Source organism: Sander vitreus, chromosome 6 (genome assembly GCF_031162955.1).
Source record: "Sander vitreus isolate 19-12246 chromosome 6, sanVit1, whole genome shotgun sequence".
In the NCBI taxonomy this organism is placed as follows: Eukaryota; Metazoa; Chordata; class Actinopteri; order Perciformes; family Percidae; genus Sander; species Sander vitreus.
The window spans coordinates 9551788-9623876 of NC_135860.1; the positions used below are offsets into that span (position 1 = coordinate 9551788).

The 72089-nt window shown below is 40.0% G+C and overlaps 1 protein-coding gene across 5 annotated transcripts; it reads left to right on the forward strand.

Annotated features, from left to right (window-relative positions):
• Positions 1-8189: 8189 nt before the first annotated feature.
• On the forward strand, positions 8190-51774 carry map7d1a (MAP7 domain containing 1a). Of its 5 annotated transcripts, none has more exons than XM_078252408.1 (19): positions 8190-8604; positions 22697-22903; positions 27379-27447; positions 28212-28232; positions 32555-32718; positions 33159-33270; positions 36031-36135; positions 37504-37623; positions 37728-37873; positions 39017-39147; positions 40509-40741; positions 41855-42137; positions 43064-43244; positions 44908-45012; positions 46541-46591; positions 46678-46738; positions 47858-47939; positions 48312-48547; positions 50770-51774. In XM_078252408.1, the coding sequence occupies exons 1-19, from the start codon at positions 8535-8537 to the stop codon at positions 50778-50780; spliced, it is 2388 nt and encodes a 795-aa protein (XP_078108534.1). In that variant the 5' UTR covers positions 8190-8534; the 3' UTR covers positions 50781-51774. The 5 variants fall into 5 exon arrangements, with proteins under 5 accessions (XP_078108534.1, XP_078108537.1, XP_078108536.1 ...); XM_078252407.1 differs by having other exon boundaries at positions 8191-8604; positions 48309-48547; XM_078252411.1 differs by lacking the exon at positions 36031-36135 and having other exon boundaries at positions 48309-48547.
• Positions 51775-72089: the final 20315 nt, after the last annotated feature.

The window sequence follows — 72089 nt, forward strand, 5'->3', positions numbered from 1 at the left end:
TCACATGGCAGAAGATAATGAGCACATTCTATGCATTGCTGTCACTCCCCTGAATGTTGATACTGTGTTGGAATTTTTACATGTATATAAATAGTATGATTTAGTCTTGGATTACCTCACAGAAACTTGAGACTGAGTCAGTATTGGTTTAGATACAGTAGTTGTCATTCACAGATTTGTTTTAGGGAATATTTTGTCACACACTGCATGAAACTGTCAATTGCTGCTGCAGTATTTGCCTCCCTCAGAAGGACGACAGAATCATAATAATCTTACAAGCAATCAACTGGAAGCCAATAGTGTCGTGTTATCACTTCTGTTCCACTCAGGCCCGTTTTGGAAAAGAATAGCCTATAAGTAGCAGCTAGAATTAGAACAGGCCAAACCAGCACTGACACAATGGATTGACAGCATTGATGGTTACAGCTAGACAGAAATATTCCCTCACCAGTGCTGAGACATATAGAATTAATCCTGGCTTTAATCCAGGGAGTTGAATTAAAACAACTAATCGTGTGTGTGTGTGTGTGTGTGTGTGTGTGTGTGTGTGTGTGTGAGAGAGACACAAAGCTTCACTGGTGCTTGACCTCCAGACCTTTCACCCTTTGTTTATCTCTGTTGTGTTTGTGTCTCTCTGACGGCCACCCATCCATATGACAGTGAATCAATGATTTCTATCGCAGAGGACTGAACTTGTGACCTTTTAGTATTTATGAGACATTTCAAAGGTTAAAAGGAAATTAATGAATTTGCACCCATCTGTTTTGAAAGTAGAAAGTACTGCATGTTGCTTTACATACCTTTACTTCCTGTGGTTTGTCTTTGTCTCCTTAGCAGCTATAAACTGGGATGGCAATGTTGATCAGTATGCAATTTGATCCAGATGGAAATATCTCAACAGCTATTGGATGGATTGCCATGAAAATTTGAGCAGACATTCATGGTCCCCAGAGGATGAAAATTGCAGACTTTGGTAAACCCCTGATTTTTCCTCTACTGCCACCATGAGGTAGACATTTTTGTTTTTTTAGTGAAATATCTCAACTATTGAATGGATTTCCAAGATATTATGGACAGATATCTATCATGGTGCCCAGATGATGACTCCTACTGACTATGGCGATCCCCTGACTTTCCTTGAGCACAACGAGCAGCTCAAACTTTTCCCTTATCCAGTGAAATATCTGAACATATGCTTAAGGGATTCGCTCAAAGTTTGATGCAGACATTCATGGTTCTCAGATGATGTACTGTCCCCCTCAGGGTGAACTGGGATTACGTTGGTGAGTACTATCATCAGGTGAAATTTTTAATTTGTTCAATACTTTGGTTCATGAGAAAATAACTGCAAAATGAATGGCATCCCATCAGCTTCGGCTGAACTTAGTTTTTAGTGCTAATTATCAATTGTTAGCATGCTACCGTGCTAAATTAACACAGTATACATGAAAAAAAAATTATCCCTGCTGAATATCAGCGTGTTTGCATTTTTATTTTGAGCATGTTAGCACGCTGACATTAGCATTTAGCTGCCACTCAGCTGCTAGCGTGGCTTTAGACCTTGTCTTGATGTTGTTGTTTTTTCTGTCTCTTTTCTTTTATCTATTTACTTCATTCCTTCTGGAAAGCACTTTGTAACTTCTATTTTGAAAAGGACTGCAAAATTAAGTTAACTTGCTTGCTCAAGAGGCACCTTGCATGTTGACTGAGCAGTACTGCTGCTCTCTTGATTGGCCAGTTTAACCTCACTGAAACTCAGGCTGTTGTAGTGTAAGTTTCCCTCCTTGCAAATGGAACCAGGGGTCAAGGAAAGGCACTCCCACCCTCATTCAAGTTTTTTGTTCTGCCTCTGCTATTTTCCTCCGTCTCTCTCTCTCTCTCTCTCTCCTCATTGTGGGTTGTCATGGAAATGAAACACGGGGAGGGGGAACTTCTATTATTGAAGCAGTTGTGGGATTGGTAGTGGGCTGGGAGTTGGGTATAGTGAAATGGAGCGATTCATGCACTCATAAACAGAGAGTGCGGTGGAGCAGAAGGGAGGTGGAAGGGCTGGGGGTGAGGGAGAGAGAGATGAGGAAAAGGAGAATAGAGAGGGGCCCCGGGGGTGAGCGGAGAGAGGAGCCAACTCCACGTGTTTTGGCCCCGCTTCTAACTGATAGCACATTTTAGGCCATTACGTCATGGTCTGCCAGGCTCTCTGCTGTTTGAGACATACTGCTGCAGAATCACATTCCTCATGGAAGATGGCAAAATAAGCTCCTGGTAAAGCCACCTGTTGTTAGAGAGGCCAGGAAAAACTGTTCAAGGAAGATCAGCGCAAGAGGCGTTTATGAGCAGTGGTGGGCTGTGTTAATTACCTTCTGTGTTGTATGCCATATGGAGGAGAGTTTAAAGTAGTTTACCTTAAAAATAGACTTGACAAATCCATGAACAAAGACTGAGTTATGCTATTCATTGGTTGACCTTTGTGAGTTCCCTTAGAAAGAAGATTGTACGTCCTGTACCTGATGCCAGAATTTCAGGAAATTTCAGGGGGGGAAAAAATCAAAGGAGTTATTTAGAACACTACACTTTTTCTCCACTCATTTTTTTAATTGTGCTAATTAAAAAAACACTAATGACACTGGTGTTTCTTTCAAAGGGGAACTCCACCGTTTATACACATAAGGGTCAGTGTTAGTGTCACTGGTAGTACTATGAAAACTACTGTGTCTCCTCCTCTTCTGGTGGGAGCTCTTCAAAGTTTGAAAAGGAACCCTGATGATGTCATTATGGTTGCATTATGGAAAACATAGGATCCAGTGTTTCGGGGGCTGGAGCATACTAAGGATTAAAAGTCAGGATATCCTAACAACTGCTGCTTCAGTTTTGACTATCATTTTTTTAATCTGTCTCTGCGTCAACCAGTATTTTGGCGGTGCAGTACAAAACAGCTGGAGTACCCCTTTTTTTTGACTGAAGTATTTTTGATAGCTCCAACAAGGAGAGACAGAAGTGGAATGAGATATACTTTGTAAGATTCAACTACTAAATACTAATACACTGAAGCTGCAAATCTCAACATTCAGCACTCTATCTACAATAGAACATGCAAATTACGAGACTCTTAAATAAATCAAGACCTCCCAACTCAAGTCAAATTTCCAGTCCACAATGAGAGGCAGCCTAAATCTGTATCATTCAGACTACACAGTGCTCTTTTTTTCCCAGCACCCCAGAGAGAAACACAAAGAAACAGGGAACACTCCCACACTATCTCTCCCTACCTTTCTATCTGTCCTTACACACATTTTTTCCAGTATGACATGTGTCTGATTAAATCACACTACAGGAAACAAAAGACAACATGATCATAAATTATCCGAATCTACAGCCCCCTGCAGGTGCAGGTGACCTTTGACCCTCCCGAGTCGAGACACTGGTGTGGTGCTTTCTGAAGCCTGACAGCAAACTGAACCAGCAACTGTAAACGTAACCGACGATGTGATTGAAAAGTTATGTGCAAAAACTGTCTTTGCTAAATATCTCAGCTAGAAAAGATTAAGCAAGTGCAAACAAACATATTTTAGCAGCAAATGCCTCATTGTTAGCCTCGTATCCACCCTTCCTTGATGCTACACCACCCCTCCTGCTACAGTGCTATCATTTGCTAAAGGCGGAGATAGTGTATTCAGTAGTCTATAACGTAGGCTGGGTCTATGTTCTCTGGGGACATTCTGAACATTCCTGCTATTGTTTCATTAACAGGCCGAGGGTTACCCTTGCCATTCACAGTAGCTGACCTCTAGACTCACTAGCGGTGCTGGTGGTGACCATGTTCCCTGGAATAAAATGATAGGAGCTCGTTCTTATGCAAAAATGATGGTGCAAAAATGTTTTTGTAGGTGATAGGACGGCGATAACTCTTGGGTGAAACTTCTTCTTTCGTAAGGCCAAGCTCCAACATTATATAGCCACTGGCTGTGAACACAATCGCAGCCGCTTCCTGGCTGTTTTGGGTGAAGCTGTGGCTGTGGATGTAGTTAAACGGCTGCATTTGGTTGAATCTATGATTCTATGGATATGGTAGCTGTGCCCTTACTACTCTTTACTGCTCCTATTAACATTAGCAAAGAACGCATTGTTAAGCCACATGGGCCTTTCTCTATGGATTTGAGGAACGCAAAACTTAGAGAAGAATATCAGAAGAACAGTTCCACTGTGATCTTTCGGGGGCTCCGTAACTCTGCTTTCTTACAATACGTAGGCTTTTATTCTAACTATTGGATGGATTGTCATGGAATTTTGTCCAACCTTTGAGGTCCTCAGAGGATGGAGCCTACTGACTTCCCCTGACTTTCCGTAGTGCCGCCATGAGGTTGCCTTTTGGTATAGCCTTTCATGTGTTGCAATAACTTTAAACTAAACCAGGATGGTTAACATGACGGTCATTACCTCAGCATGTCAGCATTCTTATTGGGATCATGTTAGCATTTAGTTGCAGGATATTGTAGTGCTCTTTCCACTCCTGGAAAACCTGGGCTTCACACAAACAGCACAGTACTCATAAGAGGTGCAAAGAAAGCGAGACTTCAGAATACTATCTTTACACAGATAAGCCTTCATCGGCAGCTCTCAGTTCTTTGCGGTATCAGTTGCTCCATGGAGTGTTACTGGATCTAAACTCCCTTTTCCTTTGGGATTTTTTCCTTTGCTTTCTTATCTGTCTAGTTGGTTCCTCTTGTTTTCGGTATGTGTATTTACTGATGCAATCACATCCTCTTAGTAGCAATGATGTGTTTACTCTCTTATTCCCAGTGTTCTCTGTTAACTGCCTTTTTTCAAGGCATGAACTGCTTACGGCGATCAGTGGCAGTTTAATAAGGTGTGTGTGTGTGTGTGTGTGTGTGTGTGTGTGTGTGTGTGTGTGTGTGTTTTAAGTGAAGAGTGCAGCTGCAGCCCCAAAATCAAGTCCTTTCTTGAGCACTGAGGGATGGATAGAGGAGGAGGGCTTCCTCCACTTCCTGTGTGCAGTGAGGTCACACAAGTAGTTCACAAATGGAGATGACACAGGTTCACAGGTTGCTTACAGAACTTGGCATTTATTCAAGGCAATACGTGGAGAGAGGGATATAAAAGTAGAAAGACAGATAAAGGTGCTAGAATACACGTATGTGTATGTTCACCATGTACCGTTTTGGTCTGCAGAACTTTAAAAAGACATGCAACATTTCAGCACATCTAAAATGCAGTTCAAAGGCAACTGCATTATTTCCCCCTATTTGCATCCACCTTCCTTTGAATGGCTCATTAGCACAGCACGGTACAGTGATGTGTGATAAATGGACACACGCCTCCTGACTTTGAGGTATGCTTTTATTCTGAGCCCTTTAATTTACCTATCAGACTGCTGGCTCAGGCACCTGGGCTATACTGTCTAGTGTGCAAGGTTAAATAGCAGTAGCTTATTTGTAACACTGTCACATCTTAAAAAAAAAGGCAAGGCTACCTTTTTTCTGGTAAGATGTAAAACATTAGGAAACTCAGAAAGCCATTTAAATTATAGATGTAGTTTTTTTTGTTGAAAATATGTTACGTTAGAAAATGTGCCCAGTTTGGTATTTGTCATATCCACTCTCAATTCATTTTAATATTAAAGTTTATAAATTGTTACAATTTTTCTTTAAAAATGAATGTTGCTTTTAATTTCAATTGGTATTTTGCAGAAAGTAAATGGATTTGTATGTGCCTCATCCAATTAGTTTATCTGTTTTTAAGAGCTTGTCATACTCTTATTTCTCAAAAAAGCTTAACACTTAGCATACTACTCAGTATGTCTCGTTACTGTAAAAATATGAGACACCAATCTCCCTAACATTAGTATGAAATAATGCTGTTGATTCAAAATACTTTTTTGTGTGCACAGGTGTTCGTGTGCATGTGTTGGCTCAAGAGCTGGGTATAGAGATGAGAATGAAAGGATGAAAGAATTGGAGGGTTTTCAATATGTTGGCTTAAGACGCAGCACAAAAGATCTAAAAACATGCATCTGCAGAGCACTTGAAAGTAGAGTTAATGTCCATGACTTCGGATGCATTTGGTTTACTTTCACCACAAAATATTTATTCATTTGTCCAAAATATTCCAATTTCTTCTGTTATTTCCCTTTTCTGACAGGAATGGTTGAATTGTTGCATTAGCTGAGTTTGTATTATGACTCAGTGCTCAATAATCGGTCTAAGCTCTTGGTAACTAAAGGCAAAGGTGGTGTAAAAAAGAAGTATGGCTTCTATTTCCTGTAAATAAACAAAACATTTGGGTATTCTTACATTTTGGATGAGGTGTGAAGTCATTGATCTTAGCACAAAGACGCTTCCTGCTCTCTCCTTCAATCTTTCCTTGACTTGAAATGATTGGAAATTAACTCTTAATTGCTCTTTTTTTAAGTAAATGATATTGCCATACTTATCTGTGACTCAATTACAGATATATCTAACAGACTATAATAACTTTAGGGCGACTGGGATCTTTGACAAAAGCATTTATTTGAGTCATGGTGTGAATTCATCAAGGACAATTAGGAAGAATGTGATGACCAGTACAAGTAGACATTGACACATTAAACAGTCACTCACTCGGCTTTAATTCTGTAAAACCCACAACACTCTACAGCATGCACACCCAACCCCCACCTCCTTCAACATCCCCCATTTTCCAGTTGCAGTGACAGGTGGCCCTTGGGGGTTTTGGGGAACACGACGAACAGCTGCACAAAAGAGCCCCACTGTGGTCCTTTTTGATGGGGTGTCCCCTCTTAAGTGTGCCGATCAGCCACTGGCCCAGCCCCCACCTTGGCAGATGCTCCGAGAGATCCACAGGTGGTAGACAAGAAGCCACTCTGCAGTATTTAAAAACGATTATGTAACAAAGATCATTTTTAAGTTTTATGTTTTGAACTGGGTTGTGCTGTCTCTGATTTAAAAAGCAGCATAAATATATGACTCTGCAGTAGCTCTATCTTGGGTGGAGTAACTTGTTTTACTCATCAAACCACCATCATCCGAAACAAAAACCTGGCTGACAGGAAAATCTAGTGTTCTCCTTACACTAAAATGACATGCATGTGCAAATCATTAACTATATGGTTGAGTTTCAGTTGTAGACAGTGAAAAAGCTACCCTTAATGTGAAAGCATGTTGACATACACCTTTGAAATGCAAGTATGGATGTAGTAGAGATGCCTTTAGTACATTATTCTTCTTCTTCTATTGCAAGCAATTTTAAACTTTCAGATATTTTTTGTAGAAGCAGGAACACCTTGGGTTTCTTAGAAAATGACCCAGAAGGTTCCTTATTAAAGTGTCTCCAAAGATTTTAGGGTGATGTTTTCTGGTTTCTGTCATCTGTACTGAATATATAACATGCACCCAAAGTTGTTGATGCAAAACCTGAAACTTGATTCAGAATACCTTAAAGGTTGAACCATGTTGCAAAAATAAGTGTGTGGACTACCTCTCCCTTTCCTTTTTATGCTGTTTTTGTCCTGCACATGTGCTTAGAGTTGGATGTGCAGTTGGATGAACATCAATATTACGGATTTGAAATACTAAAAAATGCAGAGGAGTTGTGCAGTAAATGACATTTTATTGTATTATTCCCCCAACAAAAATAAGTGAAATACTGGTATACTTATGTATATTGTTGACTGCAGTGAAAGGTTACATCATCTCATGTTATTTAAATACAATAGTTTGTCATATTGATAGATAGACCTACTAAGCTGTACTCATACTGGAATTTAATCTGATGTTAAATGATGTGATTAGTGATTCAAGCAACTACGCAATGACAAAACATTGCAGAAAATATAGCAAGCATGCTGGTCAAAGCAAAGGCATGTTTTCCAAGGGAAGAATTCTATTGAGTGTGAACTATGAACTGGCTCTGAGAGCATTGTAGTTTTGTGGATGGATAAACCCAATCAAAATAGAGGGGGGGGGAAGCTATTTTCTATACATAACGAAATTAGTTTATATCAATAAAGTCTGCCATATGATTATAATTTAGGCGTTTTAAGATGTATAAGTTCCTGTATCTGTCTTCCATTATGTTACATCTAGCAAGTGTTACGACACATACTGTAGATATCTGTCGCACCCCCCCTCTTGGTAATGGTACAGTCCGATCGGAGAACGCGTGAGGGACCATAAGCAAGAGCAGAACATCAGCTGTGGTGTGTCGGAGAGTGAGAAACTTCTCTCACTCCTCCTCCCCTGCCTTCTTTCTCCCAAATATCCCCCGGTACCTCTTTATGTAACTTCTCTGAGGAGAAGCCACCGGTGCCTCCATCGACAGGCAGGTACTGGCTGGTGTTTGTTAGTGTTATTTTTTTTGGTTACTCTGGTCTGTCCGGACGCTTTCAGGAGGGTTTCCTGCCCGTTTCGTTCAGGACATCGGGTGCAACTGGAGTGACTCCACCAAGTTTCCCCCCTATTCGGCCTGAGGAATGAGAGGACTGCCGGTGTGAGAGGAAGAGCCGAAACTCGCATGTTTGAATGAACAAAAGAACAGAAAGCGAGGGTATTGCCGCCGAAATGGAGGAAAGTACTCTGCCAGGAGCAACATGTAAGTATTATATTCTGTAGTTAAGTCTACTTTAGAGTTGAATCTGTCTTGTTTAAAAAAAAAAAAATGCTGGAGTGCTTTGTCATTCATTTCCTTTGTCACGTTGTAACAAAATAATTTAAACCGCTGTCTTGCTAGTTTTAACTTTATAGTTGCCTTGCTCATTTAGTGGTTGAGAAACACTGTTGCAGTTAAGGTAAAGCAATAGAGAGCGTGGTCGGGAGTGAATTTGTCTGATGAATTATGGATAATCTATTTGGAGGTGCGGATGCAGACAGTCCACAATTCATAAAGCTAACGCAACCTTGTTGTTGTCCGCAAGATTAACACCTAAACCCTCAAACCCGGTTTTAATCTGAAGGGACAATAAAAGATGATTTACCAGTTTGCAGACCCTTTTGATGATGAAAACAAAACACCGGTATGATGACTGACTGCTGATGGATGTCTCTTAAAAAAAAATCTGTTTCGCATAGAGCTCAGCTATCAGGGTTATAACAACACAAATTGCGCTAGATGAGGTAATCTGACTAGTAGGCTACCACCCCATCCCCCTCCGTATGTTATGTTTAACTCACTATACTAACATGATGCAGTCACAAGCAGTCTGGGATCCCTTCCTATCTCCTCTTTGCTGCTGGTCTACCAGAGGATGTTTTCCAAAATGCAGTGAATAGTTGTTGTATGCACAGGTGCAGTCATGCTCATTTTCTGCTGGTGCAGAGATGCATCACGAACTCCTGATATCAAATCAACAATTTAAATGAGAGCCTCAGCTGGCCAAAGTGCAGGATAAATAGTTCCCCTCACACTCCAGCCATATCCAGCTTAGTTACTGCTTTATACATGCAATTACAAATATGTGGATCATGCAGTTCAAGGCCAATCAGGTCATGACTTCTTCACTCAGTTATAACAAATGTCTGTTTGAGACTAAATTGAATACCCATGTTGGAAACCTGCCAATTTGACGTTGTTCTTGCAAGCAGCCCAGCATTGCTTCAAAGTCTGAATCTCCACGCCAAAGCATTGTGTGTTGACATGTTGCCTGCTTCTGGAAATAGAAGGGGACACACAATGTGACCTCCTCCTCCTTCTGACAACAGAAAACTTCCTTCCTGCTGACAGGGGGCTTCATGGAGGGAGGTTGGCTTGTTTTGGCTCTGCATCAAGCAGGAGGAGAGATGCGCTCCATCCTGTTTGTGGGAATCTTGACCAGTAGACTGAAGTGTCTTTAAACAGCCATGTTCTCAATAACATAATGTATGTATGACCATAGAGTTGGAAGGGGCTGTCATCATATGTGATATGAGTCATGGCAGAAGCCCTGACATCAGGCCTCTTGCTTCATGTGATGTGTACAGTATGTCAGCCAGACTGTTATGCTTCCCATGCTTACTGAGAAGGATCAGTGGTCCGTGGTCATCAGAGCTCCAACACTCCTTTTGTGTAACTCAAGCTCAAAGTGCGACATTTGCCTCCAGCTCACTCTGTGATCATGTGTTTTTCTTCAAGTTCTGAATCAATCTCATAATCTTGCTCTAAAGGAAGATGTTTACCTTTTTATGATACCGCTCTCTCACAAAGAGGAAGGAAGAGTATGTTCTTCAATTAAAATAAAAGACATGTTTTCTTGCCACGTCGGCTCTCAAGAATGTGTCGTGTCCTTAAAACATCTGTGATCAAGATATGTAACCAACACCTAGAAGCAGTAGGACAATTGGAAAAGTCTTCTCCTTTTGTTGAAATACAGGCACTAAAGAAATCTCACTTGATTTGTCCCGCTTGACAACTAGCCCTTGGACTGGAGCCTGGGCCAGCATTGTGAAAATCTGCTGTCAGGATTTATGGAGAAGATCTTCTAATCCGTCTTTTCTTTATGCAGGCTTTCTTCTCTCTGTGCTCTCCGTTCTGCCACCCTTTGACAGTCGGCTCTTTTTGGTCGTCCTCCCTAATCACCGTACCTGAACAGCTAAGCTGTGACCAACTGAGATGAATAGACATTTTTATTTTCCTTTTTATATTAAAATTAGCCTTTTCTAGCTTATTCACAGAAACACCTTAAGGGAATTACAATGCTCATTCCTCTAAACTTCTTACAGGAGGAGCAGGATGTAGGTTGTGTAGTGTAGAAGAGACTGAGATGATGCTTTAAATAGTTATGAGTCATTATGCAAACTTTGTTTTAAGCAAAAACGACAAGCTGCTTCACCACAGCCATATTGAGGATAGATGGCATCAGCAGGCTGACAGGGAAACGGAACATAGTGTAGTCCTTGTCTATTGTGTAATATGGGAGAATCCACCAGCTTTGGCTGGCAAGCCTGTACTGTAATGAACAGGATCAGTCAGCTACACATCTTCAGCCGCAGGAGATGTTATGTAATCGGGGGGATACGTGTGAGAGCCTCCCATTTTTGGAGATAGGGCTGCTTTAGTGTCTTTCTAAATTAACAGTGGGCAGCGTCCCATGTGCCCTTCTAGATTCACTGCCTAATAATGGAGCCTGATAACAGCACTAGCTGACATTGTTTTTGCTCAGGATTAGTCGTGAGCAATGCAGGTGTGTGTGTGTGTGTGTGTGTGTGTGTGTGTGTGTGTGTGTGTGTAATGAGATGTTTTCATGTTTTGCTGGAGATATATTTGACTCGGACAGGTTAGCCACGTATGAAACCGCTTACGTTTGAAATGTATCAACTAAAGATAAATCTTTCATCGTGTAGAACTATACAAGTCATGACTGAATCTTTTGTGATTATGAGCAGAGTAATTTACATTCATGTATTTTTGGGAGTGCAATAATGTTGCACACTACTGTAACTCTATAGTTTTACTGTAGGCCAAGCAACATGCCTGGTTATGTCAGGAACTCTTTTGACTTGAACTGTTCTTTGGGCTAGGACATTTGAAGCTTCAAGTCATTTATGCACTGTATTTAAATATTGAAGTTTTCTATTTCAGAGGGAGAAAGTAATGGCACCCATTACATTTATCCTGCTGTGTCTGCTGTTTTTAATCTCATTTATATTACTGGGTGGTGCACACAAAGGGGACCAACCTGTGTGTGGGCCTCATCCTATATAATCCATTTAATTTAGTGTATGTGGCTGCAATCACTGATTACTTCAATCAAATGTAATTTTTCAGGCATGTATGACTAAAAGGATTAAAGTAGCAAACTGATTATCATAATTCTTTACCACACTCTTTTAACAAGAGAGAAATTTTTTTTGGATTCATTGATTATTCCTCTAAAGGCTCTGACACACCAACCCGACGACCGACCGTCGGCAGAAAAGGTAGTCGGACTGATCAGTCTCCCCGAGTTGGTCAAAAAAGTGCCTCAGAACACACCAAAGCGGCGCCGACTTGAGCGTACGTTCTGCGCATGCGCGAGACGTAATACGTCTCCATAACAGCAGGCGGCGCTAATCTGTATTGTCGCCCAAAAAAATGAAAACCGGCAGCCGATTGGACGAACGCGTCACGTGGGTCTGGCTTCTCCCGAATTTCAAAGCCAGACCATAACGGCGGCTTGTTCGGAATACGATCTCGTATTTTACAAAAATAGTTCGCCGAAACGTGTTTCTGAAAACATTTTAAGCGAGAAATGGGCCGTGCAGTTGCTGAATCTGTCTTCATTTCAGATCGACAAAGGTCAGTTTAAAAAGATTTTCGGCAGATTTTGAGAGGCGTTTAGAGTGGCTCATTCCGCTCGTCATTTCCGGTAATTGGTCATTGATTCCGACAGCCCACTGGCCGATTCTACAAGTCAAATCGGCCCAAATGAACGGCGACGGCTCCTCCGACTGACGACGGCACGGAACACACCAAACAGACTCGGGTCACCAGCCTCGCCAGACTGTCCGACGGCTGATAATCGGGTTGGTGTGTCAGCGCCTTTAAAATTACCTCAGGCAGTGTTGTTGGTGTTGGTGTAGGAGACTGGGCGCTTCCCAGTTCTTACATGTTCAGATATGAGTTTGGAGAGAGAAGGGAAAAGAACAGAAACATCTGATTCACAAAGAACCGACTGAAGTCATTCCAGTACTGTGGCGTTGAGGTCTGCCGATGAAACTAGAGTGCAGTTTTTAGACAGTGAGACATTTGCAGTTGTTTTGGCTCCTCTGCAGTCTAGCTTATTAGATTTAAAATGAAACACTTACTGGGGTTGAAGAGCCGAGTTGCAGCTTTAGGGTGCTTAAGGTGTTCACATCATATTAGTTTGAAGAGCAATGGAATCTTACTATGTTTTTTATTATTATTTCTTTTTATAGAGATATTCCCTGCATGATAGTGTTATGGCTGCAATTTATATACTGGCCACCCAGTATGGATGTAAACCCTTTCAGTCTCAAGCTGCAAGTTGGCACTTAAACTGCATAGTCACTGTTTATTTTAACATAAAAAAATTGGAGTACGGAGCCAAAAGATCACATCACTGTCTTAAATACTCATGGTGGCTCTTATTATGCAAGAATGCTCATATTACCCCTGATGTAGAAAGCTTTCCCATTAACCAGCAGTGTGCAGACTCTTAGCCTCTGCAGTATTCTACCAGGAAATGGCTACTGAAGGCGGTCAATATGTGCATGCAGGCACAGGTCATGTTTGTTTTTGTGAACGTTGACGACAGACACAACCTTTTGAAATAATGTGTGTGAGGTCTTTTTAATTGTGGACCTCCTATCCCCATCCTCTATTAGGAAAAAACACAAATACAGTGGATTAAGGTAGGATTAGAGCTGAACTTGCCTACCCTTGAACCAACTAAAACGCAAGGTAGCTCAAATACAACAAAGAATGTTTGTGTGGTCTTGCCCTTTGTGGTGCCCTGTTAGCTCACCTGGTTGAGTGTACATCCCTTATAGGCTCAGTCCTTATCGCCTGGGTATGAAAAAAGCCCAAAAAGTAATCTTGCCTTGTAAATAATAACAAATGCTGATAATTGACAATTAACTGCTACAAGCTCATCTTTTCTATGCCTTGTGCATTGTGATGATGACTATAGTCATTCACTCACTTTCCATAGCCCCATTATGTGTGTTATTAGTCACATTTAAAATGACTGGGGGCTACAGTTTTGATAGATGAGCCTCTAAAATGGGCCAAAGACACTTGTAACTTCACATTTTGCCCCAAGAACGTGTCTGGCTTATCAACTTTATGATGTATGACCTGTCTTCAGCTCCTTTGGTCTTTACCTTTTTATAATGAGACCATTTGATATATAATACAGTTGATCATTCAAAGAGCTGTGACTTGTCAAGAACCACCTATGATTACTTTGAACCGAATGACTTAGAGCTGGAAGCAGATCACAGAATTAATAGGCGACCTGTAGGTGTGTTTAAAAGTAGTATACAGGAGAATTGTTTGGTGCAAAACGTATTAACTACCCAGTTCAAACTGCATGAGTGTGATTAAAAGAATAGTGGGATATTTTGGGACACTTTGTTTTGTATACTGATATAAGATACAAGGTATATCTTTATATGTGCTGGTTGGCAGATTCCGTTACCTTTTTAGATAGAGCCAAGCTAGCTGTTACTGCCTGTTTCCATTCCTTATGCCAAGCTAAGCTTTCTGGCTTCTCATCTAACTCAGCAAGCAAGCGAATGAGCATATTTCCCAATGAGGAAATATTTAATAATTAAAATGGCCAGGTTGCTTCAAAGACGAACACAGACAGCATTTATGACCAATACATTGACTGCACCATAACAGAATGAAACCAGAAAGTCAGAGATTTATCAAATTATTGGACCATGGAAAGGCAAGACAAGCTTATTTAGTGCACTCAATGCACAAAGACAATTGAATGTGCTTTACATAATGCATTAAAACCATCAAATATAAAAATACAGTACAAGACAACAATACACAAATAAACTAGAATCAAGGCCTAAGTTTGTTCCAAGAAGCTGCAGCAGCTGGGTAGTAAGAAAGTGATTGAATGCCAAAGAAACATGCTGTTCTTACTACGAACACATTCTCTTTAAAAGCCTGAGAAGCCCATGAAATGGTCACATGCTATTTGGAAGGCATCTGCTCGATTGTGGCATACAGGAAGAAGGCCGATGATGCAGTGTTTTGGCCCTAAATGTATTATCAGTCAGCTGTACTGGCCTTCTTCCTGGGACACTAGAGGAAGGACAAGGGGAGGGAAGTCTTGATTTGGACTGTGTTGGTTATTCCTTCCACCTCCAACAAGTCTGAAAATATCCCAGACGGGCTGCTCTGTGCTCTCTGGTCGTCTGAAAGTTCCAGTCACCAGACCTATCAGCTAATATTAGACCAGCTAAAGGACATGCTCCTTGCACTGTAAGCACATCTTGATCTCCCTAAACATTCCTTGGCCATTGTATCACATGTATGTTGGAGCCATTGTTTGACCCGTTTTCGTCAATTATTTTAGTTCTTGTCTCTGCTTTCTAGGAAATGTTATGGTCATTGAGTTTCATGGTTTTGTTGATGTATTTGAACCTCGCAGGGAGAGTGTGGGAGTGAACATTTGGCATCATCATTGTTACCTGTGATTATGAAACCCATGATTGGACCTTGTTGCCAGCAAAAAAAAAGTTCTGGGTTTTTGTGTGGGGAGACAAAAATCCAGTTAATGAGAACTGTTGGGTGTAATTGTATGTTGAACAGGCACAAGATTACTGCCTGGGCCTGATTTTTGCTTTAGGTAATGTTTATGAAAATGGCCACATTGGAACAAAACGACAAACAACGGCTCTGTGAGCTACCTCAGACAGGGACACACACACAGGCAGAGCTCTTTAAACATGTCACCAGTTACATTACCTGTATCTATATTGAGGGGCAAACTAAATTGCAAAAGATTAAACTTAAATTGTTTACATATACATACATATTACATAGTCCTATTTGGACTAAAATTGGTCCTTGATGGTGACAGAGGGACCAGAAAACCCCGCCATTGAGAGATCACTCTGTCAATTCCCAACCCCCAAAAGAGACATAGAGCCGGTTGCCAGGAGCGACTGGCTGGCATGCCGATACACTGCCTCCAGTTATGAATGGCAGCTTTTGCGGCCCAGCTAGACATTCCATCCCATCTCATCCTCTGATGTCATTGAGAAAGGCTTGACTTTGGCGGTTTTTGACACTCTTTCCCCACCACTGGTCAGACTGTCTAGGTTACTTGTCCCTTTATGTTGGAGCATGTTGGTGGCAGCAGCAGATGCAGGGTACCCCAGAGAGCTGCTGCGAGGTCAAATAAGCGGAGCCTTTCATCAGCGCGGTGGCTTCGGCACATACGCCGGTGCAGGAGAGTGCCGCAGCAGCTAAATGCAAGGCATTGTTCTCAGCCTGGGCCAGGTGATGGGATGAAAGCTGGTGCAGTCACTGACAGAGACATCTGTATTCACTGGCCGATCGGCATGCAGTGAAGGAATGCAGTCTTTTTAAGTGTCTTCAACACTGCTGGTTGTTATGCAGAACCACTTTTGACATTATAAGACAGACATCAGCTGTAGCCTGATGAGTGGGTTCATCAGTCTGACTCAGATATCAGAGACTCGGATATCTTTGAAAGACAAAAAAGTCCAGGGTGCTCAGGAAGTTCAGTCAAATGTTTGAAGGTGCTCTTTGGGGTCGGGAATTCAATTAAGTGTAGAAAAAAAGTATTACAAACCCTTTATTTTACTGGCTATTTCATGATAGAAAATTTAAAAGACATAGGGAGAAGCAACCCACGCATAGCAGCACAGACAGCCTTCTTCAGGGTGTGCCACCCTTTTCCAGCTCTGGAAAATGATTTCCTGGCATTTTATAGGCAAAATAATGATTTGATTAATTAAGTATGGTAAATAAGTAGACAGATGGATCTATAATAAAAAATAGTTATTTGTTGCAGTCCGTGTTTGATTCAGTTGTATCATGACAATCAACTAAATCAATCCAGGATTTGAATTAGCGATTAAACATAAAAAGGTTAACGCTAAAGTTGTTAATCAGACAAAATACCAAAACTTATTTGGTCCCAGCCTCTCAAATGTGAGGATTTCCAGCTTTTTCTTTTTTCATATAATGGACATTTTGTTGAACTTTTTTATACACTAAATGATTTAATTAAAACATAATCATTAGAATAATCAACAATCAAATGATCTTTAATTGCAGCCCTAGTTAAAAGAAGCCAGGTGGTATTCAACTGCAGTTTGTGTGCAGAATTTAGTGATGTTTATCTCACTTCCCCTTTAAAATTGTAGTCCTCAGTTGTAAGCACATCTAATGAAAACTTTGGTCTCTAAACACACACAGGCAGGGCCTGGTTTGGCATGAAGTCAGTGCTTGTTGTTTACACTGCGCTTCCTGTGTGTCTGGGCCCCCTTGCACTCTTACATCACCCTATTCGGTGCAGGAGGGACACCACAGGGTGAAGGGGCGACGGGTTAGGGGGGTAAGCGATGAGGTAGTTCATTAGTCCCCTGGCCCATCCCAAATGAGATGCAGATCCATTCTCTGTGTGTTTCCCGAGTCCTCTTTTCTTTTTACGGGTTGCCGCCCTTTCCCTTTCCAGTCTTTTGATTTCACACTCTGGATTTCAATCCTGCTTCCTCGCCTTTTGTTTGCCTCATTTCCATTTTTCATGAGAATGTGCTGCACATCCACCTTGTTTACCAAGCTTTTTTGTTGTTGTTGTAAGATTAGACTTATTTAGATTATGCAACGTTTCTGTTTCGTTGTATTAAATACCTTTTATTTGTCCCTGTTGGTGGTCTGAGTGCGTTCACCTCCAGTCTCTTCTTGTTTGGCAGGAGACAGAGAAGGTTGTGCTTAAGAGTGAATCTCTTAGCTTCATAAATATTCCATGTCTTGCCCTATATTCTTACTCTGCTCAGTATCTTGGCGAGACATTGGCAGTGCTCTGGATGTTGCATTTGGAATAAGCAGCAGCTTTGAGTTGTAGATGTATTCATTATGACTGATCACTATCATGTAAGATCATTTTAAAGCTTACTTTTTTGGATTTACTTTGCACTGGAAATGTCTGCCTGTTTTTGTATCGAGCTGTTTCACAATGATATTGCTTTTTACAGCTTGTCTCAACCCAAAGTATCCTCCCTAAGCTGTTAATGAGCAAACACTGTCCTAAGAATGTGCTGACATAGTTTGCTGATTCTGTCATACAGTGAGTCATGTGTTTTGCTGTGCTGTGGCAGAAACAAGCTTTTCTTACCCTGATTCACGGGTCCCCTTGTAAGGTTGATGAACAGGTTGAAAAAATAACAGTGTGGTATATTATCTGAACCCTGTGCTTAGTACAAATCTTACAGCTGTGTGGAGAAAAAAGGCTTCTGTTATAATGTGGGCAGATGCTGTTCCAAGGACCTATCCTCTCGTGGCTCTGCTTTCTTATGTGTTATTTTGAATGGAATTCCTATTGCCTGGACATCAATATTCATACTCTGTTGTTATTAAAATAATTAAACTGGAAAGGCTCTTGTGGCCTTCAGCTTTGGAGGTGACTATCTAAGTCTATTTAAATGGCACTGGTGCAGCGGTGTGGGTATTTATAACCTGCTCTAACAAAATAATATGCTGTGAAATTGGATTTCTGCTAAATCACATTTTGTGTGGCAGAATTACCAGTTGTTGTCCCAGTTTTTAACGTGGCTCTTTACTCATAATGTCATCAGCCAAACTGTAAAGTACTAAATCCCTTTTGTGCTTGCACTTTGGGAGTGAATGTACAATGAGCTTTGCAGAGCCTGTGCTGCATTTTTCTAAAATCAACATTTGAAATTGCTTCAAACTGGGAAATGGCACTGAATCTGTGCAAATTCCCTGCTGCTTCTCAACCTGCCGTTCTGCTCCCACACTGTGCTCGTGCATGCATGCATACACCCACTTCGGCAGGGGTTCCTTTACTGTTTCTGCTGACTTTAACAGATATCTTATTCCATTGTATCACTTTTGCATGTAAATGGGCTCAGCTGTATGCCTCAGGCTTTGTTTGACACCTGCAGCTAGAGAGGCCCCATAGGGAGACATTATGGGGACAACTGAGCCGTGGTGCAAGGGGGACGGTGTGGTGTTCAACCAATGGTCACACACAGCATGCTGAAGATTCCTGAACCGCCTCTGACCCACTTTAGGGTCTCATAGCTGTTAAATACCTATTTGATATTCAGTAGGAGAATAAAAGAAAGCAACCGTGCCATGATGACATAGCTGCTTTTAGGTGTTTAGGTGCTTTTAGATTGATTTACTTACTACCACAAGATTAGTAAGAGATTATGCCTATTTACCTGAGCCACCGCCGCCCCACAACCTGGTGGTGCACATCAAAACCTTCAACATGCCTGACACGTTATCAAGCTTTTGAAACGCTGACCAAATGCTTGTCCTGTCCTGAGGATTCTCCCCCCCCCCTTCCAACAATAAGCTCCACCAAAGTGTTTTTCCATGTTCAGGCTTGATGGAGACCCGAGCGTCTCAGAGGAAGTTGGTGTGCATTGATTTATGATTATGAATAATGTAAATGATGTCACAAGAGGGTGGTCTAATGGCTTTTGGCTGTAGTTGTCCAGAGAGTAAATATGGTAAGCATGTGATACACAAGTGTTCCATTGATAGACCCCCTCTTGTTGTATGGGTTGTATAAATATAGTAATAGAATTAGGCTGATATTCCCATTTCTGCAATGATTCCACACCTAAACACACCACATGAGAACGCTCGGTTACATAAAAACGTGGTCATTTTATTGTCTCGGCTTCTTTCTTATGACTGTGACAACAGCCGAACAGAGTTCATGAATTGCTGAACAGATTCATTGCATTCAGGACATCTGTGCAAATATTACTTAAGCATTCTCCTTGAAGCCCCGCATAATTATGTCCCAATCTTGTTTGCTGTAAGGGGTCACTGTGTAGATCATTTTTAAATGCAGCTGTACCAACCACTATGTCAGCCCAGGACAGGCAAAAGTCCCTGATTCGGAGCCATTACACTTAGCAGACTTCTTTGTTCTGTTATGTAAAGGTGCACCGTTCTTGTAAACAAAGTTATGTTTACATTCAGTGTTCTTCACCAAAATGCATCACTTGCATCTTTCTTTTCCCAAAAAACATTTTCAAAGCAGTTTTTTTATATACGTATGTATGTCTATTGCTGTGCTTTGTTTACGCCAATGTTTGCTAGTTTTGCAGTTAGTTTAGTCTTTGTTGGCGCCTGTAGAAGCACTCCTCCATAGCGCCATTAGTGGTCAAAAACTCCACAGGGTACCTTAAAATGAATTGCAGTACACCTACTTCCAAAATTAGTACAAATTCATTATTTGATCGAAAGAAAATTAAGCACCAACTTTTTTTGATAATCAATTAACACTTTATTTAGTCATTTATCAAGCAAAAATACCAAATATTCAAAGGTTCCAGCATCTAAAAGGTGATAACTTTCAGCTTTTTATATCGTAGTAGATTAGATTTCTTTAGGTGTTGGACTATATGTTGGATATAAAGCAATTTGAAGAAGTCACTTGGGCTCTGAAAACTTGTAATGGGCATTTTACACTTTTTTCCAGTTTAAAGACTAAACAATGAACTAATCAAATAAACCTTCAGCAGATTACTCAATAATGAAAATAGTCGTCAGTCGCAACAATAGTTGAAACCCCTTTCTTACATTCTACTATTCCTTCCCCCATTAACTTTCTGTCTTCTATCGTGCACTCTGTTCTCCAGTTCTGACAGGGTTAGTGCTGCATCAATCAGCCCTTGTTTCAGTCCCTTGCTACGCAGCAGCAATCCTCTCCCTCAGCTCCCATCCCATTTTCCTCCAGAGAGCTTCAGGTTTCATTAGTATTCATTGTCAGTGCCACCGACATCATTGACAGTATAGATCACGGTGATTGTCTGACCAGCGGCCAACGTTGCTGTTAGCCAGCCAATTCTGTGTGGCTCCAGTTCTCAGGTGTATGGGGAACTTTCACAGGATGTGAGGCAACATACAACACAATACCTGTCTGTCAGAACTGCACTTGCTCCAATCACCTTTAGTAGCCTAGTTGTCATATCTGCCCTTAGGGATCTGTAAGATGATGAATTCAGAGACAAGGGTTGTATGATTCATCACATGAGCAGTCACAATAGTGCGCCTGTAGCATCAAAATGTTGTAGGGATTTGGTTGATAATTGCAGATATTAAATCACATATTTATTAACAGGATTTAGCCTCAATACAGTAACATGGATGAATGGGGAAGGAAAGCCAAGAGCTGGCAGTTTTACTGGATTTAGTCAGGTTTGAATAAAGTTGGTCTCAAGCCGTGGGTGCTGTGTTTGTTATATGGCACTGGATTTTTTTTTTTCTATAGTAAACTATTTAAATTTAATATTTAATCCCTGAATACATTGTTTGGCCCCTGCTCTGTCTTTTCCCCCACAGAGATGCATTTTGTTACAAAATTGCACCTCTTCTACTTTCATTTTATTTTACTACCATTCCCCCTCCTTCCTCTCCCCTCCCCACTGTCGTTGCAGTGTTTTGGCCGCTGTCCCGTTGCTATGAAGAGACCACAACAATGGCCCCTCTCTGTCCGAGCACATCACTGCCCGAAGAATGCTTGTTTAATAGCGGCAATGCTTAGGCAAGGGGGAAACACAATGTCTTGTATCCCAGCTGAACTCGTTCATAGACTCATACTGCCGTTCTCTCTGGTCATCGGGCTTCATCCAACTCAGGGTCATCAGTAGCTGCCTCCATTTCCAAGACTGATGACATAGCTTTTCCATGTGCCGAGCTGAGCACAGACAATCTTTGCCATGAGGCCTGATATCTCACTGAATGCTACTAAGCATGGTTGTTGCAGTAGTGAGAAGTTACTTGGCCTCAGCTATTCATGCAGACCTTTTTTTCCAGCTTTGTGCCTCTTAGGTTTAATAATAATCAGAGTTTTACACACAAGGGAGCAGTATGTTTTGAAAAAAAAAACAGCTTGTTTTCGAAGGAGAAGTTTATGGCTTAAGAGGCACACTGTACAGTCGCATACTCTATAGAAAGCTATAATCATTTCTCTTTTAAGTCGCACAGCATTGGTCTTACTGCTCATTGGTGCTCTTCTATGCAAACTGTTGAATAGCACAGCATTTGTAGAGTAAATCTTCAGTGCATTCACTGTGCCAGTGTGACAGCCCCCTACTGTCTGTGTTGTTTTTAGCCAAAGTCTAAATAATTTACAGCATGTTGCCCCAGTGTTTACCTTCAGAGACTATGCAGAAGGAACTGTGCTCCAACATGGTTCCACAGGGAGCGCAGGGGTACAGTGCTGAGTGGACAAAGCCAAGAGTCCCTCCCATGAGGGTCTTTGTTTGGCTGTCAAAGCCTGGGCAAACTAATGTTTGAGTCGGAGATTCAAGTTCAGCAGCGTGCCAAATGTGAGTCATCGTGCTGTGAGTGAAGCTGCTGTCTCAAAACAATTGGCCCAGCTATTCTTTTTTATCAAAAAACCCTTTAAAATCTCAGAGAGTACAGATGACTCATGGGCTTGACTATTATCGAGTAGTTTTTTATCAAAAAGAAGTTTGACTACTTCTTGGAAGATGATCACTCTTATTCGGTTTTCCTAAGCAATTTATTTCAACTCAATATATATCAGGATGCCAAAAAGCAATTACTGTTTTTGTTCTACCAGGTAGTCAGGCTGTTTGCTCAGGCTGTTCTGTTGATGAATCAGTTGTGCGGAGTAGAAAATGGTATTAGGCATCGAGTTCGAGGAGCAGACTTAAGACCTATTATCTTGTGCTTCTGAGCAAATGGTGTAATCTCTGCAGCAGAAAATGTTGCTGAACAACTGAAAGAAACATTGTACAGAAACCGAGGAGCCTAGATTGTTTTGTAGGAGGTTTTCTTTTTCATTATCTTGTTACAGAGTTGATATGTGAGTTATCAAATTGAACAATTCCCCCCCCCCCCAAAAAAAACATGGACTCTACCCCTCACACTTGACTACTTCTTAGTGAAAGGAATGAAGACCAACTGGTTAAGTTACATCTCTGTGCTTGCCCTACCTTACTTCACTCACTTGTTGTTTTACTGTGTCTTTTTCTTCGACCAGCTCCCCAATCAGCTCTGAACCCAAACCCTACAAGGCCTGACCCGGAGGGGGAGAGTAGCCCCCCGAAGACAGACACCACCGAGAGAATGGAGTCTCCAGCTAAGAAAGAAACGGATCGGCGATTGACCACCCCCACAAAATCTGACGTCATCCCTCGATCCCCTGGCTCACCTGCATCACCTGTTCCCAGGTTGAAAAGTGGTAAAGGTAATTTAGACACTTCTCCTGTAAAGTACTATATATCCAATAGAGCTGCTGCAGTTGTTGGAACAAGCATGGAACAGAAGCTGCTATGTGAGGACAGCTCAGCTTTGGGGTCAAAGATTTTGGGCAGAATTAAATTAGTAATGAAAAAAATCACAGTAAAGTATGGACAAATGAGCTTTCTTGGTAAGTGGATGGCTAATGCCGATCACTGCCATGCACCGATCCGTAATGAAAAATGAGCAAAGGGAACCGGAATAGGAATTCCATATCAGTGAGCGATGCCAAGAGGGCATTTACTTTGACCAGTTGCACCATAGCCACTTCCACAAAGCCACCACTTGAAGTCATTGCAGCCACTGGTTAGCAGCACATGCAAACTTTAAAGAACATGTTTGATGGTTTTTGGAGTGTAAGCCTCTTTTCTCTCTCCCCTTTATTCTTTATCCATTAATCCATTCGCTGTGGTCATGGTCTTTATTCCCTTAGCGTGAGGTGACGGGGATAAACCCCCCCTCCCCCCCCAAAAGCCCCAAACTGCTCCCAAAACTATAACAATACTTCCAGTTTGCATATTTTGTTATGACCTTAGCCATGTCAGTTATAGCAAGACTTTTATGATATTCTATGTTTATTTGCCAAGTCTGGTCTATTTTAGAGAAAGATGCAGTTGAGTCCTTAGTCTGCTGATTCCAAAAAAAAATGAGCCACACTTCCCTTTTTGTCCTTCCAAGTTCCTTTTCCGTTGATTCTGTAAAGCTCATTACTTTACTTTTGCACCACCCAGAGGGGTATAAAGATGAAAAGCACTTGGTGGCCCCTTAATTAGTAAAATGAAATGGTGAGGCTTTTAGTTCAGTTGGGAGCTGCTGCTTCTGGTAATGGTCTGCTCCAGTTGTATTTTGTCACATTGATTGCGTGTGTTGAGTCAAATTTTGCCTAAGCAAAAAGTGAAAGAAATCTATCTGTAAACACACTATTTCTTTTTTCTTAGGTTGTCTATTGAATTTGCACAATGAGGGTTGCATGTCACACTATGCAGTATACCCTGCACTGCTCCTTTTGTACTCCAATTTAGAGGCGAACAGAATAACACAGAGCTGACATTCTGAGTGTGTGCACAGTCCGGAGCCCAAAACACTGCACCTCGCAGTATTTTCTGGGCCGGTCCGTCTTTATCTCGAAAGCTTTGTCCATGTGACGTTATGATTAACATGGTGGTAAACGGGAGCACATCACGCCGACCGGCACCGTGCACATGGGCCATAGTCCTATAAATATCAAAGTAGGTCAGAGGCTGTTCTTAGGGGAGGCTGCATGGCAGCTTGTTTTCACTTTTGTGATTCATGCCTCCTCTTATTAGACATTGCTGAAGGATGAGTTCCTTTGTGTTTGATGTTGAACATCTGTCTGTGAAGGTTGAGAGGGATGATCAGACTCGAGAAAGATCAAGACTGCAGCCTGTGCCAGTGTTTTCCAGTGGTGGATGTGTTATTTGTGGTAGTGCACTACATAACAAATTATGGCTGGGTATCGCTACTGAGTTCCAGAATCGATTTGATTCCTATACACAAGGTCCTGATTCGATTTGATTAGATTCTATATCGATTCGATTAGGGATATTTCAGTTACAATACAAATTTTGCTTGGATATGAACGAGATTCTCGGAGAACTAATGCTGTAAATTGTACAAGGAACCCTCTAACCCGGTGCATTAATACAAATATTAATGTTGTTGAGAACTGACCCCAAAGAGACAGAAAACATTGTGAAAGTGCTTTCTTTAGCGCAGAGGGTGTGATGCAGAGAAAGAGACCTAAAGCCATACATCTGTGAAAATGGCCATGGCAGTTCTTTCTATGGAGAATTATTGGAGCATTATTTAGCATGACATGGATTCCTTAGATCGTCTAGTTTCATACGATACCCAAAATCTTCACTCTAGCTTTAAAACGGAGCCTCTTAAAAGATCAATCTCAGGATTTTATGATTCGATAAGGGATCATTCAAATGAAGATCGTTTTGAATCAGAAAACCAATTAGTTTTTTTTTTTAAACCCAGCCCTACTACAAATGAACATATGGTTTCACATGGAAGCTATTTTGATCAATGCACATTTTAAGCCCATTTATTTTTGTGGGCTGCAGAAATAAGTTATAATAGGTTATAAGATATACGTATATGGGGAAACTGAAGTGACACGCTGCCGGATTGCAGTCAGAATGTCAGGATTATTATTGTCCAGCTGCAATTTTGTGTTATGAAATAAATTATTACTCAGTAAGGTGAAAATATGACTTAATGTGTTGTAATCTTTTTGTTGTAAATAGGACTGCAACTGAAGATTAGATTCATTATCAATTTATCCCATTGTTCTTTTAATACATCTATTAATTTGGTCTAGTCTAGAATGTTACTGTTGAAAAGCTGTAACCAATTGATTGATTATCAAAATAGTTGCAGATAAAAAAAATTTTTATATCGACTAATTGATTAATCAAATAATTGGTTTAGCTCTAGTAATACCATATTTAAAAAGCGTGCCTGGCACCTGGGTAGCTCACCTGGTAGAGCGCACGCCCATATATAGAGGTTCACTCGACGCAGCGGCCGTCGGTTCGATTCAGGCCTGCGGCCCGTTGCTGCATGTCATTCCCCCTCTCTCTCCCCTTTCATGTCTTCAGCTGTTCTATAAAAATAAAGGCCTAAAATGCACAGACAATAATCGTAAAAAAAAAAAAAAGCTTGCCTTTGGAAAGTCACAATGACAATATTTTAGAACCAGCTTCCATCACGAAAGGATGCAGTTTGAATTCTTAAAATGGCTAGGTTCAGTGTTTGCTTGCATTGCTGTTCCCCTTAGCTTTTTTTTTTTTTTTTTCACTGAGTGGTTCCACCGGGGTACTTGGAAGGAATGGTATGTGTGAGCACACATCAGACATGTCACAGAGAGAAGATGTATATGTAAGTGCCCCCTGTAGTCATAACATATCAAAGTCAAACATACACCTACATCCACATAGGAGATTTAGCGAGCCTGCCGCATGCTGCAGCTTTTATTTGGAGATTTGCTTCCATGGAGATTTTTTTTCTTGATCCAGAAAATATAGCACACGTCAGCTTCAGCCTTTTGTTGAGCGTCGGTGGTGAAATGTTGACCGTGCCAGTTTCCTGTCATTGTCTTGTGGCGTGCATTTCCTTGTGGTGATATTTAAAAGTTAAAAGCCTCTGTCATGCTGACTTTGCAGCAGTGAACAAAACATTTACTCATATATTTATGTTTATCAGAAGGCAGGTGCATCATTGTTGCCTCAGGTCAGTTTTGGGATGAGGGAGTTTGGGAAGTCAACTGCTATGGTCAATGCCACAAAACATTATTATTGTACAAATAATAGCACATTTACAGAACTTTAAACTTAACACAAGCCGTCCTTAAGGAATGATTCCAATTAAGGTGAGGATTAACGAGCTTTAATTGAGTTCTTAGTCAAAGCTTTTTAACTGCTCATTTTATATGGAAGTATGTCAGGAATCTCACTCGGTCAGATAAAAGGCCAAAACGTCTTAGATGTTAAATTTCTCTCAGGTTGTGTTGCAGATCGCATGATATTGTGTTTGTTTTGACCTGCGAGGAAACATAAAGACATATCATAACAAGATTTATTAACTTTCTTAAATAAATGCTGTGTGAGCGAGATCTGATGGGTCTGAATCAAGGGGTTAAGCTTCGCTTCAGAACTCGAACCTCCTATAGCGCCATTTTGATGCTATCAAACGATCACCTGACGTTAGCATTCCATTGACTGCCATTCATTTTGGCGTCACTTTGACAGCGAATAACTTTACATCTGAAGCGTTTAAAGACTCTATTTGTCCATTGTTTATTTCTAAAGAAACACGACAATGTAGAAAAGGCTCCATTACCTTGTACCTCACGTTATGGCTCCGTAGCAGACGTTTTTATAAAAAATAGGCTAACGATTGTGTCATAACCACGCGACTTACTGTCGCACAGTAGAGGAATTACCGTATAGTACAGGAGAAGCTCGCAGGCAGTTTCAACTTACATTAGCTGTTTAGTTTAATTACTAATGTTAACTAGCATTTTAGTTAGCAATAATTAGCCTGTGCCTATGTTATCTCCTTACATATACCTACGCTCTCCGTCTCTGCAAGATTGGGAACGATTGAGATTTCTCTTGGCACAGCTACCAGAAGACTTCCAACTTTCAGACAGGTTGCTCACGGCACATTTACGTCTTCGAGCTCAGTTGGAGGCTGCGCAGTAACGCTCAGCGCTCACCGGAAAAGTGCTTCTAATGGCCTTCACTGGTCTCCGTCCAGAGCAACGGGATCTGTTGGTCCATTATATACTGTCTATGGTCTGAATGGCTTGGACTTGATATACGTTTACAATATGGCACCTCTCATTTACATCCTCTCCCTATTTTCCTCCTTTCTCCCTTATTATCCCAGACATCATGAAGTCCGAGGAGAGGCAGAAGCTTGCCAAGGAGCGCAGAGAGGAAAAGGCCAAATATATTGGTAAGTGGAAACAAGGTGTGGGAGGACAAGCCCATTACATAGGATGAGAGCTCCCCCTAGTGTTGGGGTGAAAGAGGTTGTTGTTTTACATTTGCAGTTGTGTTGCTACTGGGATGGCTCCAGGCTGCAGATGGCATGAACATGTAGCACAGAGAGGATAAAAGGGTAGTTTGGGCTTCTGCACCAGAGTGACTAAAATCAGCAAAAGCCGAGCCACCATTTTACCAATAACGAACCAGCTTTCATTTTCTACATGCATGCTGAAATAAGCTGTCAAAATGTTTGCTTATTGTATGTTTGTTTGACACATTAGCACTTGAGCTCACCTCTGCACTAAAATGTATGTTAATACAATTTGAATGAGATAAAGATATTCATCACATTGACAAAAACAATATTTTTGGCAATTTTGCAGCTTTTTGCAGTGTTATGAATATATCTTGACTTGCTGTTATTTAAAATCTGTTTGCAACAGTACTCAGTCATCAAAGCACGGACACCTTTTACATTTTATTCAAACTTGACTTAATGTTGTTTGATCAATTGGGGCAAAATGTCCTCAGTGCCTTTCACTTGGGTGTCATAACAATTGACATGGCAGTACTTATTTTGTGTCAGTTGATATTGCATCTCCTGGCCCAAGTCCTTATTTTCTGTTTATCACACGGCTGTCACTTTGTCACCTGGCTTACACGCTGGTCGTGCACTGCTTTGCATGACTGACAGTTGCCTCTGTCTTCTCTCTCACTCCTTCCCTCCTGCAGAAGAGCTCAGCATGTTACAAGGTAAGCCACTCACCTATGTGTATGTGGTGGTGGTGGTGGTAACCTATTTCAATCATTCTGTCATTTGGATGTCTCAATTTAATGAAGTCCAGTAGCTTTAACCAGAGTTGGGCAATAAACCAAAAACGTACCAATATACAGACATTAGTAGTCATAAACTAACCTTGCTAATGTTGATATTAGTTAAAAGCTCTTCCCATTTAGCTCCAAGTATCATCCCATAAAAACAAACACAAGTTACATGATTTGACCCCCTCTCTACTTCATTCCATCTCTTATTCTATAACAAATCGGAATGCAAAACTAATAAGCATCAATGCTAATGCATTAGTAGTTGTGCTTGTTTATAATATGAGCTTTTAGAAGAGATATGGCAGACTTGTCGTTATCAGGGAGCCCTTATGGAAGGAAAAATATTTTTATTTTATCATTATAAAGGTAAAGACTACATAAAAAGAGTTCCAATATTGAGTTTTGGTCATGTTGCCCAACTCTACAGCGTTTTCATTCATTTAATCCCCGTGGTTTCTTTGTTTTATAATGTTTTATTTTTCTTTATCATAGAAATTTCAACTAATTGCAACCTTTTTCTGTCTCTGGACATCATCAATGTATCTTTCACAAAAATCATGTAGGCATAGATTGATCAATAACAAATCATGTATCTGTAACTAAAAATGGTATTTTAAGTAGTAGTTTAAATGGTTTTAATCTCAGTTCACATGAAGGAAGACGAAGCGTGCCCTGAGTTTGAACTTTGTTCATCCACATGTTTCATCTTCAGACACCACAGAACTCCTTGGATTTTGTATTTAAAGATAACGCGTTTCAACCACATACCGCAAACCTACTATGATTACCATCTTACTGAAGAAATTGGAGGTTTTAGAGACACTTGAGGCCAGATTGATCGTGGCTGCAAATTTCCATCTAAACAACTTTATATTGCCAAACTCACTTTAAAATCACACACTTTTAAAATGTTCTGAAATAGGAACGTGTTAATTACTTGTTTTAGATACAGAACGGAATAGTGATACTTTTGCTCAGTTATTTTCTTCTTTTTAGTTATGGTAGTCTCACAGGGTGTGTTGTCAGCATGGTACTACTTAGTGATAGACAGAAATGCTCATTCAAAAGTTAATCATACCGTTTCAGTTCTTTATTACCTTAAAGAAATTAGTAAAAACCTTGGTCTTGCTATATTGGTCTCAGTTTCATTTAGGATTCTCAAAGCGACATAAATGTTTTGGTAACTTAAGCATAAACATGATGTATATCCTCACGTGACACGGATTCCTTTGAACTATCATACTCGTACATTCAGTAATGCCGTGTTGTTTGTTCGATAGCAGTAAGATGAGTTTGGCACACTTCATAGCGTGTGGATCAGTCTAATTGGGTGATCCCCAGGCCATGCCAGATGGGGGACTGATCTAATACTCTCAGTCAGAACTGGATATAAGATGGGATCCTGCCAAAGCTTGTGTTTACAATATCGGCTTGAAAGAGATCCTGACTAAGAATGACTTGGCTAATCAACCATCACCAGTAGTATGACTAGTTTAGTAGTAAAAGGTGCACAATAAGAACATCCTAGCCTGCATCTTATTTGTTCCTTGTTACATTTAAGGGAAGCCTTGAAGGACTTGCATCATGGAATTCGCTGTCGCTGTACAGAAGCTAATCTCCTGCCTTGTCTGTCCTTGGTGGGATGGTATAAATACTTTATGTTCCAGGGTTAGAGCAGCACTCTGCTTATAATTATTTAATGGTCTTACTATAATAGTACTATACTGCCGTGCAAAGCGAAAAGACAATAAATGAGTTATTGTCATTTTTGGAACAGTAAAGATCTGCTTTATCATGTGGACAAATATCTTGAGTCAATTTTATTGTTTTGGGGAGAAAATCGTGTGTTGTCTTTGCCGTAACTTCAAAAGCCGTAGAGAAACCAAGGCAGAATATCGTCACATCAGTTACGGTTCTTTGTCTTTGTTTCATGGCGCTTCAGAATGCTCAAATTGAGTTAAGGTACTCTGTAAATGCGATGCCCGCGCTACACACACACACACACACACACACAGCAGAGGACGACGCTGACACGCAGCACATGTACCTGACTGGGAAAGATACCGCTACGCTCGTTACTGTAATTAGGCTACAATAAAACCTAAAAGTAAATGCGTATTAATACCCACTCACCTGTCTACAGGCATACACATGTAAGAAGCGATATATTTCAATCTCTGTCTGGGCGCAGTCCACTCTCCTCCACTGCGCTGTTTACACAAACACAGCTCTACTCTACTCTAAATAGCGAATGTTGACAAACAAGCTAAAGCAAAAGCTGTCGGTTTGTATTCTAAGTGTTTATCTTAATTTGCCACAAATCTTGAAATTTGGACAAATTTAGCTAAACTAACCATCCTCTCTGCAGAGCATCTATGGATGTATTATAAGACCAGAACAAACCAACATGGCTACTTAATATACATGTCTTCATTCTTGTAATGAGTCTAAATTAGTGCCTCATATCCAAACAGAAGAGCATGCTTTATATGCATTAAAACATCAAAACACTCATCACGCTTAATTCTGACGTCTGTCAGAGAGTGGGTGAATCAATCATGCGACTGCCTGTGTGGTAGTATGAGTATGAAATACAAAAAAAAAATGTATTGATATATCATTTTCATATGATGTTGATAAATGTGAAGCCATTTTTTATCATAGTGAGTCCAATAGGATTAATATTGCTTACATTTTAAGTAAAAGTTATAATTGTTATCATAACATTGTGCTATAAAATAGAAGTTACGGTATTTTGCCTTGGTATGACCGATTGTCATTTTGTGGGCAATGCTAAGGTAGAATACAGTAACTTCCTAAAAAGGGTCAAAGGTCAAATTTGAGTTCAAAATGTTTTTGTCGATAGATTAATACAGGTATACACTATATACCTATAACTCAATTGTCAGGACATTAAGATAACTTTAAAGTCATTTTTGTTAAGGTCTTTTGCCTTTGTAGGGCAGTATAGTGCTAGTCTAGTCAGGGCTAATCACTGTCAGGAAAGAGTTGAAGAATGCATTTTAAAGCAATGTCAGCGTAAGATATTCAGAATTGGAGATCTGTTTAGGACTAAACACCCTTATATAGATGCATAAATCACAGATGATGAATGACACTCTGAGGGAATTGTGTAAATCATGAGCTGAAATCATTTAGAGTAATTATCTTAAGCCCCCCCCCCCCCAATCAACAACAGTCATCTATCTCAGCATTGCCCGGTTGAAATCGTTTCCTCCTCCCTTTGTTCTCGTCACAGCACAAGAAGTGAATTATGAAGCAGTTTCCACTGCACTTTACTTGCAGTGCCATCTCTAAATATTTGTATCACTAGAAGGTTAAGATGTGGCGTCTCTCAAATTGAGGCCACAGTGCTGCGATGAGCTGAGATACGCATTGCAGCAGATATTTCCTTTGCCGCAAGGTACTGGCAAGCAGTGCCTCGGTATAACTCAGCTTTTTGTTCCCTTCTCAGATAAAAGTCGAACTGTGTGCCTCCCAATAAATTGTAACCCCTCTAGCCTCAGGCATCTCTGCAATGATCCGTCACCATAGTCTGAAATCCACAACCAGTTGCTTTTGTTGCATCAAGTGCATTAGAGAGCTCAGCCTCGTCTCTTTGCAGGGGCTGATTCTTCATGGAGGTTTTACTTTGTAGTTTAAAGAAATATGGTGAGTTGTGTACACAGAGAGGCAGCTGCAAAATGCTTCTTTACGCTCTCTTTGAATGGCTGAGGGACAACAAGGCGATTTCCATATCAAAGCGTGTGGTTTATTGAAGATGACGTGGAGGCTTGATGCGATTAGTGTGGTATAAAAGTGTCACTTCAGAAGTACTGTAGCTGTCTAACCCCGCTTTGTGCAGTATTCTGTGGAAAAGTAATGTAATTGAATTTATTTTCCAAACACAAAGTGGGATTGAGGTGAAGGGCAACATATTTTTTTCAAAGACAGATTGAGATGAGAAGAAAACATCATAGACTTTACTTTTAGGAAATTTTCTGAAAGCTTCAAACTGGATTGTTCTTGAAAACCTCCAACGTATCAAAATATGCTTTCAACAGCTATCCCACTACTCCTTTTAAGTCCAAACTGATACAGACCTTTCAAAGGGAATGCGTAATAATATACCTACAGTGTTCTGAAAGGACAGGGAAGAGAGGGAGAGAGAGAGAGAGAGAGCTCCTCTGTCCAGCGCTCTTTTTAAGTAAAGTCTTACTCTGTTGACCACGTTTTCTGCCCCATCTTAGCTGCTAAAAAGACCCAGTGGCTGGAGAAGGAGGAGAAGGCACGACAGCTGAGGGAGCAGCAGCTGGAAGAGCGCCGCAGGAAGCTCGAGCAACAGCGGACCAAAGCGGAAAAACGGCGAGCCGCTCTGGAGGAGAGACAGAAACAGAAACTGGAGAAGAATAAAGTACGTTTGGGCGAGAATAATAACTAGATATCGGATAGCTCCATGCCCCCCATGTACTAAGGCTCAGTCTGTGAATTAGTGGCCACAGTATTGATTCCGACCTGCGGCCCTTTGCTGCATGTCATTGCCCCTCTCTCTCTCTCCCCTTTCACATATTCAGCTGTCCTGTATAATAAGGCCTAAAATGCCCAAAAAATCTATTCAATATGTTTTGGTTTTTTTTCATACTGCACTGATACCCAGAGGTGACATTTTATGACTTCCCTCACTGGAATGAACAGAGTCAGCTGCAGATGCGGGGATTTAGGATTTTGCTAGGACACCTAAGCCAGGCTAGGTGCTTGAATCCAAGCTTTACAGCTGAAGGATGCACCCAGTTCTGCATATTGCCTTTAATGCATTAGACATTCAAATAACTGATACCTGTTTATCCTTTCCAGGAGCGCTATGAGGCAGCCATTCACAGGTCAACCAAGAAGACGTGGGCAGAAATCCGCCAACAAAGATGGTCCTGGGCTGGTGCGCTAAGCCAGAACTCCAGCCAGAAAGAAGGTAAGTACACTGATCTAATCTGGATGCACATCCTCGGAAAATAATAACAGACGGACTTACTTGAATCACTAAAGAATAACAGACTCTTATAGCTAATATGAGGCAGTGCTTGGAAGCTATCTGGAATCAGTGCAACGTAAGACTTTAACTGGCTATAGATTCTGTCTGTCTGAGGTTTTTTTTCATCATTATTGGCTCTTGAGTTTTAGTGCCATTAACCTCTTTTGCCATTAAAGGAAGATTATTTGAGCATCACTCTGCAGTCATGCAGCTCACTGTTTTAGTGAAGATCCTTATTTATGATAATATTTTTTATATATATATATATATATCTATTTATTTATATATATCTATCTATTTATTTATATAAATATATCTATATAATTATTTTAATAGACTTGCCTATGAAATCAAAAGCAGACCTGCCATCACCACTAATGTATCTTTTAAAGATAACTCTTTTTTTTTTTTTTTCAATTAATCATTTAGTCTTTAAAATGTAAAAAGAAAAGTCAGAAAAATTGTCTCTCAATTTCCCAAAGCTGAAGGCGCTGTCTTCAAATTACTTATGTTGTCCAGCCAACAGACCACAACCCCGCAATCTTTCATTTACAACCATATAAAACTGAGAAAAGTAGAAAATTCTCACATTTCTTTTTTCAGTTTTCTCTTTCTAAAGCGTAGCATCCAGAAATGATTACATTATCACCTCGTTCAGGTGAATTATATCACTGAATTGTGTTTTCTCTTTTTCTTTTAAACCCAACAGCAAAGCAGATGGCTTCGTTAGGTGTACTGTGTTTTATGCTCTCTACTGGGGTTGGCATATGATGTTGGCAGGTGCACAGTCAGTCCGATCTGGACAGCACTGGAGGTTTTGATATATTTGAATCTGATGTGCCTTTGCTGCATTCGTCACACTCCTCTTCCCTGACACACTATTTCCTCTGATGTGTTGGCTACAACAGCTCTGTCCTAGCAGGCTGGTTGCCTCTTAAACATTACTTCAGGGTCATTAGCCCTTAATCACGACCAGACTGTATTGATCACACAAAGTCAAAATGTATTCAGCTGCTTTTATTGCGTCAGTTTCAGTGAGCAGGGTTCTATTGACTAGCTTATATTTAATATGTTGTCTAATAATGCAGTGACTGCAGAGGCTAGGTAATCCTGTAGAAATGATGTTTTAACAGTGCAGCTTGATGGACATTCCTGTCCCTTTCTGTCATCCTACCAACTTGTAGCTCTAAATCTTTAGAATCCCAAGTTATAGCTTATGTCATGTAATCGCCTCTGCCATATGCCAGGGGAATTATTGACACACTCCTCTTCTCTCCCATCCTGCCTCCCTCAGCAGCCTGCCGTCTGTCAGATGACGACAGTAAACAAGCCTAAACAGGCTGCAGTGGAATGGCTGAGACTTCAGGATGTTATTTAGTAAAACAATCCAAAAGAGCACACTGTCTCATTGTCTATTTAAATGGAGACTTTAGACTGCTTTAATACTGTACCTCCATTACCGTAGTGCTCTCTGAATCATGCCTGGCGTCATTTGGGAAAAGAGCAGAGTGTTCACTTGATTGCAGTGTATTAAAGGGCTATAGAATTGGGATAGATGCAAGTATTGCACATGGACGGTTGAAGGATTCAATGTTTTGCCCTTTTCTGAAGTGCCAGTTCACGTCATCAACCTTGAGTACATATTTCCCATCAGCCTCTTTCCATCACTTGTTTGGTTGTTATTATAGGGGTGGGTATTGTCAAAACATGTTCAGGTTCCTGAACGTTTTGTGATACCAATTTTTTATAAAATCCATTTTAACAAAAAGAAATTACAACATTACGGTACAAATCTTTATTTTTTTGTTTTATTTTGCAGCTCTTTTACACCTATGTGACGCACGTGTGATACACCTGCAGTCAAGCCTCTCAAAATATAACAACTACGTCTCTGTGCATAAAGTCGAGTTCTTCCTGCATGCCTCTACGGCATGACCAGCATTATTAGATCTTAGTAGAAGCGTGCTTATTGGCTGACTGACACTGATGAGATTTACCCCTTAGGTATTTAAATTTGGTATTGAATGACGAGGCATTTTTCAATACTTGATACTGTGGAGGCAATTCAGTCGGTGTCTTAAAAAGTAATGAAGTTTGGTACCCATCCCTTGTTGCTAAGGTTATTTAGAGGTGTCTTTTCTTGTTCATTGCTTGTGTTGGTAGCTTTTAAAAGGTGGACATAAAAAGGCTACTCCTTTAGTGTTTTGGAATTGTTGTTGCTATGAAGTAGGCATACACTTCTGTTAACTTTTTATATGGAATTTTGAGAAGAATCTTTAAGAGTCACTTCACTCAAATCACAAAAAAGCAAAGTGGTTTTCTCACCTCAATGGAGTTGAATGGAATTTAGAATGGTGCGCTCACAACTGTAGCCTTTGAGACATTCAGCAACATTTAAAAATAATATATGTAATTTTCTGCCAGAGATGCCTGCCTACACACCAAAAAGCAATCTGAAGTGAACATATGGTGTACTGTGTGCGTGTGTATTTACTGTAAAGCAGTGGATGTTAATATATACACAGTCAGCACACTTGGGAGTTGCTCATATTACAAGTATGGTACTGTAGTTCCCTTTACAGTGTGTGGGTGTATGTTTGTAGAGGCATCATTGGAGCGCAACACATGACGCCACAGACGTTCGCCCTCTTCCTCTCAACCATGTGTGAACATCTGTGTGGCGCTCTCTTGGCTTCTTAGGCAGATGCTCTGTGTCAACGGTCAACCTGCCCAAACACGTGGACTCTGTTATAAACAAGCGACTGTCCAAGTCCTCCGCCACGCTCTGGAACTCCCCCAGCAGAAGTAAGGCAACATCTGGAATGCCCCCACCCCCCTCCCGTGTAACTGTGTTCATCACTCTGCCACCGCCAACACCTCCGAACCCGTCCATCATTGTCTATTTTTTTTCAGTTCTTCCCCTTTCTGATTTCAGTCCCTCTCTTGTGCTTGGTGGTTGACAGCTGATCCATTTCCATCTTCCAAAACCACTGGGTTCTTTTTTTGTTACTCTCCCGAATTTGGGTTTGGGTTTTGTTCTGCATGCTCATATTTTAATATGGGTTATGTACAGTGTTCATATATTATTTTGTTGTTGTTTTTTTTACTATCCTTTGGTTGGTTCATTGGGTGGTAATGGTCATTTCATGTCTTTGCACAGTCAAATGGATCCTTTGTGCTCATTTTCAACATACTGGATAAGGGATGTCCTTTTTTTTCAATGTCTTGATTTTGATTGATGTGGAGGAGGTGGGTGATGTTTATGAATGACAAATATCTTTTTGAATCAACTTTGTCTTTCAAATGAACCTTACTTCATTCTTCGGGTGAGTAGAGCTCTTCTTTATAGGTCTATATATGCAATATTTAACCAGGTCATGGTGTACTCATGCAAAGAAGGAGAAACTTCAGGGCTTGAAAAAAGTAAAGTTGGTGAGTGAGTGAGTCAGCTTTTTCCAGGAGATAATGTATTCTGAAAACTCCCCGGAGCAGGTACTATTCCTCTGTGCTGCTAGGGAGGAAATAGATAGGCAAGTACTCTATCCCTCTTGTCGCTCTCTTCTCTACCCAATCACAATTACACACCCTGTCTGTGAACATTCACTGCAACACAACATCATCTTCCTCGTCCTACACTTTAATGCCAGAGTGTTTCTCCCCCAAATAAAGTCTCCACTCTTCTTCGTCTCTGCTTGTATGCTCAAGGCTGTGGTTATAAATAACTGACTCACTGTCTAGACAAGCATTGGGTGGTACTACTGCAGCCTAAGGTTATAGTAGACACATTTACGGAGCTCATTTCTCTTATATAATCTCTTTGGGTGGCGCTAAGGTGTCTTAGTTTTTTTTTTTTTTTTTTGGTATTTAATCAGGACTTTGTAGCTTGACGACATATTGCTACATGAGCTTTAACCTGAATAACGGTTTCTTTTCATTTCCCTTTGGTGACAAATTTTATGCTTTTATTTTATCACTGTCTGGGCAATGACGCAGAACTGCAAATATTGATATCAAATGGGCCTAACTTCCTCTAATACTTCAGATATACCGTGGTTTGGGGATGCTATACTTGCAGCAAAGTTTTGGTTCAACTGAGGACATCAAATAAAGGAATTAGTTTTGTAGTTAATATAAAAAAACATACATTTATCAATCTGTTTTTCCTGCCTGCAGCCCGTAGCCTTGCACTGAGTCCATGGGAGAGCAGTATAGTTGACCGCCTGATGACGCCAACGCTGTCTTTCCTCGCTAGGAGCCGCAGCGCTGCCAGCGTCCTCACCAATGGCAAAGATAGTAAGTTAGATTAACATTAGTTTAATATCTGTCTCATGGTAAATTAAATTACGCTGCTGTATGAATGTTAGCAAGCTTTAATTGTATGTCACTTCTCTCCACAGACTCTCCTCTCTGCCCCCGTTCGGCCTCAGCCAGTCCGCTCACCTTGTGCGCCCACCAGCCCCACCATCGCTGCTCCGACCGCTGGAGAGTGACGTCCAGCACACCCGACATCTCCCAGCGCCACAACAGACGGAGCTCCACACCCGTAAGTACGCCTGTTAGGACCCTAGAAATCAGAGAGTAACCATTGATGTAAAATAGATGAAGGATGGATGGGAGTCGCTTGTTTCAAAATTATCAGTACAATTTGTTAATAATGCAAAACAGAATGTGCAACGCTGCTCCACAGCAGTTGAAGAAGAAAAGAAAAAAACACAGGAAAGCATGCCACGGTCAGGCAGAGGCCGATCTACAAAGAGACTAGACAACAGCCTTAGTAAATGACAAAACCAAAGCACAGGATAAACACCCTCCTTTTTAGGAAAAAGGAGTAAAACCTATCAACATATACTCTGGACAGCACCGTCTGCTGCCAGCCAGCACAACAAAGGAGTGGAGAACCGAAAGTCACGGGGTCTCCTCCCAGCAGTCACCAGTCAACCTGGAAAAGAGAGGGAGGCGCACACACACATACCAGACAAAATACAAATCCCTACGTAACAACGCCTAATTAGCTTTTGTCTTTTTTGACGGTCAAGTGTAGTCACAAGGTGTGTTCGAAACCGTTCCCCTCTCACGGCAATAGTGCACTATATAGTGTGTTCGCCATTTTGTAGTGGTGTTCGAATTCTCATTTCATTCACTATATAGTCCACTGTAAAATACCCACAATGCACAGCTAATTTGAGCGTACATACGATGTACCCTACATTTTACTCACATATACCACAATGCAATGCGGTTTTGTTTTCCCGGAGGAGAAGAAGAAGCAGAAGAACTCATTTGGTCATTCCCTATATAGTTCACTATTTAATAAACACTACTGTATATTGGAAAGAGAGAGTGAGTGAGGGAACGGTTTCGAACACAGCCACAGTCTTTAGAAAGTTACAACAGGGCTGGACTTCATCATGATACGTTTTCCAGAATAAGAGCGTAGCTAAACAGCCATGACATTAATAACAGCTGATTCTGTTTCTACGAGTGGGTTTACCATTCACCTGAACACGAGTGACATTTTTACGATGAGGTTGTTAGATTCTCGTTGAGAAACTATTTCCAAGAGAGCAATGAGAGCACATGTCCCCTGATCAGACTTTCTTCTGTACTTTACGTATAGTGTATCTTGTCTTATTTTGCACATGAAAAGATTGAAATTTAACCTTTTTTTTATCCTTTTGACATATAGATGGATAAAAACAAGAAAGAAAAGAAAGACAAGGAACGGGAGAATGAGAAGGAGAAAAGTGCTCTCACTAAAGAGAAGGTGCTTAAGAAGAGACAGTCTCTCCCCAGCATGAAACACAGACCTGATCCAAGGTAAGAACCTACAATTTCAACATTTGTACTTCCAGATTTTACTCCTTTTTTGTTTTGCTATTATCTTTTTCCTCCTTGTGCGTTTATATGTATTTCCCACCAGCCTGGTTACTGATTTCATTTATCAGACAACTAATTGTCTGTGCCCACTCTCAACAAAGCCTATAGTCCGTTATCACTGCTGATGTGATCCATTTATCCATTATGTTTGTCATTGAATATCTTTGAATTTTGGACTGTGGTTTGTACAAAATTTGGATTCTGGGAAATTATAATAGCATTAACGCTTAACTATGAAAATAATGGGCAGATTATGAAAATAATTGTTAGTTACTGCCTTTAATTGTTAGTTGATGCCTTAAATCATAGAGGTCTAGGTTGAACATTAACAACTGAACACAGTGAATTTATGGGTGTTTGGTGTTTTTTGCCTCCAACGTCGCCTTCCAGGCAGCGCGGCAATGGTTATGGTTAGGGTTAGGGTTAGCTGCCTGGAAGGCGACGTTGGAGGCTTAAAACACCATCGAGCGAATTTATGTGAGACAAGTGTGAAACCTTGTATAAGCTCCGACTGAAAAGGGCACAATAGAAGGTATATTATTTAAAGCTACCAATTCTACTTCAAAAAAATATATAATTACTTGCATATCCAAAGAACCATTTGAATATTCAGGTGCTTAATAATCATGATAGTGCTGTTTTTGATATTTACATAGACATGGTCACTAAAACCGTATCGTAAATGAGGTTAACCTCACATCCCGTTGACCCACCGCTTGTCTGTGGTCAACAGCTGGGGTTAGCCAGAGAGACCATGCTTACGTCTGCATTATAATGACTGAATATTTCATGCACTGTTTGAGCAGACATTGAGTAAAAGATCCACGGACGAGTGGACGTTTCCTCTCGCATCCCCAGGCCACTGAAATAAATGACATCCATGACAGACGGGATGGGATAGGAGAAAGAAAGTTCTTTTGACTCAACAATCAAGGCAATAATCTTGGCAGGGCTGTCAGTCCCATCAATGCCAGAGGCCTAGAGGGAAAAAAAAAACGGTCTTCTTCAGCATAATGGATGTTTCCCCTCTAAATGTTGCATTGCCTGAGTATAGCTGGGATGCTGACCAATAAGGCACTTTAAGGGTGATGATGCAATGTTTGAGTGTTTTGTCTGCTATGAACCTGTTTGCTGTAGTCAGGTTTCTTCAGAACATGTGTCTGGGTTGTAAACAAGCATTTCACCTTAGGTCCAAAAGAATAATGTGTCGAACATAGTGTAAATTCATTAGAAGAGAATAATTGCTAATAAATTTCCCATCAGTCATATATATTTTTCCTCTGTATTTTCCTTTATCACAGTCCTTTATCAAGACAACGGCCGTCATCCCCAGCCACTCCTAAGGGCAGAACTGCCTCCCCCAGCCCTGCTGCCTCCCCTAATCCTCCATCCACACGTGGAAGCCCGTCGACTCCTAAAGGTCGGCCCAAAAGAGCCAGGACCCCTGTCAGGATAGACCACCGCACCTCCTCCCCCATCCCCCTCGAAAGAGTGAAAGTGCCTCATAGGGCCGCAACTCCCGAACAGAGAAAGAGTGAGTACAAAAAATGTTTTGATGGTGATTATTTACTGGACTGGATTGAAAAGCTCAACGGGCACCAGTCAAGGCTCGCTGTTCATACTCAGGAACTAAACCTGCGTTTTGACTAAATTATTTCCTGTACGATAGGGCGTAGTACTATTCCGATCAGTACTTGGTGAAGTGAAACAGTAAAAGTGAAGTTCAATCTGTTCCCATTTGTTTGCACAGTGGCATAATTCATTATCAGCTTTTTTCATAGCAACAGTGACAATAATATTAATTCATATTATACATTTTTTATAGAGCATTCTAAAAATTAATGCTTGACCTTAGGAATAGTAGTTGGACAAAACATTATTTTTCTGGAGCTTTCAACCTCATCTCCCAAGCTTCATCAGTAGATAGAGTTGTCTCAGTTGACATTGCGTGAACTTTGTTGGAATAGTTGCTGGCGAAGACCCTAAAAAGTGGTTGAAAGCTGCTAGTAAGAGTGTGTATAGATTGTTAGTATTATTATAACTGTATACTGCACAATGTGATTAACTGTCCTATTTGTGTTATGATACAGTACATCTGGATTGGGGTAGCTCCCCTCCATGGCTGAGTCATACCATATTTTGATTATTTTTTTTTGTTAAATATCCAAATAGTGCTTCACTGTCTGGCTTAGTCTCTTCCTCTTCCTCTGTTACTGGCCAGAAGAATGGATCTAATGGATGAAGTAAACAAGCCTCTGGATAATCTGTATTTCCCTGAAGAAGCAATAGGCAAAGATTACCATCAGGCTTAATTAGCCATGAAAACAAAAGGAATGTACCGAGTGAGCCACACACAGCTCTATGGTCTGTGTCTTCTCACACACAGCATTAAGAGGCTGCACTAATCAGCCTTAATTATGTAATTACCAAGTTCTTAGGCTGAAGCTACGGCTGTTTACAATTTCCAGTTGCTGGGGACAGAATGTTTCACAGTGCACATGAAGAGAAAAGGCTGCGGCTAAAAGTGTTATTAATAATGATCGATAGGCACCACTTTAAAAGTCATTACTTGCAGGGAAGCATAAATAATCACATCAAGATTTTTGTTAAGTTACACAGCTCAAGATCTGTGTCTTATTGTCACTAGGTTCCCCTGTGGTTTCTTCCATCGTGGTAGCCTCAGCTGCTGCCTCACCTCATGCGTCGAGCACGGCAGTTATAACCACTGCAGCCTCCTCGTCTCCTGAGCCGGTCCATTCGGCTCCTTCTGTTCCTGCGTCATCACCGTCACCCTCTCCATCAGCCAGGCCTATGGCAGGCACCAACGACCAAGGGGAGGCGGTTCGCATCCTGGCGGAGAAACGCCGGCAGGCTCGAGAGCAGAGGGAGAGGGACGAGCAGGAGCGCCGCGAACAGGAGGAGAAGGAGAGGTCAGAGGCGTTTTGATATACACAACGATATACAAACGGTCGGCACAGTGTTGACCTTGCATGAACTAATGCTGAAGTATAGTACACAGTTTGTGCTTTTTCAAAAGTGTGATTTATTTTGATTTTAAAACAATTTGTTGGTGTAGAATATGCTGCTGTAGCTGCTTTTATCCTGCAAAACAAACCTCACTGAGGATATCCTGGGTAGTCCGAGTGTTGCTATGTGAATTATTTCAACTATAATTTTTGGATCTGCATTTGCCCTATCGAATTTGAGCAACCTGAATCTATTTTATTTTATTTTTTTTATTCTGAAACTTCAGAATTCTGAAATTTCTGGATATGAATTTGTGACCATTTGAAAAAAAATTCAAATTCAGCTTTTGAAATTGCAAAAAAAAAAATTATAATAATTTCAAAGATGTGAATTCAGAACAAATACAGATACATGGTTTTCAAAGTTAATTATTTCAGTATTAAGTATTCAGTGGCTGTTCAAATTCAAATACTCTTGTCTCTTATTTGCTTCCATAGACATAAGTAAAACTAAACAGGAAGGCTCCATGCATTAGCACAGCATACATGTATGTCTGAATGAGACTTCACTCAACGCTGGCTGTGATGTGTGGAAGCATTGAGAATTTGATAGCCTGTTGGCTGATTCTAACCACAGCAAGTCACTATTTACAGCTTTGGAATTGATGTGATCTCCTGTTGGCACTCATACTTCCAATTGTTTCCATCCCCTTAAATAGTTTCCTGTTGCTTGTGCTTCAATGTCAAATCAGCAGAGATGGTGTAAACTAAAGAGGAAATGCCCCAATGGAATCATTTACAAATTTCAAATTGTTTACTGCACTCAAAGTGTTTGACACATGGGTTTTGTGTAAAATACTTACCCTCAGCCATATGCTCAAACTCTTTAGGATCCTGAGAGAAGAACGAATAGTGAAGGAGGCAGAGGAGAGGCGCCTTAGGGAGGAGGAGGCCCGTGCCATGGCCGAGGAGCAGCGGAGGAGGGACGAAGCTCAGCGCCTGCAGGACGAGAAGGAGGCTCAGGAGAGAGCCAAAGCTGAGCAGGAGGAAAACCTACGCCTGCAAAAACAGGTATAATGACTGCCAACAGCCCGCACGCAGACAAACCTGGAATGGAAGTTGTTAGTGAGGTTGGGTGCAGTGCAGTGTACAGGTCTGGTTAGTCAGATAACCAGATAGAGCCCATAGTAGTGACAAGGACCATTAAAGTGCCCATGTTATGCTCATTTTCAGGTTCATAATTGTATTTTGAGGTCGTACCAGAATAGGTTTACATGGTTTAATTTTCAAAAAACACCTATTGTTGTTGTACTGCACATTGCCTCAGCTCCTCTTTTCACCCTGTGTGTTGAGCTCTCTGTTTTAGCTACAGAGTGAGGCATCACACTTCTATCCCATCTTTGTTGGGAGTCGCACATGTGTAGTAGCTAGGTAGGGACTACTAGCTAGAAGCTAGCGCTGCTAGCGGTTAGCCACCTCGTTCTCAATGGCAAAACACTGCTACAACACACACAGTTCACCCTAATCTACAAAATAAATTGTATAGAACTACTTACATGTCCCTGTTCTGCAGGTATTCCACGCAAAGTTGGAAGTGCGCCCTCATTTAGAAGAAGTTTCCCGGCTAATCCTGCCTTGTACTGACTGAAGTTGGAGAAACAGCTGATGTGGTATTAGCTAAAGTGGTTAGCACACACCAAATGTTTCGGCCGATGACATGGACTGCCCTGCCGATTTTGACCAGCTCACCCAGAGACTGAAAGCAGGATACATTCAGAAACCAGTATCTCACTCAAAACAGCATGGATGTTTTTTTTTTCAAAGTTTGTATGCGTGTGGAAGCACCAGAGACACAAAATAACACCCCAAATCCCAGAAAAAGTGATATTTTTTTATTTTTTTTTATAAATATGGGCACTTTAAGCACACCTGTGACAGTAATTATTGCCTTTCAAGTAAAGGTCAAGACATGCACTCCTCACATCATTCCCAGGCACTTTGCCCATCACACCACAAACGTATACCCTCTCCTATCTTTGGCAAACAAAGTTTGTGACGTTTTTTCCAATGTTATTGTGTCAGCTCAGCTGTTCTCCTCACTTGACCTTTTTTGATAACCGGCTCGTCCAAAAGCACAATCCAGTATTTTCTCAGAGGGATGTTGTTGTCTTTTCAAAAGGCAAATATTATCCAAACCGGAGAGCCGGTAGCTACAATGAATGCACCCTTTTTACTTTTCAGTTTGTCAAATAACCATTAAGAGCCATATTGATTCTTTCTGTGTTTGTGGATGTTGCCGGGGAGAAGCAGAAGAGAAGGATGCTTGATTAGTAGAAACAGATTTCCAATGGCACAGGAAATGTGGCTATTCATTACAGTATTTGTTTATCCCTTAGACTCTCTCAATGTGGTATCCAGCGCTTACGCTTTGCCACCCCCTTGTGGTCTTTCACAGAAGTAGCCTTGTGGTTAAAAGTGATTCAATCTAATTATGCAAAAGGGTTAAGTATTGTATTTCGCTTTGAATGGTCCTCACGAGGCTGTAAATGTTGAAAATAGATCTTTTTGGCTCAAAGGTAGAGGAAAATATCCCTTTTGTGGTTGTAAACAATAATTCCAGGGAGCAACCACACCCTTGTTACGTAAAAGGCATGCTATTTTGGCAGAGTTTTTTTTCCCACTTCTACCGGAATTAAAACTGTGGTTGGAATTTTCGCCTGTGTGTGTGTTTCAGAAAGAAGAGGCTGAGGCTAAAGCCCGGGAGGAGGCGGAGAAGCAGCGTCTGGAGAGGGAGAAACACTTCCAGAAGGAGGAGCAGGAGAGGCTGGAGAGGAAAAGGGTAGGGCAATACATCTGTCCTCCCATCATTTGTTCTTTTCCGCACATTTCCTAAATAATAAATGTAGACATTTTCCAAAAATCCTTACCTACATTTTTTTTGTGGACAAATTATATTAGGAGAGATTACATTTAAAAGTCCCAGCTCTGCTCTCAACTGCATACATCTCAGAGTAACACAACATTAATTCTGTAGTCAATTTACAACAAGCTCTCCTCCCTCAGTGGAGGTATTATATTCAGGGTGTCTTTTGACATGACAAAAGCAGGCTTGAAAGTTGAGTCCCTGAAACTTAGACGAATGATGTTTTTGGCTTATCCTGGATTGGTTGTCTGCATGCCATGATTTAACCGGGCTTAGACTGTGTGTCGAGCATGAAGCTATATATAAACACTATTAATGGAGACCTTGCTGTGCCAGTCATCTGTGTGTGTAGATTTGTGCAGATCTGTGCACATGTGTGCTGATATGTGTGTGTTCTGTGACCATATAGTCAAAAATGCCACCCACATATCCAGTAAGCTCACGCCTCTGTATGCGGGCTAAGCCTTTCTCTCCCTCTCCATGTGAGAAAGGCTCTTATCGAGGCATGCCAGGTCTGGCTCAGCCAGCCCAAGCCTGGCTCCATCCTGGAATAAGCCCGCAAGAACAGCATGTCCTCTGCTCCAAAGACTCACTGCTTAGTCACACTGTAAAACCCACTGTTCTGACTGACTTCGACCAAAACTGACTGCTCTTGTTATCGCCTCAACAAAGAGGAGTTTGTGATCAGCAAGCAAAGGTGGCTTAAAGTATCCTGAAGGGGCAACACAGCAACATATTGGAGAAATAAGAATCTGTAGTTTTGCAGCCAAACTAAATGCCAAACCATGAGTGTGTGAGCTGTCCAATAAAGAATCTTGGATCCTAAAAATGCTTCACTTTTATGAGTGGCAGCTGCAGTCATGGTGTTGTTGTCCCAGGCCGGCGGTGCCCTCAGATCAAAGTTGTATCTTGCATCAACCTTCTGTGCATATAAATTAGCCACATAGTGGTTTGTATTTTAGCACAGTATAAACTTATCCTCTATCCTACTGTTTACTGTCCGACCTTCCAACGCTGTTGTTCCAGCTGAATACACAAGTGCTGCCTCATCACTATTGACACAGCCCTCCAACTGGAGACATAGGAGTCTCAGTTTGACTCGGTGTATTCCCTTCAAGCATAATGGCCTAGATACAAGAGACAGGAAAATCCGTATTAACATTTAAGAGAAGGAATGAACAGCGGAAACAGGTGAAACCTCTTTCTTTAGCAAAAACAGTCTGACAACAAGGTGTGTGGGCTCAGTCTAGCCGACTAAACCTAACCAAATGTTTAACAATCTCAAATCTTGATTTATTATAAGCACATCTGCCCTGATCCCTTGGTGTCCTCCAGCACGAAATGCATAGAAAATCTACAAGTAAACCACAAAAAAGGGTTATGATATCTGTTATTTTGTTCTATGTGGCATTTTCCTTCTTATTCCTTCCTTTTATTTTCTCAGCGTCTGGACGAGATCATGAAGAGGACGCGCAAGACAGATGGAGGCGACAAGGTACATTTGCTGTTCAGTTTTAACCAAAACAAGCCAAGACTTGCCTTTCCAATATAAATGACTAAAATGATTTCCCATCTTTACAGAAAGAGACAAAATCCTCCCCTCTCACAAACGTCAATGACAAAGAGGCAGAGAGCAGCAAAGGTAAGCAGAACATCAGTCTGAACCTTTTACAAAACCTCCTCAAGCACGGAGGAAAATCATTACCACATTACCAATCGTTACTACAAGCCTTTAATCTTTAATCTGCAGGGTTTGTTTAGGGTAATTGTCTTAACTGATCTCCCATTAATGTGTTATCTGTGAATGGATTTAAAACAAAGTGGATGCTTTGTGGCCAGAATCCACTTAGCAGTGGATTTCCTTCTCTTCCACGCTTCAATTAGCAAATCCACATCAGCTACATAGTAACGTTGAAACAGTGTCTGACTCGTGCTATTGTAGATGAACTCAGTTTACTTATCCCACCTTTAGGCTGATATTTGATGACACATAATTACACCATCTCTCCTCTGGGTCTTGTACCTCTTCCATATGTTAGAATAAACAAAGGCACAGGTATTTGTTGCACTTTGTAATACTTTTACTGCATGTAAATCAGCCTCACATCAGAGCACTTTGTATAAACGGATTATAGGATGAGATCTCTGCCTCATATCCTGCACAGCTGCATTTTGAGAACAATAGGACCCATGTGTGCTTGCTTGTCCAAGTCGTGGGACTGAGGGAGTTAGAAGGGAAGAGTGGGCTCATGTTTAACAGCCTGCAGCAGTTAGACATTTACTTTTGACCCAAGTAATAATATAAAGACACATGATGTTACATAGGCCTTACCATATCCACTCTTCCTACAACTTCTAAATATGGGGAAAAGAAATAATAATTCTTAACACAATTATATTGACAGACCTATAACTTGCACACCCTCCTTGTCTGAGCTTCCACGTCACATACAGTAGATGAGTAAGATGAAGGGAAATCAGTGTGGTTTGGGAGATATGCTGTTTATGGCAAAGTTCCCCAATGCAGGAAGACATTAGCTAGCCACTGATGTGGTTGGAGGCCTGGCAGGCGTGCCGCCATTCTAGTCAGGGGTGGGGAAATCTGTCTCAACCACAGCCATGTTCTGAGTTGGGGAGGGGGAGGGGAGATCTGGCCTACACAGGAAGGACGCACCAGCAGGTCGGATACTGAATGTGTGTGATCATGTTGGTGTGCGTGGTTTACACTGCATAAATGGCTGTTTTACTTTGTTTCCTCTAGCATCTGCTGAATATCAGCCAAAGCCAGAGGTCAACCTGCCCAACAACAAGACAGAAAATGGACAGACCAACCTCAAAGAAAGGTACAGTAAAAGTTTTTTTTGTGGATTTGAAAAAAGATTCTTGTGCTCATGTTGATGCAAGACCACCGTGCACAGTATAAAACTTTTGTGCCAGAAAAAACAACAATCAAGCCTGCAGGATGTTTTCACTGTAGTAAACTTCAACAGACAACACAAGGAGCCACACGGTTCAGGCCCGAAGATCTTAACAATTACTGGGAGAGTTTTGGTTTCTTGAAATGTTTACGCTTTGTATTTGACTGCGCTTCTTGGGGTAGATTTTAAACGACTCCTGTAATTGGACGGCGGTGGAATGACTCATTTGTTGTATGAGTCACTCTGGCCCATCATAACTAAAACCATATTCTGCTTCGTGTCTCCCCTCTCCAGCAGCCCCTCAGCCCAATTGGTCAATGGGGTCCAGCCTACGAGACATGAAAACGGTCTCTCCACTAAAGGAGACACTGCCCACTTTGGAGATATCATCCATCTCGCGAATCACGGCAACACCACCAACGGCGCACGGGACAAGTCTGAGACCAGCATGGCCACCGAGCCGATCCTCGCGTTTGACAGTGACGAGTCATTCATGAAAAAGGCAGGCCCCATGAAGCCTCAGCATGTTGCAGGTACAGAGTTACTGCTTTACAACACACAAGAGCGGCCACAATACAAACCAAACATGACGTCAAAGACGTTAGACCTTAAGTCACATCAAATTAACAATGACAATATAAAGGGAGTAGAAGAAAGGAAGGATGAACTATAAAAAGCCAAAGTCATACTAGCTCGGCTACTCTGAGGTGTGAGGTTACCACTTGTATTAATGTCTGACAGGAGTCAACGCTCATGTCTGTACATTAACATGAAGCTATGGTTAGCAGGTTATTAGCCTAGCTTAGCATAAAGACTGGAAGCAGGGGAAAACAGCTAGACAACCACCACTAATAAAGCTCACTTATTGATACCTTGTGTCTTGTTTTGTTTAATACATACCACAACAGAAGTGTGAAAATGACAAGTTGTGGGTTTACGGGGAGTTACGTGCTCTCGAAACTATTTTTTCAGGAAGTCACTGCATTCCAAGAGAAATAGTTAATTAGTAGAATTTATAGGTGCTGGTCGGTGGATTTATTTTTACCTCTGAGTAGAGCCGGGCAAGCTGTTTCCATTGTGGATGCTAAGCTAAGTGTGTGCTGGCTGTAGCTTTATATTTGAGAATGGTATCGATCTTCTGACCTTACTTTCAGCAAAAAGGCTAATTTTCCAAAATGAAAAGTACTTAAAAACAGCTATTATCTCAAATTTGATTCTAAAACTCTGAAGTGCAGAGAGGCAACAATAGATGTAATATGCCTTTGTCTCTTGTTGTTTGTTAAGTCTAGCGGCAGTGTTTTACATGAACTAGAGGAACATAAAGGTATTACTTTTTCAAGGTTGGCATAGCTTAGAAAGGGCCTAATTTTTGCTATAGTCCAAGGTTTAAGAAAACATGAATAGGCTTTAGTGATCCACAAAACCGATTTTAAAAATTAAAGATTCCCACAAAGACCCAATTATAGACAGAATCCTGAATATTAATAGCCAAACAGTCACATTTCAACTTGATGGATTAGGTTAAGCCAAGAGCGCCAATGTACTTGTTCGATTTGTTTTCTCGTCTGTTCCTAATAAAAAAAGAAGCAGCAGGCAGAGCCGTGGCTCAATAGTAACAAGCTTGTGTGCCTATTTGCTGAGCCGATTTTACACTTGGCCAGGTTCACATTACCCAAAAAAAGACTGCGGTGCTAGGCACCATAGTTAGTGTTGTTGTCCTTGGCACGAAGCGACCACGAACCTGAACTTGTACTTCATCTAATGTGCAGGTCATCTCCCCAGTGAGAGTGAGTACCCCCTGAGGAGAGGATGGTGTGGCGTGGAGATGAGATATGGACGAAATAGTGTAGGGAAGGGTGAAGAGAAACGGGGTATCTTTATACTGATGACAGCTTTTACTCAGCAGCCCCACTAACTTGGGCCTGCACCCAGTGAGGAATTCCTAGAAGCTGAGGCGATGAGGAGACCCTATCCACAAGTGCCTCACTGCTAGGGGTTAGAAACAGGACACCGAAGCAATTTAGCAGCATATCACTCCTCAACTCAACCCCCTCCCAGTGGCAACGTCAGCAGCACCCTACTCTCCCCTTCCTGTTAGTTCCTAACCTTCACCTGTTAGCCTGAAGACAAGCCAGCAGTCAGAAATGCTACGTGTAGCAAATAGGATGATTCCCTTTGGAAGCTCTCTGACTTCTTTCCTGAAATCACATGAATACTTCCTCCATCTTACTACGTATCGTGCCTTTAACTCAGACATTCTCTCTTCTAATTTTCACGCTTGTAAATCTGGATACTTGAGACACCTTTGACCTGGCAGGACATTTATGATGAGGGTTTATTGATATGCGAAACTGATTGAATATCATTTCATAGGTCGTTAATTTATTTTGAGGCATGCTTCCGGGGTTAATTTGAATGTTAGTACTTGTTGAATAGTGTGGCCCTTCTTGGCCTCACATGTGGTGTTGTCAGTCAAATAATTCAATGTTACATAATGGCTGCAATCGACTAGAAAATGACTTTCACTTGAGGCCTTTCCATTACCCCCCATATAAACAAGACAGTAAATGTTATTGGGTTCATGCCTTCTGCAACATGTTCAGCATCCTTTTGCATTTAGTATTGTCACCAGGTCAGAGGTTTACACACCGTGTCATTACTCATATCAAAGAGAGAGTCTCTGTTTTATCTGTTAGCATGTGTTGATTTATCCTCAATGGCTGCTGACCCTTTTCTCTCTGCCCTTTCCTCACAGAGGTCCTGTGACATGTTCCAGTGTTGAAGTGCTCGTCGCCTTAGGCCACTGACTTTTCCTCCGCCCTGCCAACGCTCACGTGGGGAGCCCTGTGCCCTGTGCCAACCTTTTTTCTAAGCCCCTAAAGGCAAACTACCTAAACGCATACTTCTTTCTGAAGACGAAGCGGGCCACGGAAGATGACGACCAAGCATCAGGACGCAAAAGACAAAACGGGATGAAAGGTGTTGCTGCATGCAACACCGGTGCATCAGTGTTAACATTTGTTAAAGATCTTTGCGGCACCGATTCCACGCACCTGTATACAGCGTCATCCTATGTACATTACAGTACAGCTGAGTAATTATTACAATAAGCTGAAGTGTTTGTTGTTTTGTTCTTTAGTTATTTAACTGAAAGACAAATATAAGACTGGGTACATTATTGTGAATAATGTAAATTAACTTTGTGTGACGGACAAAGGAGGGATGGGTCTATGGATTAAACCTTGTATAAAAGGAAGTCGTTGTATGCTACTCTGCTCCGAGTAGACCCTCTAAGTGAAACCCAGGTATTATACATCCTGGCCTGTATAAAGCTACCTGTAACAATTTTTGTAAAGTTAAACTGAGAAATCTGGAAAGAGATTTGAAATGCAAGTTCACATGCAACAGCGTGTTACTGTGTGTAATACTGTGTGTAATACTGTCTGTTCAAAACTTCAGCTATGATTGATTGTACGCAGAACTGGATGTAAAAGTGAGTGTGCAACCTCTACGATCAAAAAAACAGAAATCATTTATGGTCAAATCCCTTTTTACTGGGATTTACTCCACTATTAAACCGTTAAAGCTGTTGTGGTTTTTCTCATGTGCAAGCATGACAGTTTTCCCTCATTTGCATTGCGATTCCATGGACTCGTATGTATCTGAAATGCTGGTGTGTGTATCTGCTATAATTATTTTGATGTGCGTAACAAGGTCAGTGGGAGCATCTTAAGTCTTATTAAAGACCAGCTGTCCAGTCTGCTGTCTTTTCATCTTTTTGTCTTGAATAATGGTGCACAGATGACTTGAGAGATTTTATTGGGGGAAGAGAGAAAATGACACAGATGTTCTGAATTCAGTGTTCAATCTTAATGTTAAACATCTGGTTCATTCATTTTAAAACATGGGGTTTTGATCATCATTTGTCATTAATTTCACAGTGTTGAAGTGTTTTGTACAATAGTGCGACTTGTTTACTCCTGAGGTACTTTCGAGAGGAAATACCTGCTCCCACTGAATGTCGCGAAGGACGTGAGTTCACACTAACCACAGGAAAACCGATTTAGAGATGGTACCAGAGGGCCTTACAGTTGATGTACAAGGCATCTGAGTTGGCTCAGCTGTCCATTTCAGTTTGGGTCTCCTTTTACAAAATCCCTACAGGGGGTACATGCCACTCTATCTGCTGCCGCCTTTCACTATACACTGGTGGACAGCAGCATACCTGGCACACTGTTTCAAGCCTTCTAGGCAGCTGAAGTGCATTACAAACATGATTTATGTCATGCCACACTGATCATCATGTAGAACTTATGTGATTTAAATGACTTATAGCCGCTTGTGAAATGTAATTGTAGCGGAGCCCAGTTGAACGAGGGACCACAGTTTGTCAACTTGTTCCTGTGACGCACAGACGGCCTCTTAACTCCCAGTGGGATACATACGATTTGATCACCATGCAGTGGAGCTCTAAGCAATGCATGCAAACTCTATTTGAACGAAATGTTTTCACCAAAATGAAGCAAAAGCCCAAGGACTGAAAACCAAGGAAAAGGCTTCATCATCAGATTCATCATTGAGCAGACAACATGCATGAGAGGAATATTTAAAGTAAGTGAAAACTGTGTTTTTTAACATAATGAAAAATGGCAGTTTTCATTGAAAACAGTGTTATTCTTACAATGCTATAATGCCTACAGATGATCCCTTAATCAGCCAAATGCTGGCAAACTCAAGCTTTTACTGAAGCACCAAACATTTTAGATTTTCCCCTTACGACTGCATTGTTGCTTTTTCCCCCTTTTAACGTGAAATAATGGGGCACTATTATGACCAGAATATTTACAAGGACGTCACCTCACATAGCTCACAGTTTGAATCTGCAACAGCCAGTTGGCTTCCCAAGCTTCCTTGAAAAAAATGTAAACCCCTGCTGACACATAAGTGCAAGTTTCAACATGTTCTCACTGGTTCAGTACTTTGCTATTACAGTTGTCCTGATGCTGTTAAAAGCTGTATTCATTAACCCCACCAGAGGGTGCAGCACTGCAGCATGGAGGTGCTAGACAACATATTACATTTCTCTGGATTCATGCCTACTCTTAAGTTTGATACAACAGTGTGCTCACATGCAATTCTAAATGCCTACATAATAAAACTGCAAAGGTCTATTAAACATTCATAATCTCTCTGTAGTTTTGGACGCAGTCGATCTGCTAGTCAAGCCCTGGTAATGTGTAGTACTTCTCAGAGGGGACTTGGGGATTAGTGGGCACTATTTTTAGGGAGGTGTCAGTGAGGCAGTGCACAGTTACAGGCTGAGTAGTTTCAAGTCTCTGAAGAAATTCACACAGAATGAGGATTGGAAAAAAAAATAGTTTACAATTTGTGGATGGTAAGGCTCATCCAAAAGCCACTTCTGGTCAATGAATAACGGTGCTTTCTGCCAGTTAAGGTTAGTGGTGGTGAGTAGTCTGGCTAGCTGGCATGGCAGTGCCCTCCCCTCAACCCCTGTGTTCATGCCCCTTTTATTGATGGGTCTATTCTCTCTTCAGCCTGCAAGTGTGCTGATGGGTGCATTGGAGGTATCACTATCAATTATTGCTCTATTCTTACTCTCCTAAATAATGAATAACTTCTTGTTAAGGGTCATATAAAAACGATTGTTGTCAAACCTGTGTGTTGTTGTTATGAATGTAATCTAAGTATGCAGCCTGCCTACTTATGGACACAAGCTCAGTGTTGTTTCAGACGTAAATCTCCGCACTTGAGGACTGTGAGGAATCTTGCAAATGTTTTAGAATGGCAAGTGTGCCTGCTCCGCCTCCGTTTTAAGATATCGGGGTCAGCACTGGGTCACACCTCAGAGTCCCACTCCAGATAAGACCACCACTGCTACAGTTATGCATACACTCCAACCATCAAAGCCCATGGACCAACCTCTGTTCAGTGTTTATGCTCACCGCCCCCCCGTCTCATCACATGGACCTGGCTTTATCTGCTCAGCAACAGGCTCCTTTAACACAGCTGCTCTCAAACAGATGGCAGAACATTAATGAAAGGCCGGCACCCACAGTAAGTTTCGTTATTGGAGCTGTCAGAACAGGGCAACCTCTCAGCTATTTTGACGGTAGATGGCAAGATTTACAGTATGAGCGACCCCCATCAGACAAGGCCTTGATACCAGAGACCTGGCCTTAGAGGTTGAGAACAGGTTGAGAACAGAGAACCAAAGGCCTCATATCCTATGAGGGTGGTCGCTGGGGACAGGGAGCAGCTGATTCTAAACAGGCAGCTGTTGGCTCATTGTCACTAGCAGTTGAATATGGACACTCTTTGATGAGATCCTTCCTGAGTGTATGATGTTCCTCCAACCCTCAAGTATTTAACAAGTCTGACCTTAGTGGTGCACTCTGCATTTACATTATTGTGAGCTAAAGGCATGAAATGTTTGCTTTGAGTACATGTGAATAAAAGCATGCTCAAAGGAAGTGGGAACACATTTATTGGATAAGTAGGCATGTGCTTTATGAGTGTATCTGCTTGGCGGTTGATTGGTACTGAGATTTGTTTGTTAACAGCTATAAAATGTAGGCCTGAATGTTGGATCTGCACCACAACATATATGTGTTTGGGGGAGGCCGAGTAGTGTTTTAAATGTAAGCTACTGAAAGTAAAGTTAAGTTTTTTGAAAAGGACAACAGATGATTAAAATATAATGGTATAAAATACAATAATAAATGCTTATCAAAGAAGTCATAGTATAGTATGCCATTAAAAAGACATACAAAATGTCAAACCATAGTATGGCATTAAAATATCATAAAAATGTCCTAGCAAAGTATGTCATAAAATGTATAAAAACGTCATAGTATAGTATGTCATAAAAATCATAAAAAATGTCATAGTAGTGTATGTCATAAAAAAATCATAAAACCTCATAGTATATAGTATGTCGGAAAATAAATCATAAAAAATGTCATAGTATATAGTATGGTATAAAAAATATCGTAAAAAGACAGTATAGTATGTCATAAAAAAAAAAATAAATTCATAGAAAATGTCATAGTATGGTATGTCATAAAAAATCATAAAATGTCATAGTATAGAATGTCGAAATAAATCATAAAAAATGGCATAGTATAGTATGTCGAAAAAATTAAAAAAATGTCATAGTATAGTATATCATGAAAAAATATCACAGAAAAGTCATACTATAGTATTTCGAAAAAATATCATGAAAAAGTCTTATTATTTCATGAAAAAATATAAAAATGTCATATAGTTTGTCCAAAAAAAAAATCACAAAAATGTCATGTATATTATGTCAGGAAAAAAATCATAAAAAAATGTCATAGTATAGTAAATTGAAACAATATAAAAAATGTCATAGTATAGTATGTCATCAAAAATACAAAAAATGTCATAGTATGGTAGGTGAAAAACTAATCTTAAAAAATGTCCTAGTATAGTAGGTAAAAAAAAAAAACAATAAAAATGTCGTAGTATAGTAGGTAAAAAAAAAAAAGTCATAGTATAGTAGGTAAAAAAACAAAACAATAAAAATGTCATAGTATAGTAGGTGAAAAAAAAACAATAAAAATGTCATAGTATAGTATGTTATAAAAATGTCATAAAAAAATCATAGTATAGTATGACAGAAAAAGTCGAAAAAAACATCACGGTAAAGAAGGTCGAACAAAATGTTAAAAAAGTCATAGTATAGTATGTCATGAAAAATATGGTAAAAATGTCATGGTATAGTCATAAAAAAACATTTAAAAAAAAGTCATAGTGTATAGTAAATTGAAAAAAATATTTAAAAAAATGTCATAGTATAGTAGCCGATGTCATGAAAAATATAAAAAAAATGTCATAGTATAGTATGTCGATAAAAATATGAAAACTGTCATAGTACATAGTAAGCCAAAGAAAAATCATAAAAAACTTCACAGTATAGTATGTCATAAAAAAACCATAAGGTCGTCATTAGTATAGTAGGTCAAAAAAAAAAATTATATCAAAAAATATAGAAAATGTCATAGCATAGTATGCCGGAAAAAAAATCCCCAAAACTGTTATAGTATATAGTATGTCATAAAAAAAAAAATCATAAAAACATCATAGTATAGTATGTCGAAAGAAATTGTAAAAATATCATAGTATAGTTTGTCATAAAAAAAGTCATACTATAGTAGGTCAAAACAAATCATTAAAACCTCATAGTATAGTTGGTCGAAAAATATATTAAAAATGTCATTGTACAGTATGTTAAAAAAATATCATAAAAACGTCATAGTATAGTAAGTCATAAAAAATATAAAACGTCATAGTAATACTATGACGTTTTATATATTTTTTTTCATAAAAAACAATAAAAATGTCATAGTATAGTATGTTATAAAAATGTCATAAAAAAATCATAGTATAGTATGACGGAAAAAGTCGAAAAAAACATCATGGTAAAGAAGGTTGAACAAAATGTTAAAAAAGTCATAGTATAGTATGTCATGAAAAATATGGTAAAAATGTCATGGTAGGTAAAAAAAAAAAAATCATAACAAATGTCATAGTATAAATGTCAGAAAACAAATAAAAACGTCATAGTATAGTACGTTGATAAAAATGGTAAAAATGTCATGTTATAAATGTCGTATGCTATAAAAAAATATAAGAAATGTCATAACATAGTATGCTGAAAAAAGAAATGATAAAAATGTCATAGTATATAGTATGTCAAAAAAAAAAAAACTGCCATAGTATGTCATAAAAAATTTCATAAAAAGTCATAGTATAGTATGTCGAAAAAATATTTAAAAAAAATGTCATAGTATAGTATGTCATGAAAAAATATAAAAAGTCATAGTATAGTATGTCGGGAAAAGTTGAATATGAAAAACTATTAAAAAAAAAATATAGGCCTATAGTAATGTAATATAGGCCTATAGTAGGTCAGAAAAAGAAAATCATAAAAAATGTCAAAAATGGTTAAAATGTCAATAGTATAGTATGTCATTAAAAAATCATAAACACATCATATATATAAAAAATGTCATAGTATATGTAGAAAAAAATATAAAAAGTGTAATAGTATAGTATGTCATAAAAAAATCATAAAAAATGTCATAGTATAGTATTTAAAAAAAATGTCATAGTATGGAATGCCGGAAAAAAATAAAAAAAATTTCACAGTATAGTATGTCATAAAAAAAAAATCATAAAAACTTCATAGTATAGTAGGTAAAAGAAAATCTAAAAAAATGTATTGTATAGTATGTCGAAAAAAATGGTAAGGAATGTCATAGTAGCATGTCATAAAAGAAAAAAAAATCATAAAAACATGATAGTATAGTAGTTTGAAATGCATATATAGTATAACAAATGCCATAGTATAGCATGTCGAAAACCATAATCATAATATCATAAATGTCATAGTAAAGTTTGTCATAAAAACCTTTGAGAAACTATGACAAACTGGAGAGATTTATGTACTACTCTTTGCTAAGTGCCTACCTCTTTTCAACAAACTCTTAAAATAATCACCTTGTGTTATGGACATGGAATGACTGAAAAAGAAAGCAAGACACCGCCTCTTTAAACAACAGTATAGAAAAATAACAAAGATATAGAAATCGATAAGGAAACAAGGGGTTACCTTGGAGATCAGTTGCCAAAATATGTGAAACATGTACACACATAGAAACACAAACACACATTGAAAGAAAAGACTAGAGTCTACAGTCATGCTAGCGGCTCAATGAGGCTGTACCTAAGCACCACAGTGCTTTGAGCAAAATGCCACCATCAATATGCTAACAAGCTTACAATGATAATGCTAACATGCTGTAGTGTTTGGTAGGTATAATGCATGTTTATCATCTTAGTTTAGCATGTCAGCATGCTAACATTTGCCAATTAGCACCAAACACAAAGTACAGTTGAGGCTGATGGGAATGTCATTAGTTTTGCAGGTGTTAACTCATAAACCAAATTATTGGACACACTGGAAATTGAAGGTGATAAGGGATCATCAAAGTTATTAGAATTAATCCTAAGGGGTGGCCGGGTTGGCTCAGTGGGTAGAGCAGGCGCACATATACTGAGAGGTTTATGCCTCGACGCAGACGTCCAGGATTCAAATCTGACCTGTGACGATTTCCTGCATGTCTTCCCCCTCTCTCTCCCCTCTCTCACCTAGCTGTCCTGTCAAAATTAAAGGCGTAAAAGCCCAAAACAATAATCCTAAGGGGACATGTTTGCATATTTCACTGGATAATTAAGAACGTATCTGCTGGTGGCACATGAGACAAAAAATCTGTGAGTCACCAAAGTAAATAGGATTTATCTTCTGAACAAAATTCCATGGCAATCCATCCAACAGGGAAAAACAAAAAAAACATTTTCATCTCTTGGGGATCATGCACATCTAAACAAAACGTCAGGGCAATCAATCCAATAGTCATGAGGATATTTTAGTTTGGACCAAACTAGTGGACCAACAGACTGACCAACATTGCTGTCCCCTGAGCCGAGCCGCTAGTGGCTAAAAAGCGGAATAATAAACTACACCCCAGAGGTTTCACATTTAGACCACTACACAGTTTTAATTTCAAAGTTCTTTTGTTCCTTCATCTTGGAGCTGACAGTTTTACAGAGTTACTGCCAATCAGCACACAGAGGACAAGCGGCTTCAATTTTGCCAGCTTGCAGGCTTGGTTATTTTCAGTTCATGGGAAGACTAAGAATTAATCCCCAATGGCACACTTGCTGCCAGCTACAGGAGTGGCCTTTGGATTGCTCAGTTTTCTTTTTGTTCCATTTAGAAAAAACAGGGGGGCTCATAAGGAGTAACAGAAGTAGCCAAATATGTGAAAAGTAGAAAGGGAATCCTCAGGTGTTGGTTTGTGTTAGTATTGGCTTAGTAAATTAGAACTCCGACGACGATTTGTCTCACTGTTGGATTGGCACCACATGTAGTGTCTAGTGTCTCTGTGAAGCATATCTCCACTTCACTAATATGTTGTGTCTTGGTTGCTGTGACACTGTGGAACATCACAACCAGAGTAATCAGATGAAGCAGCACGGACTCATTTTTTTTCCTCCATAGGGAATTTCTGTCTGTCTGATTTAATGTTGGGAAAATTTCTCAAATTTAAAGTAGCTTTGGAATAAGACTGTTTTCTCACATTTTCTGCTTTAGAAAAGTTATATCCCCCATTAGAAGAACATAAAATATTTTTTTTGACTTTCAGTCAATTAGTTATGTTGCCAAAGCACCAAATCTTGTTCTTTATTTAATCTTGCTAGGAGAAAAACTACATGGGAGGGATTGCCATTTTAAGATGGCATTCATTTGTTGTCAAGGTGTTAATGAGGTGTTGTATGCGGGTGTCTGGATGTCTATCTGTATGGTTGTGTGTGTGTGTGTGTGTGTGTGTGTGTGTGTGTGTGTGTGTGTGTGGAAGACAAACATGCACAGAGAATGTGTGCGAGTTTGTGTTTGCATTCCCACAATTCTGTTTGCATGTGGATTTATGTGTGTGTATGTGTGACTGTGTGTGTGTGTGTGTGTGTGTGTGTGTGTGTGTGTGTGTGTGTGTGTGTGTGAGAGAGAGAAAGAGGTAGCAAGCGTGTGTGTTTGCATGACACATGAGAGCAGCCGTTTGGGACCCTGGAGAGCAGAGCGAGTACAGAAAAGGGGGGCTGAAACTACTGTCCGCCTGGTGACAGTGGCACTGACTTGTCAACGCTGTCAGAGTGAAAGCACTCGGGTAGTGGAAGGAAAGCAAAAAAAAAAATGTTTCTCACCACACTGGTTCAAAGATCAGCCTCACACACAAAGTGATGGGAACCTTAGTGAAAAAAGAGACTGAGAATTAGAGACATTTGCATAAAGTGCCATAAAACACCAGAAAGCATGATGTTGAGGGACAAAATCACACCTGCGTTTGACTTTTGAATTCTTTTGAATAAAGCACTGTTTAATGAGTCACTACAACCAAAGTCTTTTGTTGCATTTCCATTTTTTATTTTGATGGGTTAACATGGTGTGACTGTTTTTCTATGGTTTGTTTTCTTAGTTTGTACAGTACTAAAATAATTTCAATAACAGTTAGTACTATTGTATTGTTCTTTTGATCTAAAAGTCACTTCTGAGATTTGCTTTAATTATAATATTAATAAACTTGATTTTTATAACACAATTCATGCATAAAAATGAAACACAAAGTGCTTTATGAACTCTACTGGGGGAGAAAAATAAGCACTTTAGAGGAATAAAGGTTATTGATATTTTCCTTTATTCTTCACACTAAGCTGTCTGCAAAACACAGGAAATAGATACCAGCTGTGTTGCTGAGACTAATATAAAAAATGATATATGTACCTGTGTGTAAAATTCATCTGCAGCCATTGAGTGGTAACATGATACGTTTGATCCAATTAATATGCACACTTTTCTAACAAACACTAAATATTTTAAATTTTAAGAAAAATATTGAGTCTTTCTATTCCACCGCTGTGTAAAAAAAGACAATCCTTGTTCTGATTTACTGAACATTTTCTCTCGTTTTTTCGTTTTCCCTGCTGAGACATCAGGCACAGCTGGTTCTCACTCTGAACAGTGGAAAGTCCCCTTTTGCGCATCATTGTGTGCATCGCTTTTTTCAGTTTCTTGCTCTTTCCTTCTCGAGAGGAAGCACGCTCGCCAGCAGTATCAGCTGTCTGGGTCTTTGGTCCGATGCTGCTGGGTGTGACGTGGCTGAGCCTTTTTTACTGCCAACCTGTCTCTGTGCTGATAACAGAGGGTGATTGATGGTTTCTGGAGGTGTCTGTCACTGACCCACAAGTTAAAAGCCGTTGACAAATCAGGAAATGGCTTGTTAAACACAATTATCTTATATTCTGTACTGTACTATATTATTTTAATGTTATACTGTTTTATTACATTATATACTATATTCTATTTGTGATTTCATTTCACTGGAATTGTATCTCATACAATTTCATGTGACAAAGAAAAATGTATTGATATTTCTATATTGATACAGACAAACACAAAGTATCATTACTAAATCACATATTAGTCTGTTCTATGCCGTTTACATATACTTGCAGTAGGACTGCAGTTGAAATCTAATTTAAAACAGATGCACTATGCATTCCCCTTACGCTGTGTGCCCTCACTCTGCAAGTCTGCTCACAGCATGTTTTTGGGTTTAGGAATGGAAATAAAGGAGGAAATCTCGATAAGATACGCCGTTTGAAGCCTAAACGAAAGAAAACCTTTGAACTGAGAAACAACAGTAACATTAAAACTCTGCTGTGAACATATGGGACAGATGAACACAATAGATAAAGTTATCATAACCACGTGGTGCTGATCAGAGTGACATGCTTGAAACATATAGGTTACAATGTTGTCTCCCGTGTATTCTTCACTATCCCAGCTGGATGTACTTCTCACTTAGACCACAAGTGTAGAAATTTAAAACAAGGGTCTATAGTCATGCTACTTCATGACAATCCATCCAATTATTGTTGAGACATTTCACTATAATAGTATTGATTTGTGATACTGGACTATATAAATTACAAAACCACAAATGTGAACCCCACAGTGGCGCTAAAGAAAAAGTCAGGATATCACCAAAGTTAGCAGGGTTCATCATCTGGGAACCGTGAATTACTGTACAATATTTCATGGCAACATATCTGATAGTTGTTGAGATATTCCAGTCTGGACTAAAGTGGTGGGCCGATTGGCAGACAATTGCCATCCCTAGCATGGCTAAAAAATGCTTCAGAAAAGAAGTGTTAGAGCTCTTCAGTTCAGACAAAGCTCATTTTCAGTGAAATCTGAGGTTTTCCCTTTCTCCTCCATGTTCTCAGACCAGCGCTAATTAAAAACAAACAGAAGCTGCCTGCAGGACGCCCACCAGACCCAGGGGTCTTGGGGCCACAAGATCAGTTTCTACCATCATGAAGGAAACAAAATGCCTGCACCTTCATTTTGTATTTGAAAAGTAGGCTAGTTCATAGAAACATCACAAGAAACCCCACAGCAGGGCTCTGACCGGGAGACATCTATTTGCTCACCGCCTCTGTCCGCATTCTGCCCCTCTGCCCTCAGATTTTCATTTTGGTGTTTGTTCATCAGCTGACCTAAAGTTGACAGAAGTCTACCTCTCCTGCTCCACCAAGTTTAGGCCATCAGAGTCCATTTTGCGTAGTAGTGTCTGGTTGCATACTATCTAATCATTTCCAGTGATTCCAGACTGCTTTGGTTTAAGGAGTCCTGCAGAAGTTTTTGTCCAGCTGCTGATATAACCAAACAAGGAAATAGTTGTGATGGCTGGCATCAATAAAGCTGCGGGGTTGGCATGAAGGAGAGTAAGCTGGCCCTGGTTACTTTGAAATTGCTTTGGACTTGATTTAATTCATGAACTTGCATAACTCAACTCCAAAAACAATTGGTGCTGCCAAGATAGGCAGCACTGTGCTAGAGCACTTGTAGAAGTTGCCACACACACACACACACACACACACACACACACACAAGATGTTCTAATGGTGTTTTTGACAGTTGCAAGAGACAGTGCAAGAGAAGCTTGTCAGAATATCAGGCTTTGCGTTAAGGATTTTGTTTTGCTTCGTTAAAAACTGAAGGGAGCAACCTGCTGTGCAAAAATTATTGTCAACGTGTTTTATGTTGATGATGCACATTGCAGTTGTATGTGAGGAGGAGCACAGCGTGTTCCCATGTGAATCTGCTTCTCCTTAAAAAACCAACAAACGAAATGCAAGAAGCAGCTGATTATAGGTTATGCGAGCTTCAAGCATTTTCTTACATTGGGTTTGGAGAAGAGATAAAAATGTGCAGATATAGAGATTATATTTATTTAGAGCTGCTAACTATTACCAACACACTCGCATGGCGTCATACATCAAAGTCAGAAGCACTTCTTCAAGTACATGACGTAGGCTTTTTATTTGGCACCCTGTTGCGTTTCTTAGGAAGTGGTCCAAATAACTTTATTGATGTTTATTTATGCCAGCTTCAAAATGAATGATGAAGTTATTGCACCTTTTTGCAAAAAAAACAATTGTTAGTTTTTTCTCCTTTTCCCATTAAAAAAAGCCACGGAAAGAGGAACACCAGAACCAAAAGTCCTCTACATATGTTCTTCATCTGGTGTGAAAAAGGCACTAAATCAACATTCTGTAAAAAAAAAAAAAAATACAATCTCAGCAGGCTGTGGGAGTTTGTGGCAGGGTTAAAAAACCTTGATGAGAACAGTTTGATGGGTCCAGTGCCAGGTTTATTATGCAAAGCCAAGCATCTTGGCACACAAAGATCATAAAAAGCCATTTCCCAAAGACTAGTCATAATGCTTGTACGGGGACGCAGAGAAGATGTCCAACTTGTGCAACATCTTTGGTTTTATTGGGATTGAGGGAAAAACGTACCAAGATTCAGAACTGGAGGAAGACCAGAATCATGTTGATCTGTATATTTTTCAGAGATAGATTAATAGTATGGCCAAGTTGCACAAAGCAGATGACCATTGCATGTTTTGGCTCCTCTTGGCCAAATGTGAAATCACACACACGCTGTTGCATAATATAAGACTGCATGACTTTTGCTATAGAACTATTGCTCATGGTGCCTATGAAAAGTTGAGCAACAGTTGAATGAACTTATGTGTTGCTTTGAGGTCCTAGAATAAAGTATTTAATAGGTGCAGGGGTGAGACCATTTAAGTCTGTGCCCTTTCAATAAACTAGATATGATTTCATCATTTAAAGCTTTAGGTTGTTTATGAGAGGGACAATTTCAGAGTGCTTTGCAAGATTACAAAGGTGTAGTATGTCGCCATTGCTATTCCTGAAAGCCAAAAACTTCAGATGTAATGCTGACAGACAGGTTGTTCTCTCTCTCCCTCTGCCCCTAAACAGTCATTCCTCTGAGCAGAGAGGAAACTGTGAATGTCCCTGTTGTGTAAAATGTGTTTGTGAGCTTGAAGATGTTGAGTGTGTCAACATGAAGGAGAGAGTGATGGAACATGTGTGACAAACGTGGCTGCTTTTTGCATTATGCGTAAAAGTGAGTGTACATACAGACTGTGCATGTGTCTGCAGCACAGATCAGACAGAGAAGGGGAAAAGGGGGAAATATAGCTTAACCGAACCTTGGAGTGGAACCAAAAGCCACAAAAGTAGGTCTGGATCCAACATCCCTGAGCACTGTAGAGACGTCTAGCAGAACAGAACAGAGCAGAACAGTGGGTCTATTCAAACCAAACCATTTTCCCCTGGCACCAGTTTAAATGGGTATAAAATGAGATCACTCTTTTTTGCCATCACAGAAATGTCAGAAAAAATTATATAAACAGAAAATAAAGCATTTTTTCCACCTTCCTCAAACAGCAGATGATTCCGGAGTAAGAGCGAAAGAACAAATTCACAGTATGATTCCACTTTGACCCTCTTTATGTCACCTCTCTTCTGTCATTCCTGTTTTTCAAATTTCTTTCCGACTATGGACTGTCAGGTAAAATTCAGGACTCTGAAAAAATTAGCTTGAACTCAAACATACACTTCAAGGACAAAGAAATCAACCACCGGGGAAGCCTAACAAGCCCATTCCTGATTAAACGTCTCCATGAGAGAAAACAGGTGTGCTGGCTCTTAGCAGTCACGGAAGGCTTGTATCATGTGGGCGCGTTGACAGTTTTGTTGTCATTACTTAGAATTCCTCATGGGGGCGGCAGAAACTACACACTATAGCTTTAAGTTAATGAGTACAACCTAAATAAAGTTCTTGACAAAATCCATGGCAGGGTGCTAAGTATTCAGTGTCTATATTTCAGTAGTTGAACTTCTTAACCTTATCCTTTTTGTTATAAAAATCATTGCTTAAATGCTTTTAACGTTTTATCATTGAGAATATGTTCGAAGCAACAAGGACAAAAACTGCATTCAGTGAGGACCACACAGAGATCCAAATGGGAAAAAGAATTGGTCACACATAATCTGCAGCCCTTAATCAAAACAGCACGATGAGCCAAAACTGTCATAACAGGCTACAGGATTGCCAAAATAAGACCAGTTAAAGGTGACTGAATGAACTACTGCATTTAACAAAATAATCTTTTTGATGTTTTGTGTATGTGTGTGCTATTTTCCAACAAATTGTCATAATTTGTGAGACTCGCAAGGCCGTGGGAAATTTCTGATCTTCAGATAACCAAAACAATATGCAACAAAGGCTCAGAAAACAAGCATGCCAACAATACTGGTCTAATACCGAAACTTAGTCTTTTCAGCACCAAATTTATTTAATTGCTCAAACATGCTCATGGAAGAACATCGGTATGTCCTCTTTTGTTTAAAAAAAAAACATCTCTAATTGTCTACTTTCAAGTTCTGGAATTCTCAGTAAACATGTGAGGCGCAACATTAGCTTTCATTCAATAATGCCATATGCTTTTGAGAGAAAGTAGGAAAATGTGATTACTTGGGAATTCAAGTAAAAGTTGGTAGGCAGCTGTCTGTTAAGCCCATAAGGTAATGTTCACACTATGATACTGCTCGCAACAAACTCCATAAACAAAATGATTAGTTTATTATTGTTATTGTGAGTGATGGTACAGAATGCGTTAGAAAGGGTTTGCTGGAATTTGTTTGGGATTTCTCCTTGGATTTATATAGTATGACAATGCAATTTAAAAAAATCTATTTTCTTAAATTATACTCGAATATTTGTAGATGTTTTGCTGCTTAGTAGGGCTGTGCAATTAATCAAAATTTTAATTGCAATTATGACTTTGGCTTTTAATGATCACAAAAGCAGAGTAATTGAGAAAAATTATTATTTTGCACATTATGTTTTGCAAGTGAACTCTTACTAGGGCCCGAGCGCCGACAGCGGCAAAGGCCCTATTGAAACTGAAGGAATTATTAGTGGGAATGCTGATTCAGCAGCATTCCAACTATTGTTATTCCTTTTGGCCATTTTTATTATTCCGTACGTTTTTTGGCTCTGTAACTTCTGCATACGTTCAGCTATTAAAACCATTCAACTTTTAAAATGTTCAGCTCTTTCAGCTAATGATGGGACTTCTTCAACTTTTTTTCTACTATTTATACTTTTTAAAATATTTAGCTTTTTAACACTTTTTTTTAAACATTGAAGTCAATGAGAGCATGCTTCAAATCCTTAAAATCTTCTTCCGCTCCCAAAAGATTCAGCTCCTTTGTACTTTCACCTACAGACACACACACTTTTCACACTTTTCAGTTTGATATCTTTTACAGTTTTTGTGAAAAAGCTGTTTAAGTTTAGTGATCATTTCAGGATTTTTCTGCGTTTCTAATGAGTGTGTGTTGGGGCCAGCTAGAGTGGATGATGTCATCGCCAGAGCACAGAGCCTTAAAAAATTATCTTTGTCCCTTCTCTATAAATTGCTCTCACGTCCACAATATCTACTTGTCATACACAATTTATACATGAAAACATAGGTATTTTTGTCTAGTTTCAGGCAATGTTATGTGATATGACTTATACTTATGGCTCGGTGAGCTTCCAAATGACAAGAGTTCCACATCTTCCTCCATTCGCTGCCCTGTTTAACATTCTCCACATTTCTGACCGAAACGCAGAGTGAACCACTTTTTTAAATCGCTGATATGCCCACATTTTTAAGTTTATCAACATAAATTTTAGATGAATATGTTCACAAAGGCCTTGTCATGGTCACAATTACATCATTTCATTGATACCCCTTATCGTTTTAGCAGTCTGAGTCTTTATTGTGTCTTTGAATAGCTCCAGTGTAGCACAGCTGACAGTTTCAGCAGGTGACACGCTCGTTAACTGATTAAAGATCAAAGAGATCTCATCACAGACTTCAAAGGGTGTTTTCACTGGTCATACGTTACCATGACAACACTTTCACAGACAGTTGAATTGACTACAGGCAGTAATATGAACATTAGTCTATATCTTTTGCGTTCCACTTCTGTCTGTCTGTCTCTCTCTGTCTGTCTCTGTCTGTCTCTGTCTCTCTCTGTCTCTCTCTGTCTGCCTGTGTCTCTCTGTCTCTGTCTGTCTCTGTTTCTCCCTGTCTCTGTCTGTCTGTTTCTGTTTCTCCCTGTCTCGGTCTCTGTCTGTCTGTCTCTGTCTCTCTGTTTGTTTCTCTCTGTCTCTCTCTGTCTGTCTGTCTGTCTGTTTCTGTTTCTTCCTGTCTGTCTGTCTCTGGCAGTAATATGAACATTAGTCTATATCTTTTGTGTTCCACTTCTTGTCTGTCTCTGTCTGTTTTTGTTTCTCTTCGTCTCTGTCTGTGTGTCTCTGTCTCTCTGTCTGTTTCTCTCTGTCTGTCTGTCTGTCGGTCTGTCTCTGTTTGTCTGTCTGTCCGTTTCTGTTTCTTCCTGTCTGTCTGTCTGTGTTTGTTTCTGTCTCTGTCTGTCTGTCTGTTTCTGTTTCTCCCTGTCTCTGTCTGTCTGTTTCTCTCTGTCACTGTCTGTCTGTCTGTCGTTTTCTTTCTATTTCCACATTTTAATCTCTGTTTCTCATAGCATTTGTAAGTCTTCCAGACTTAATCATAATTTCAGTTAGAAAATAAATGCTTTTATATATTAGTGGTGTTATTCAACTTTTTAATGAAATTCGTGTTAATTGAAACCATTCATACTTTTTGAACTATTCTCACTACTTCAACTTCTTCTTACTGATTTAAGCTATTCATCCAGTTTAGCTTTAGCAATTCAGCTATTCAGCATTCCCACGCATTTTCTGCAGGAAATGCATTTTCTAGTTATTATTCTTTTTCCTGGCAAAAGCCTTTTTGAGGGGCTTAACATATTGAAAAACTCACCAAAATTAGCGGTCGCATCAAGTCTGGTGAAAATGTTAACGTTAACGTAAACTCACAAAACTTGGTACACATATGTAGCATGTCAAGACATACAAAAAAGCTCATTAGAGGCATACCCTAACCCACCACTAAAGTCCACCATTTTGAATTGAAACTTAGAAATTAGTGTGATTTTGGCCATTTCCACGTCGTACTTTAACGAACTCCTCCTACAGATTTCATCCGATCAACTTCAAATTTAGTCTGTGCCATCTTAAGACGTTAAAGATGAAAAGTTATTAAAAGAAAATCTTTTCGTCATAGGGCATGGCCGTAGCGGGGCGGCCATTTTGTGCGTTTCGCCATCGAAACAGGAAGTGGGTGTAACTCGAGTGTATATTGTCCAATTGGCTCGAAACCTTTTATGATTCATATGACTCTAACTCTGAGGACATTTACTGGGCAAAATTGACTCAAAGTCATAGCGTCCCCTAGTGGCAACAGGAAGTAGACCTAAAAGTCAAGTTGCTATACTTTAACAAACTTAAAGATGAAGTTATTAAAAGAAAAACTTTTCGTCAAACGGTGTGGGCGTGGCGTGGCAGCCATTTTGAGTGTTTAGCGATGAACGAGAAAGTGGCTGTAACTACAGTGTACGTTGTCATATCTGCTTGAAATTTCCCACAATCAACAAGAGTCCAGGCCTGAGGACATCTAGTGGCCAATATTGACTTTTGGTCATAGTGCCCCCCGCTGGCAACAGGAAATCAGCCTTATATGACAAACGATTTACATGAAACTTATGTGTGGTCTACATGTGATACTGAGCCGCCCCCTATACTTTAACCACGCCCACTTACTCAGGTCATGCTCCCTTTCATAACATTTGAACCATTTAAGGTAGAGTCTTGTGTGAGGTGTCATTGAACTCAGCAGAGAGTTCCTTCTTCATTGGTGATGGTTTGGCCTGCCCCCTATGCTTAAGCCACGCCCCCTTTCATAACATTTCAACCGTTTAAGGTAGACCCTTGTGTGAGGAATCATTGAACTCAGCAGAGTTCCTTATTCATTGGTGATGGTTTGGCCCGCCCCTCTATGCTTAAGCCACGCCCCTTTCATAACTTGTGACCCGTTTAAGGTAGAGTTTTATGTGAGGTATCATTGAACTCAGCAGAGACTTCCTTTTTTATTGGTAAAGGTTTGTCCCGACCCTTATGCTTTGGCCACGCCCCCTGTCACAGCTAATGAACTGTATGACGTAGAGTCTTGTGTGAGGTATCATTGAACTCAGCAGAGAGTTCCCTTTTCATTGGTGACGATTTGCAATGTCTGAGTGCCGCGCAAATGCACGTCGCAAGGAGCGGCAACCGCCAGTAACTCTGACGCGTGCAGAGGCGCGAGGGACCGTCCAACGCTGCTTGCAGCTTTTATTTTGTCTTGTATTCTGCATGAATAAAAAGTTCAAACAGTAAAAGTATAAAGAGAAATTTTATGGTTCAAAGTGTTTTTACTATTGATTTCACTGTTTAAGTTCAATAATTGCAACATCTTTTCAAAAGACAATGAGTAATAGTGTTAAATAATCGTGATTTCAATATTGAACAAAATAATCGTGATTATGAATCTTTTTCCATAATCTTACAGCCTTACTGCTCAGTACCAAGGCAACTTGTCAGTGTGATCGTTTACAATGCCTTATGCATTCAGTATTTACTTTGATTTTGCAGCCCTGTCCAAGTTAAATATGATTCTTTTTAGCAGTGAGTCTCTTTCCTCCTAACTTCTCTTTTACATCTTCCCTTAAGAGATTTTCCATTTAGGTCAAAAGTTACTTTTCAATATAATGGTTGAATTGAATGAAGTCTGTTTGATTGCACCATAAATTCAGGAAATACCTCAAATTAGCATTATTTCAGTTAGCCAACTCATGTAATTAAACAGCTGAATCTCTTCTTCCTTCTCTCTCAGGTAGCAAACAACGAATTGTGTAATACAGCCACCACACACATTTCTAATATATGTTTTTTTCTTCCTATGTAGCTATTTTCCATGCCCTGTAAGTTGACATATTTCTGAAACCAAGCAAACCCTGCAGTGAGACACATTTAAACATCCAAATTGGCCTAAAAAATCTTTGTGAGTTGGGAGGAAACATACTTAACAACTTGACTGCAAGAAGGATTATTTAATGTTCCATCATTAGCTGCCAAATTAGGTGTTAATTAGTTTAAAAACATTCAGCAATATTAAATAGGAATTTAGTAATTACCCTTCATTTGATGCAAATTACAAATTCTTTTTTTGGTCATTTGTATTAACTTTAGGTGAAGGCTGTAGTTATCTGGGAAACAATTATTTTCAGTTAAGTAACAGTGTGAGAGGGAATCAAACCCAGATGGGTCTCTGGCACATGACAATGGATGGGAGCACCGCCAGGAAAAGAATTGATCACAAAACTGAATATTTTTAGTTCGTCTGTACATCTGTCAGATGCCCTGCCTGCTCTCACAAATGCAGTTTATTAAGTTAAAGGACTTCTTTGATTGGCATGACCACTAAGGGTTTGAACATGTAAAGACTGGAAACAAACTGAGCTTCTGTTACTCTACTAACGTGTTCATTTATGCTGCTTTTCAATGCTGTTTTATTCTATTAATTTCAAGCAGTCATAGATATTTAAAGAACGGTTCTTGACATTTTGGATGATGTTTCCATTTCATGATGTGAAAAGAATTTTGGCCCAGAACTTTAAAGCACACAGTAATATTTTAAAAATACACTTCTGAAAACATCATATATTTTGATCCACTGGGATTTGTTAACTGTCTGGATATTCAACTATTTAAGTGACATCACACCAGTCCAACAAAAGCATGGATCTCCATTACATTTATTTATAGAAAGCCACCAACAACAGCATGTCTAGGTAATTAAGGTCATATAGGGGTTGAAAGCTTAATAATGACAATGACAAAAAGACTGTTCAGAAGACACCATCTAAACTTGATCTATATATACACACATATTGATGAAAACAACATTTCTTTTTTTTCCTTAAAACAAGCAAACACAACATATCTCATGATCATTTTGGGGAACAATAAGCACTTTTTGAAACATCTATGTGTCTACGATGCAAAAGCTTCCAAAAGCACTTCTTAGTCCTGCTACATTTACCTGTAGTTTGTGTTAGTGTATGTGGTGTGTGTTTGTGTGTGTGTGTGTGTGTGTGTGTGTGTGTGTGTGTGTGTGTGTGTGTGTGTATGACAGTGCGACACATTTGCAGATATGATGATTTCCCCACAGACCTCACTCATTAAATGTTAGTCCTGAGCACTGTGGTGCTTCTCCCCTGGTGTTAAACACACTGAAAAACAATTACAAGTCTGGTGATCTTATTTTGGTAACACGTCTGATACTGAGAAACTCCCCTCAGATGATGTTTGTGAACAAGTAAATGATTTTATCTCTTTCTCGTAACTGTCCCCACAACTATTATTGTAATGTATGAACTACATGTTTTGATGATGTACAACATAACCACAATTACTATCTGGTTTTGCGCCTTTGAAGCTCTACAACCAACAAATGCTGTTCTTTAGAGAGTATGTGCATGGGCCTCATCGTAATCTTAAATCATCTAGAAGAACATAGCCATTCAGCCATAGATGCACACTACCAGATCTTCCACCATAACACTCAGCCATGTGACTTTAATTAAAGTTACTGATTTTCTTCTATCCTGACAAACCACACTTAGTGCCTTGTTAGTAATTTCTGTCATCAGCAGCCGACAAAAGGTCATATGAGGCTGAGAGGCGTTAGAGTGCAACTTTACTCTCGGAAACAAATAAATATACAGTACTATACAGCCAAATATCAACTTGAATATCAGCCCATTGACAAAAAAGCCTATTTATTATCAACACAGGAGTTTTCCCATTCTTAATAGGAGCTGAAGTATCTCTTCCAAGGGCATTATTCTTACCAGATTTTGTTTTCCTAGCTGAATGAATGGATTCTTTGTAGATCTTTGGGTTTTGTTTACATGTGTCAGTCTCTCCATCTACAGTTAGTTGCTATGCTGTAAGTCATGGAGGCACTCGTATAATAGTTACTTTAATACCACAATATCCAGTACTACAATCCACTCAAAACTGTAGTTATTATTTGAGATGACTTAGTGAAAATTACATTATTCTTCCAGTAAATCATT

Bases quoted from the DNA above. Each gene is read 5' to 3' on its own strand.
- map7d1a (XM_078252407.1), top strand. From the start codon at position 8,535: ATGAACAAAAGAACAGAAAGCGAGGGTATTGCCGCCGAAATGGAGGAA. The intron at 8,605-22,696 runs GTAAGTATTATA...TTCTTCGACCAG, and splicing joins TACTCTGCCAGGAGCAACAT to CTCCCCAATCAGCTCTGAAC. The intron at 27,448-28,211 runs GTAAGTGGAAAC...TCCCTCCTGCAG, and splicing joins GGAAAAGGCCAAATATATTG to AAGAGCTCAGCATGTTACAA.